Source organism: Amblyomma mixtum, chromosome 2 (genome assembly GCF_055824585.1).
Source record: "Amblyomma mixtum isolate Tamu chromosome 2, ASM5582458v1, whole genome shotgun sequence".
Taxonomy (NCBI): domain Eukaryota; kingdom Metazoa; phylum Arthropoda; class Arachnida; order Ixodida; family Ixodidae; genus Amblyomma; species Amblyomma mixtum.
In genome coordinates this window covers 247,029,575-247,101,200 of record NC_143013.1, presented here as the reverse complement: position 1 = coordinate 247,101,200, position 71,626 = coordinate 247,029,575, and the positions used below count along the sequence as shown (strand labels likewise).

The following is a 71,626-nucleotide window of genomic DNA, read 5'->3' as shown; positions in this document are numbered from 1 at the left end:
TGCAAAGAATGCAAAGCTGCTTCCTGCAAATGGTCTGACATAATTAACGAGCACACTTCATACAGCGGGCAGGCGTCCGTGAACGCCAACCGTGACATGCTGAATTAGGCTAACTTCTGATGGATCGATTACAGACCTCTATTTGGGTGTCTCTCGGGAACAGTTTGACAGGTTTGCTTCTAAATATTTCAAAAACGTGTGGACTCGGCTAGGCCATATACATTTTTGCGTCAGGCTCGACAACAACATTTTCCTTGGCTGCTTTTGGACCAAGAAACAGTCTATAGCTATCCAAAAAAACATTTGCTGATCCACCCAAACATTCTTTTCACCTGGGCCGGAAAAAGTTAAAAGGGCACGTACAGGAGAAGGAACTAAAGTTTCTTTTTGAAATGAACACCTCATAGCTTTTATAAAACGTGTGGGAGCCTGCAGATATCATGGCAGCCATCATTTGATATTCTTTTTTGCTTGCTTTTATCCAAAATTGTGTATATTTTGGAGCGCTAAATAGTATCCTAGCTGTTGTAAGGCATCATAATATAGATACGTAATACAGCCGTTCTTTCCTATGCGCTATATATGCACGGAAGCACACTAACGTGTGTGAAAAAAAGGATAGGTGGCTTGAGCGTTATATCTTGTGGGAAATCATCTAACGGCTTGAAGGTCTTCTTTGTTCGGTGCCAAGCTCGCTTAGACATATTGTATTTCTCCATTCAAACAAACTGCGCACGTAGATAATCTGAATGATCTTATTTTTGGGTCCGCATATATTGGAGAAACGCCCACGATGGTGTTTATAGAAAATCTCTCAAGCAATGCAGAAAAAAAGGGACGAGATAAGAGCCCCATTGTTTTAATTGAAGGCCTTGAAAAGGATGCAGTGCCCGCTCATAAGGCTGCTTATTCCATCAAGGCGCATTAAAGGAGGTGCAAGAAAACGTTATTTTCGTCTAAGACGGTTTTAAAACAGTCTCAGCACCGAGTGTTTCAGTTCTATTTCTTCTCATTAGAAACTCAGAGATGATTATTATCAACTTCAGGTTTTGTGTAAATGAAGAGCTTAGAGCCTACTGCATTCGGAATGTCCTGTTCCAGTTGTGTTGCGAAGACTAAAAGTGAAGAAAACGATTAACAAAATTCCCATCGTGATTCATTTGCGCGCATTTGTTGCAAACGAATCAGTGTCGCCATCTGTATTCCGAGGAGCGAAGAAAGAAGCGATGCATATGTTAATTCACAGCGCGCTCTGCATGACAAGTTGTACGCCTTGAATTTCATTTTCAGCCAAGGCCAAGAGCTGGCAGCACTGATGCTCTAGGGACGACTCACATTCAGCTCGTGTAAACGAGGCACACCAAAAGCAAGACATTAAAATACAGTGTGTAAGTGTTTTATTTATACATAATTCAAAGCGGAGGCAGCAAATGTGATGATGTGCGAAATGTGGTGGCATGACTTCACAGCGACGGTTGTTAAGCGCCCGTTCCTGAGTTTCGCGTGTAGCAGTAGTTTGTTCTAGTGGTCATCGTGTCGTCGGTGTAACCGGTGGGCGCGTTCCTACGGGAACCATGCAACTTGTAGGGTGGTCTTCCTGGGAGGAGACGGATATGACGTGAGTGAAAGAATCCGTAGCCTATGGCTGGTTATCACAGGAAGAAGAAGGAGAGCAGAGGAGTCTCCCATCGGTGGATGGTTACCATGGAAGGAGAGCGACCCAAAACGGTCGCTCTGAGAGCGGGGTTGAAAGGAACGATGTAAAAAAAAATGCAGAATATTAGTCAAACGCTCCATGAACCTCCGTTCTTACAGGCCTCTTTCGGCGCTTAGCTGAATGCGTGGTAACCACAGCTTTGCCTTACTCTGAGATTTAAAAGCGCCTACTCTTTCTGCTTCTCTTTTGATCCCTTATATATGAAAGCGTTTGAAAATAACACAACATTCAGCGTTGTGAAATTTCATTACACTTCTACATTCTTTCTTTCACGTGGTCCATCTTCCTGTTTCAATTCTTTCTTCAGTGCCAACGCGGGCACATTTCAAAGGAGGAGAAATACAAACACACCCGTTTGCTGCACTATATCAGTGAATGGTAAACAGATCCTGCATGCATCATCAGAAAGCTAAACCCCAAACACCAGACACGACTGCTCGTTCGACAAGTGTTTATCACTGTAGCCAGCAGGATTCGTATCCTCCCCAAGCTTACAGCTTCACGTGTTTTGCTTTTGTACTCTTATTGTCCTAGGGTACCACGCGAAGAGCTCACGAATAAAAATATTTAAAAAAATGTTTTAATTAGCTAGCATGCCGCATGAAGTTCCCAATGTAACAATCTTTTTTGTCAGTCCACTTTTATTACACTCACGTTTTCATTAAAAACATTCTCATGGGTTTAGACGCTTCTGCATTACGCTCGTCACGTTTGTAACATCTCTACGTATTGCTTCCTGTAGACGTGACGCGCCAAAACTGAAAACAGTCGTAACGCGGAAGCACGGGATGCGGTATTATTACTCGCAATTAGATGCCCATTTATATACTCAATCATCTCTAGTAGCCTTCCTCTTGCTTAAGTATTTGATTAGTGATGCAGAGGGTGCTAGCACTTTTTGCTTTGCTGTTTGCATAATCAGAACTGGAGTTTTATTGGCTCTAGTCACGTTTCTTAACTACGGCCGAGGGTGGCCATGAGCAGGCAAAATCCTATTATTTTTCCGATCCATTTATTTCATTCTTACTTTTGGGTTTCAAAAAGTTTAAACAGCAAATGAACGATCATGACTGATCAGGATTGTCTTTTTCTTCTGCTCTTTATTTGTATTTGGTATTTCGGTGTTCATTCTAATCAACCGCTGCTTTGAAACGCTGAAGCTTTGTGTTTACTTAATTATCTGAATTTTTTTAAGGAAAGCGGTAGACTCAATTAAACTTGCTTGACATATGGCTGCTCAAGTTTTGTCAAGTTTGGTGCTTTCCTGTTCTATGGGCGGTCGTCTTCTTTAAGCGGCCTTTTCTCTTCCCAATGCAAGAAACGACCGCATTGCTCGGAAAAATTGTCTTCGACCCCATCTTCGAGATCGTTGTTAGGAATTTCGAGAACACACTTGTTTGGTGCTTGCAGTTTTGCAGCGAAGAAAATCTCCAACACTTTTCAAAACGCTATGAGTTCTAAGAAGGGCGGTCTTCTGGACTATAACTGTACAAGAATGAGTAAGGACTTGAGGCAGAATTTTTTTCTTAGGCTTTAGCGCTCCTTTGTACAACTGTCTTTGTACTTGTGGGTGGGTAAAGTTTCTTTTTAATTCCGTGCTTTCTGAATTTCCTGGAACTATAAAACGGCGAGACGTGATGACAATTTTTAAATAGATCGTCGCCGATTGAAAAAAAAATTTCCTGAAAGTCATTTAGTGCACATAAGTGTAGAGCAGCAGAGTTGCGGAGTTACGTGGTTTGCAACTGGTAAATTCAATACATTATGCGTACAAAGTTTGTTCCAGTTACCATTAAGGCATATTAAATGTTAATGAGATAACGGTCACGAATTTGAGTTCTCGAAGTCTGCATGTGGTTACATATGAAAGAATTTCCCGAAGATTGACAGAATTTCTTGAAGCATTTCTTAAGTTTGCTTTTTCATATCAGCACTGTTAAAATTGAGTTCAAGCTATCTAAGGTCTGTATTTTGCTTCCTTGATGTCTGACGACAGTGTTGACGTGCCAAATGTTAAAATAAATCACAATTTTAGTTTCCGTTTTTGTAACCGTAACCACTTCTAAATTTTGGAGAAAGAATTTGGACTTGTGCGTTTCAAAAATCACACACGTAATTTGTTACCTAGTCCGTGCTAAGTGAAACGTAAAAAAAAAAGTGGTAGGGTTTTGACATCATTAAACAGATATTTAGTTGGGTATGACCCTGGTATGTAATGGTTCTGCACTAAAACAATGAAAAAAGGCTAGCTCCTACGCGGACAAAAAAAGACGAAGGAACTCTCAAATAGAACCCTCCGAGTGTGGAGCATTTTATCAATTTAGGACTGCTTTCTGGTGTATATAGAAACATGTGAATATAGAATATGTAATCTTCTGTCTGAATTTTCCCAGAATACAAATTTGCTTTTTCTTGTGTTATGTCAGCGTGTAGCAATTTGCACTGAAATAAAATTTCTCTTGAGACCTTGCACACTCACGTATTATATCGTAAGCTATGCAAGGGGCCAGGATTATCATCGAACTCCATTAAGAATTGTCATGTGCTGGCCGTTTATTTTAATATCTATGCTTGCATAAAGGCAATATTTTTGCAATATTTTTGTGCAAACTCGTCACAGGCTCTTTCTTCTACTTCACTGCACACCCAATAGATACACCTAAAAAATTCGAAAGCTTTGCGGTGTGCATTAGTATGTCAGTTTTCACTTCTGACGTGACAGGCAAATTTAGCCTATTTCAAAAGTAGATGGTTGGTAATGAAATTGAAAAAATATATTTTTCGGACCTTTATACTCACTGAAGACAACGTAAGACGCCTAACAATTTGAAACAGTAAAAAATAGCTTATTCCGTAGAATAAACATTTTTCCTTGAAGAGTGGTGTCATCCCTTGGTTGAAGGAAGTATGCAGGGCTCCTAATTAGGGGAAGGGAAACAATGTAATTAGGAACCTTCGAAAACCTAGCGATTAGTTTTCTATGCGGGATTGCACGGATCTCTTAAAAAGTGTTTGCAATTTAAATTTATAAGAATAAGGTAAAATTTTTAAAGTAATGCGTTTGATTTCTTTGTTTACGGACAGCAAATTTTCACAAATAGCGGTGGGAAAAATTTTTGAGGCTTCATTTTTTGCTCTTTCTAATACTTCGTGACCATTCTAAAGATGCAAAAGCCTACTGTTTTAAACTGTACGAGGCTGGCGTGAACGTTTGGTTAGGTAATGAAAAAAAGTAAGCGAATCAAATTCGGGCAACATTAAATCATTCGTGTGCTGTGGAACAACTGAACAAGGCTCTAGAATCCCGTGCATCTATGGTGTCAGCTCGCAGCTCGCAAATAATAATATATAAGCCAAAACTCTTCAGAGCACAATTCGTCCAGCGCTGAAAGCAGTTGGCAAATAATTTAACCAGAGCATTGCTGACGATGATTTTAATTCAACAGAGAAGTGTTCTGAGTCTCCTTCGTTCGTTGCTGACAGCGTCGAAAGAGCCCGAAGGTGCGTAACCGATTCTTATCAGTCTACCAGCAAGGGCGTGCGACACATGCTTCCTGATTGCTCTATAATGCTGCCGCATTTTATGTTAACATAGCTCATGTTATACAAATCTAATCGTAACAATCTCCCACGGCGGCAAGCAGAATCATTCTGAGTCAGTCTTAAAGGCCTTTAAATGTCACTGCCAGTGAGCATGCAGCCTTTTTAAAGAGCGGCAGAACTGTCGATTTTCACGAAATCGATACCACACTACGCAGACACCAAGCCGATCGGCGCCCGCGGAACAGCGTTTTTCGCTCCAGTGCCTGTGCGGTTCGCCAGCGTATTCATATGTTGGTTGCAGAGTTTTGCTTTAAAAGTGTACCGTTAAAGCACTGCTACATGGATTTGTACCAAGATAGAAGAGTCGCTAAACATTGTTGTATCAGTTGTCTAGCGCCAGTTAGACTGAGAGAGCAAGGGAACGTAGAAGAACTTCTTGTTGAGCTAGATGGTGCCTGTTGTAACCGAAGAACTACAGCGCAACCAAGACCAACACGAGAAAGGACTACACAGGACTAGCGCTAGTCCTGTGTGGTTTTTCCGTGTATTCGTGTTGGTCGCGCTATAGTTCTCTTTTTACAGCAAAGGAACGTAGTTACGAGGGGCGGTGAAACGCTGGCTGCACCTTCAAAGCGCAGTTCCAATCGTGAGCCAAACCTATGGTTCTTAACAGATTATCTGTCTGGACTAGACGGGCCCATGTAAATGAGCAGTGCTGCCTGTCATGGAACGTCGCCGTACTCGCATTACCAACTAGCACATTTCATGCACGAAGAGTTCTGTGCTTGGGTGTCTCGGTACTTGCGCGCCTAATTCCTGCAAGCGGGTACGGTGGTATCGTGCTCTGTTATCCAATGAGAATGGGCGAAGTATGCTAAAATGATTTCATTTTAATACGCAGTACCTTTTTGGCACTCTAATTGCCCAATGCAATAATTTTCGCTAGAATCAGTCAGTGAAACAAACGGATCTGAAGAATAGAACAGAATCTGATGGCAGAATATCATTTTGCAGGCTTTAACATAAATTGCAAGCTTTGCATCCACTGCTTATGAACAAACTTGAAGTACAAGGTGCGGCTTATTGCTCCGTGAAGAGAGCCCATTTCATAAGGACGACATTGTTGTTCCCGCCTTTTACCTGTGCAGCAATTATAAATCAATATTCTTACCTAAAGTACCACGTCGTTAATAAAAACGAATCAGAAAGGAAAGCTGCACAATGGTGCAGTTATTTATCTTAAAACTCAAGCGACAATTGCAGCCTATCTTTTCTATATTGTTTTTGCGAAGCAGCATGACAAATTGAATATAACTACGCCTTGCATTAGTGACCGTCTTCATCATCATGTCATAAATTTTATATTCACGACAGAGCGCGCGCAAACCTCCCACCGCTCCACTGCCTGTCATTTTCAAACGCCAGATGTTTTTCTTGTCTTTAATTTATTTCTGCTACACCCTGTAATACAGCCGCTGTTTTTCTCGCACGAGTTCGCCATCAGTGACTAACAAATGCGAGTTTGCTGGGAAATTAAAAAAAAGCATCTTTCAGGCTTATCTCAATCCGTAAGCAGTCTTCCGTAACGTCGATATATCGAATAAAATGAGGCCCCTCTTTTTGTATCATGATAATCACTAATATAGGCGTGATCCAATTGGGATCATGCGCTTCAGGACGCACACCAGGGACGGCAGCCAGTTGCCAGGATCAAATGAAAACGCCATAGAAGATGACGAATGCGTCAGTTTATTATCGTTCAGGCCAGCTGCTATCAGCACAAGCCCACAAGGCTACCGGGTATCGTTTTCGAAAATAAACGTAAGATCACATGCGCTTGACCATCGTTTTTCCTTGACGCCGTACTGCGGTGATGGCTTCATGGAGCTAGCTCCTTCTGTAACAGCAATGAAAGAAGAAAAGAAGTATTATGTTAAACAATGACTTTAAACCGGAGATTAATTGATATTAGAGCCGTCTTCCTTCCAAAAAAAATCAGTTCGTTAGGATGGAATATATTTTTAAATGGTATAGCTTCACTACCTCAGCACTTGCGTGGCGCCTTCTACCCTAAATTCATTTTTAAGCTCATGCTTTATATCTTTGGAGGATGAGTGGTATCTTACGGTTCTCTTTTGTCAGAACATTCCTGAACATTCATTGGGCTTAAAGAAACAATCAAGCCTTTGAAGACAGGTACTTTATTCTTTGCTAGGAGTTCCACACAATGGTTAAAAATCATTGTGCTGTATTCATTGGTTAAACTCAAACCTACGAACCGTGACCGTGATAAACGAAAAATTTAATTTCTCTTCGCTTAGATTATTCAGCGCTTCGAATTTACCTACGCTCAGATCTCGCATTTTGTCAGAACATACCCATGAAGTCTATGTTATGAAGCCATGTTACATATTAAGGTCACAATACTGCATGACAGGCAAGTTGCCTAGAAGTGTCAGCTTACACTTTTTGCGAAGAAAGGTGCTGTAACCGAGTCCACCAAGTCCGTAGCCATAGCTCAGGCCGTAGCTGCCAAGGCCGAAACCGTATGCGGGAAATCCGTAGCCGTAACCGAAGGCTGGGGTATGGTGCACAGTGGAGACTGAGGCAAGAGGAGCGTGGTAGGCAGCGTAGGCCGGCGCCGCTAGGGAGTAGCCGTACGGGTAGCCGGCGTAGCCGGCGAACGCGCAGGTGGCCAGGGCCAGTACAAGGCAGATACGGAGCTGCATTGTGTATAACAATGAGTGCGCCCCGGATATTTCACAACTGGGTTAGACGTTCGTCACCTTAGGATGGAAAGCACTCCAATGCAGGCGTCTTCTACAAGAGATTCTAGAAACTGTTTTGTAATTTGACTGTCAACTAAAGTTTCAAGGCTGGCAGACTAAGGTTTTCAAAAACAGAACCGCAGTTTGCCTTTTAAACATAGTTGCATTCATCTAAGTAATAATATCCCCATAGGCAAATTATTGGAATAGCAGCTTACATACTGAGTAAACCTACTTGATATTAATGCCTGTAAAATATCAATGAAACGGTGAACTCAAGCAAACTTTGTAAAACTTTTTTAAGCCTACTTTGGCGCTCTCCTTGTATACTGTTTGCTAAGAATGAACCGTTATAGCCTCAATATTCCATAGCGGGGAAGCTTAGATACTCCTCATATCTTTTTACACCTGGAGCGAATGTCCATAAAATTTCCGCTTGACAGACAAAATATCCAGAAGAGAAATTATTGCCTATGAAAAACTAGGCTTTAAATTGCGTCCTATAACGCCATAATCTTTAGTGCCGTGAGCAATGAGGTGGACAGGCGGAACAATTCGGTCAGTATGGCAGAGAAAAGTATATTTGCAAACGACAAGAAGATCGATTGTCATTACTGCACTCAATGTGAAAATGTAAACTGGACATGAAACATCGCATGAAAATGTCGCACGGAAGAAAATTACTCAGACAGAGCTGGTCCTTTCCAAGTACACACTTTGTCTGAAACGTTGAAGTGAACGAAGTTAAATGCACACTTTTCGCTGACATTCTAGACGTAATTATTGCTGGAATGAAGGCAATGTGTTTCCTTTAAAAATTGAGCTGCGTGTGCATTGATAGCCAAGCTGCAAAGAGCCTAAAAAGTAAGCGCTAATCACAAGAGGCAGCACACGGATACTTTGCTACCAACGAGACCTGGTTTCTCACCATTGTAGGAAGTGTGCTGCACGTCGCAAGAAACGCTACTATGTGCTAAAGAGATCTCTAGACTGGCTTATGTACTGTTTCGCTCTCGAATGTTGTTAGCAAAAGAAAGCCACACCGACAAGCATGCAGGGGCACTTGATTTAGTATTCATAACCACTACTTGTTTTTAACGGGTGCTGTCCTGCTAGGGAATTTTTCAGACAGTCGTAAATTTGCGTGATAACCTATATAGTACGCCTTCTTTTCTTCGACAGCTGCAGCGCCATGTTGGTGCTTCAGTGTTGATATGAGAACGGCTGAGTGCAAATCAGATATGGGAGTTTTCCTGGTTCGCGGTAAGACATAAGCGAGTCCGCGCGGATTGCAATGTACATTATGCGCAAGGATTGGGGCGTCCCGGGCGCTGGTCACGTAACGCCTTTCTTTTTATATTTTTATGCAGATGCGAAAGGTTTACCCACCCCTGAACTGCAGACAACGATGGCAAGATGTTGCGTCAGGTACTTGTGCCCCTGCTCTCACATGATGATAATATTTGGGAGTGTGCATCACAGACGCTTGAAAGCACAGTTTATAGTTTTCCTTAAAGCAGGACTGTTTTGATGTTTTCATGTGCAACTAAATTTCAAAGATTTAAAGCGAAGCTCCAGCTTTGATTATCCTAACTGCGTGGACCGACATTTGATTTAGCGTAAAGGCATGTCCTTTCAAATTTTGGGCTGTTAAAAAATATGAGCATGTTTTGATGGCACTTGTTTCGAAACTGCCTATGGCGTTAACTCACAAAAAAAAAATGTGTGTTGCAGCTGGCTTGGTGGGTTTATGTGGAAATTTTTGAAAGCCTTTTAATTCAAGCTATTACATTATGAGGCTGCGCTTACAGGAGGCTATATTATTAGCTCAGAGATATATTTGCTTCTTCGTCTGCAGAGAACCCACTGCGTGCCCGTGGTAATAAGTCAACGAATATGTACGACTCAAACTAGTGGGAAAGCATAAAGCATGAACAAATAATTGTGGGGAGTTTTCTCTTGGAAAGATGTTTTACCGAGAAACGTCACCCAAAATGAGCAGAGATGTACCCATTAGCATCAGTGGCCACTCGATTAGTCTACTGTAAGATACTTTAGCAAGGTGTTTGTATCGCACAGTCACGTACAAGTCGGTACTGTAAGCTTGTTGCAGAATGCCTGTTTAAATCGGACACAAACAATTTTTAGGTTCAACTGTCTCGTTATAGTAACCTCGCCTTAAAATTACGAAAACATTTCACAAGAAAAATGGCGATATATGCGTTATCAATTCAGAAACCGCAAGAATCAAAACATTAAGTACTTGAAATTTTATTATTATTAATTGGGGCGATCTCATGACCATAGGTTTGTCGCAGTCCATAGGGAAAGTGGCGAACATACATAAGGAGAGAAACTAATACTATTATTTCCAACAAAACTGATCACTCACGATTTGTTAATAAGACTGACCAGAGCACGATAACTTTTCCACTCGTATATATTGCGCAGAAAACAGAGCAAAAAAATACGCCTATTTGTCCATACGAATTAGGCGCATATGATTTGGGCGTAGAATCGTGTCTTTCGCGTGGTCAATGGTGGTATACATTGTGGCATGTAAAATCTTAGTTTTTGTTAAAGATGTAAAATAATTTTCCAAAAGAGTATGTCCAGTACTTCGACAATCACGTCCTATTGTCCTACCAGACGTAGAAAGGTAAAAAAAATTCATTATAGATTTCTGGGCACTAACAACTGTTATTTCTTCTTAACTTTTTATATTCAGTACACTACTCCCAAATTATAAAGGTGTCATGAAACCGAAGCTTATCGTAGAGGAGCAACCAAAGGCGCTATTTTTTGTTCCTAACAAATAACACTAATTTGCCTCCACTAGGTGCAGTGGCATATTCTCCGCAGTTTTCAGTTTTTCTCCCCAAGGCACTCCCAATCGCTGTAAGGAAACAAAAATTGGGTGTGTTGGCTTAAATGACAGCATTTTTCCTTTCCAGTATGTCAAGCGAACCCAGTGGGGTTCGCAGACGGCACAATATGCCAGAGCCGACGACCTTGGCGTTTAGTCAGGTACGTTTGTGGTGCATAAATACCGAAAGGTGGCAGTATAACGTGTCTAAACAGAAAGTAAAACTGCAAGCGAAAAGTGTATGCCGCTATGTAGGACGAGAGAGTGTTTCGGCTGCGTAGCTTCCACTCAAGCAGAGCATAAGTTCTCGCGGGATAACGCTGGCGCGCCTCATCTTTTTAACGAAATAACAGCCCTTTGATTTTAGTCTTGTATTCAGTGTTTTTGTTTTTCCAACACAATATGAAGTATATTTATTTCCATGTTCCAGTGTTTGTGTTATTGAGAAATTGACATGCATGGTTGTAAGATGCCACTGCTATATGCTGTGCACTGACGGTGCTTCAATAGCTTGCTTTTTTTGCCCTGATAACTTGTGTAAACCGGTAAGGGCTGAACCGTGCTTTCCATCAAACGGGCCCAACGGGTTTGGATGGAGCTGGATGGAGATGGAGCTGGCTGATTTTCGCCTTGTGTTTCTTCTCTCACATTTGTTGGTGCTGAGCGAGAGAAATCAGGATTTGCCATCCCGTTCCCGGTTTATATTGTGGTACTGAAGGTCGTCCGGTTGGAATGCAATCGCAAGTTTAAGAATTTCGGAATCGGGAATGCGTTCACGATATCAAACGCAAAAAGTCAGTCTAAAAGGTGCGTTCTTCTCCATTAAAAAGGTACAATGTTTGAGCACCGAAATTGTGATTACCTCACACCTTGTTAAGACAAGCTTAAATTATCTGGTTTTCTAACTAGTTTTCTTTTTCTCGTATTAGATGCAAAAGTAATTATCAGCCTTAGTAAGTAACGAACAGAAAATTTTGTGTTTTGTTTTGAAAACTGATTGTTTCCTTTCAATTTTGGGGGACCTGTACATTTCGCCTTCCCACGATGGACATTTATCAGATGTCAGCGGTGCCTGTGCCCGTTTTGACGAAACAAAGCCAACACCCTTCACATCATAAAATAGGTCAAGTGCGTAAGTTTGCCTTGCTATACATGAACAAAATATAAGCAATGTATTTCGAAAGATACCATTCGATCAGCAATCAACTTGGGATAGAAAATTTACCGAGCTTTGCGGCGCGTTTTTTTTTCGCGTTTGGCATCTCGTACCAGGATGCTGCTTTTGGCTGCCTTCAGCATTTCAGCACAATCTTTCACTCTAAAACGTACATGCAGAACTTTCATTAGTGCTTTTATTTAACTGATGTCTTTACTTGCAAACAATCACCTAAATAAAGTTTTTCTGCCTTAAGATCAACCAACCTGAACCAATATATATTTAAAGACATTTAAAATATTTATCGGAAATGATTAATTGCAAACGCCTGGCATACGGCACTTGATTTCCGGGTTTCGCTTTCATGAGCATTAATGGTCTTAAGTCAACCGTTATTCCCTAGCTATGTCGAAAATTTGGTACACATCGGCTTTTTTTCACAGCTATTGTCAAAGTAACGGCTTCCTCAGATTACTTTTGTGAGCGCACATATTTAACATTAGTGATCATTTTCTGGGTGGGCGTGTACGGTTCTCTTACGCAGAATATTTGAACAAAAATTTATTATGCCATGTTCTGCGATGGTTGGACAGAACTCAAGACCAACGGGGAAAAGGCCTTTGAAAAGAAGCCCTCCGGCCAATAGCGGAGATAAATTTTAATAAAAGGCGCGGTTAACTTGGGCTTGATCATCTGTCATTGTGACTTCCATCACAGCAAATTCCCTGCCACGTTACAGTTGCAGGGGATTAACCGCGGATTGACTCCGCCGTAACGAAAACCAGTCTTTCGAGGGTCAAGCGCAAAAAGGACCACGGGCAAGAAAGAAGGACGGCATAGACAGGGGCGCTGAACTTTCAGCTTTATTTCGGAAAAACTACTGCAACGTATTTATACAGACTTCTGTCAGTGACAATGACACACAAGAAGAGCAAGACCAATTTTTTCAATTGATTGTCCCTTCTGATTGTCCTTAAAAAAATTGGTCTTACTCTTCTTGTGTTTCATTGTGACTGACAGAAATCTGTATAAATACGTTGCAGTAGTTTTTCCGAAATAAATTTAAAAGTTCAGTGCCTCTGGCCATGTCGTCCTCCTTGTTTCTTGCCCGCTGTCCTTTTTGCGCTGGTTCCTCTGAAAGCAAGGCTTACCAACTAGCCCAACAACAAGTTTTGCTGAAAATCAGTCGACGCTATTGGCTGGAGGGCTCCCTTCGAGAGGCATTCTCTGCTTAGTTCTTGAGTTGTATCTAACTATAGTTTGTTCGGTAGAAAATGCCTTTTTTTCGTTCTTTATAGCTATTTCGACTCGGACATTACCATCGTTAAACACCGAATTTATTCAACTATGCTGGATCTGCCTGCTCCTTCACATATGGTGTGATCCATTCGCTCTATAAGAATAGCCATTTGTAACGCAACGCGTTTGGAATGGTGTTTTTGGCGTCAATTGCGCATAATACAGTGCTTCGGAAGCCTGCTTCCTGGAAAATGCAATTTTGTCTTATTCTATGACGCAGCTACGGCTGAAACACGGAGTACGAAAAAAAAGGCAGAAGATCATCGAAAATTATAATACGTCACCGCTTTTCAAAAATATCCTGATAGCAGCTAATGTTTTAGCAGCACAGACAGAATTTTTCACTCGGAGCTACACTACGGTACCTTTTTGGGTGCGAATCGGGTTTAAGCCAAGGTTTGTGAAATCTGTTCGGGGAGAAAATAGAGATTGTGATTGGGTTTCCTGCCAAACCGAAGAGCCCTGTACATATATCACTGCAACACCGGCCAAAAATGTGGTCAGGAAAATATTGATCTTTGCGAAATGCATGGATGGCCAGGATTTGAGTTTTATAGCGAGAGCATTATACTTCACATACGTGATTGCGTGTCCTACGTCTGTCACACAAGTCGCGCATTAGTTGAAAGAAGTCAGATCCCTTATGAAGGCATCAGAACCGGCTCACTGTGACACGTAGAAACCTGTCCACCGGGTTGTCAGCACGGACGGCATTTGATTGCCACCGCAGCAGGTGTCGTTTAAATTATTTACATTGTATACAGATGACAGTTGCCCACCGTGGCAGTAACAATCGTGATTTCGCGTGCAGCGCTAGTCACAGAGGTTGCTGATTCATCTAGAGGCCAACCACGTCACACGGTGACGTTATCGCGGTGCTTCAATTCAAAACTGAAAACCACGGAGGGAGCGTGAAACAGAGAACGGCCGTGAGAAGGAGGTCTCAACGTGTTCGCGGTAGACTGACTCAGCGCACGGTTATGTGTGTGCAATAAAAAAAGGCAATGACAGGGGCAACATTGTGTATGTCGTGGAAGAACTGACGCTGCAGACACATAAATATGTAGCTACAACGTTGCTTCTAATACTGCCGCCTTCCACTCCTAACGTGACTTATGTGTTATTAACTGTAAACATCGGCCTGTACTTTGCGAGTTATGTGACTGCTTAGAGCTGAATCAAATCGGTATTTGGCGCTTAGATGAATGTGAACAAAGTTTTTCCTGGATTACGGTTTTAAATTTTGGTTTATTTCACAAGTTACACAAGTGCAGTGAAGAAATCTTAGGTATTAACCTCATATAAGCTGAGAGCATTGCACTTCTTCCTGCACTCTGACCAGTGGCACGAGGTGCCTAAACATGGATAATTTTTTTTATTTGATTCTTGTAACTCAAGACACATCAACAGCCTATCTGCAGCTCTCCAACCCTGTAACTTGGGTCTTCATTTGCGAAGTTAATTTTTGTTGTGTTTTTATGAAAATATTGTTCCACTGGATATTAGCCTATGTGGGAGCTCAGCCTCAACGTAAGTAAATATTGCCTGCGGTTCAAGTTTATTTTTAGAAGTTAATTCTCACCTGCCACTTTTCCTTTGTCCGATTCAGGTGTATCACTAATATTTTTCTAGTCAGAAAGTATGGCGAGACCGAGAAGTGCTTCCAGCAGCATCCGAAGCTTATGCTGTCGGCAGGAAATTGCACGCCATGCGAAAAGTTCTACGTCTAGTCATTGGTTAGGAACAAGATCTAAGTTCAAAATATAGCGGCGGGGTGCGTGGGGGGGGGGGGGGGGGGGAAGGATGGGCATGATAGGCGTGGCATAATTAGGTGCTCCAAGTTTACTGTGTTAGAACTACGCATTCAAAGCATTCGCGCACGTATTGCACACAAAATACTGTCTGCGAGCAGGAGATTCTAGAGAAATGTGAAAACTGAGTAAAAAACCCCGCACTCTTCAACGTGCGTCACTGCTTACGCCAAGTGGGTGAAGTGGTGAAAAAAGAAAATAACCTTTAAAGTTCGCGCATTTAAATTATTGGGAACTCTGCCGAAAGAACAAGCTTGGTGTTTACATGATTGCTGCCGTGGTGTGACAATCTTTTTTACAGAGGTGTATCCTGTCGCAAGACGCCACATCTCCAACCAAACCAAAATTGGTCGTTTCACCAATTCATTTCATAATATTTTTGCTTACTGGGGTCACTGTGCGACGTGCAAAAGGTCGCATCTGAAGCAGCTACAGCGCATTTGACAACCCACCACGATAGAGGCTATGGTGTACCTACTGAGTTTATGATGCAAAGCTTGCTAATCCAACTTTCATTGAGTTTATATAGCATCTCGTCAAGGCATTTCTGCTTGGGAATGTTTCTATCCTAAAAGAGCATCGCACAAGGTGATGTTACAGAGATGTTATGCAGTTATTATCTTTTATTATTTATTTCTTCGTGAAACTGGTTGCTGATGACTTCTTACAGATATTCCTGAAAAAGAAAACGAGCACTACAGTCCCATAAAATACTACGGTCTCAAAAAATACCAAAAGCACCTGACACACTCTGCGTTGTGCCCAGCATTCCTTAACAAAAAGCAGAAATCGATTAAATGTTTTGATGTAATCATAAAAAAATTTGCCCTAACTTCCACTTGCTGTATGCATACTTCTCAGTTTATATCATATTTCATTGAAATTGCAGCGGATGGTACTACATCCCATTTTTATGGCATTATATGTAGCTTGCTGCACTTGATTTGTAAGAAAAACAGCCGGGCGATTTCATCTTCGCATGAGTGCAACCTTTTCTTCACCAGCAGGGTTCCGTAAAAAGTTCGTAATTTGCTTTTTTCTGCTGCACAATCAGGACCAGTCGGGAAAAGAACGGTACAGGTTGTCATCCTGAATCTAAGGCTTTTATGTTATTGTTCCCAATATCCGACTACCCCTGAAGATGTCACTAGATTTAAACTATGGAGGCCAACCATGAACTAATATTCAATGGTAAGATGTTGACGCAAAAGCAAAATAAAAGTAAATCAGCTTAATATATGGGCTTAGCTAACATTTTCTCGTGAAGAGTTGTAGCCGAGCCCACCAATCCCGTACCATACCTCAGGCCGCAGCTGGTGAGGCCGAACCCTTAAGTGGGAAATCCCTTGCCGTATTCGGAGGCCGAAGCATGGTGTAGTCGGCGCCACGAGGGAGTAACTATATGAGTGGCCGACGCAGCTGGCGAAGGCACAGGTGGCCAGAACCACGACAAGTCAGCCATGGAGCTGTGAATGTGAGAGAAAATATTCTGACATATATTCGTTTCAAAAATAATACCTGATAGAAAAGTAGATGATGTGAAATGTTTTTACTCAAGTATTATCTAGCATTCTCATTATCCGCTGAAATTCTCAAGGCTCAGAAACTGTGTAGCATTTGTTTCTGAACATCAACTATAACTTACTCATGGAGAACAGGTGTCAACACACAAGAATACGGATCATGCGTTTGAGATGGAAGGTTCAGTCAAAAAGTCTGAATAAAGCATTCCTTGCATCGTTATTCTGGTTACAGAGACCTGACTACAAGCCTTCTATCTTAGTTACTTCTCGAGAAATTACGGTTATGTGCAGTATTACAGCAAATAAGAACTTACATTCGCCGCAAGTTTAAACGTCTTTCTCTAGGACCCTATTCTAACCGTTCTAACATAATCAAAAGTGTGGCTCAGGTTTTCAAAAAAAATTCCCGTAAAGAAACACAGTTAGGCCTGTCCAAAGAAACGAATCCTTCTGAACAAATTTGCCACCTACATACTCCTTGAGGAGACCACTGAAGCTTCAGAAAGTATTGTAAAACGAGCAACAAAGAATTTTTGAAGTTTCTATAATAAACCAAAGCGCAGGTCCAAAAAAACATCTAGAAAGTACTCGAGAGTGAAGCTTTAAAAGAGGGAAAACGGCATTCAAACGAGATGCAGTATCCTGATTCGTTGCAATAGATTGGAATTACTAATCTCTTAATATTGTAGAAAGTGTGCTGAAGTTCTCGAAGCATGATACGCCGGTGGCAGAAAGCTCCGCACGCTTTACAAACACAGTTTTGTAGGTCAATGTTCCTAGTGAAACAAGTTACGCCGAAGAGCACACTCGCATCTTGTTGAATTGGGTATAAATACCGGCCCCTTGCTTTTGTACACAGAATATTTGAATCAGGAATAGCTGCACTGTGCTTGTGTCCTTTAATTTCTTAGCGGCATGATATTTTTGTCAGTGCTGATATCATGGCCTTGATGCAGGGATAAGTGACATATCCTGCTGCTGTGCGCTTTATGAATGTTCTTTTTTTTGCATTTGCGTGTAACTCTGGCAAAGTGAAAGATAGCTTGCCCACACAAGTCACGTACCTTGTCTCATTATGGAGTGTTACGACAGGCGACAAGGCTTCGTGTACCTTTTCACTGCAAATAATTCTGGGAACTCATGGCAACATGCAGTGCACGCCATTGGTCATGCAATATTTAGATATGTTGTCTGTAATTTATGCGTCAAACTACATACGCTGGAAAACTTAACCTCTCCCGCAGTCAAATCTAGCATGTTTTACGCTCGAGATTGGATTGTTTAAACGCTCGAAAAAATCCCAGCAATATTTATGCGAAGCAAATCGTTGGGATGAATACTTCGTGCTGTTGCGGAGGTTTGACACGTGGATTATCCCCGAATCTTTTTATACATAAGAGCAGCCTGATACCGTATAGCTCAGCATTTTTTTATGTTTAAAGCTACTCCCGTTAAAATAAGGTGGTTGAGAAAGCACACTCTAGAGAATGTCATCAAAATGTTTTTTTTTAAGTAAACATGAGTTATATGGCTATTACTGGGTTCCTAAAACATTTTGCAACACCAAAAAACGCACTTCTTGCCAACAAACTTGCATTTAAATTTTTTCAAAACACGAATGCTACTACTGGCGCCCTCAACGAAGAATCTCTGGGATCTCTCATTTAAACTCAGGAGACGGTTTAGCCTAGCATCTGTCTAGTTTGAGAAGCAGCCAAAGCCACAGCTGTACAGCGCAGATCAAGATTTATCTCGTGGGTTGCTGTTAGACGAATCTCTATTAATGTATGCCCTTCTGCATTATATCTAAACAAAAAAAAATGGCTGAGGCTTAGCTAAGGTTAAGCCTAGTCAGATGCGAAGCATATTGATGGCTAGGCTTGGTAATACATGGCTTTCCTTGGTTGAATACTTGGTCATTTTAATACAGCCACTAGAAGTGTAGCAAGGATTGCCGTGGCAGCTATATACGGGATCATCGGTGAATTCAATGCAGAGTGTACAACCGCTGCCCCAGCACCGGATACAACAGCATTCTTGGCACCCATGGAAAGTACATTGGAAAGCTGAGGCAAGCTCAGCTTTATACCGCTGCTGTAGCGTCACGTGGTCAGCTGCAGCGCCTCTGATGTGGAGCCTCCACCGCCGCGGCCGACCGCGCGAGCCGGCAGCCCATCTCTCCTCTGCTGTGACGTCATGTTGTCTCGTGGTCAGCCGCCGCGCCTCTGATGTGGGGCCTCCACCGCCGCGGCCGACCGCGCGAGCCGGCAGCCCATCTCTCCTCTGCTGTGACGTCATGTTGTCACGTGGTGTCACGTGGTCACGCTAAAGGTCAATGGTAGCTCCACCGCCGCGCTCGACTGGCTGTAGTGTACCTTTAGTCAGCTGCAGCGCCTCTGATGTGGAGCCTCCACCACCGCGGCCGACCGCGCGAGCCGGCAGCCCATCTCTCTTCTGCTGTGACGTCATGTTGTCACGTGGTCAGCCGCCGCGCCTCTGATGTGGAGTCTCCACCGCCGCGGCCGACCGCGCGAGCCGGCAGCCCATCTCTCCTCTGCTGTGACGTCATGTTGTCACGTGGTGTCACGTGGTCACGCTAAAGGTCAATGGCAGCTCCACCGCCGCGCTCGACAGGCTGTAGTGTAGCTCTAGTAATATGCTTCGCATAAGAGACACGGTTTTGAATTTTCTATGCAGCGTCATCTCCATGTCGTGCGCAACAAATATCGGCAACTTTTGACCAGCCTGGTATATTTTATATCACATAAACGGCACACCTTCTGCGTCTAACTATCGCGAGATATTCAGCTTTTAAATTAAATTCTGTGTTCTTGTTCAGCTTTCGTCTACTACCATTTGGCGCGCATTTCAAGCGAAATAACGAGCCTCACTAAATGTACTAGTTGCACGCTGCGCATAATTTCCCTACTGTGGACTTTCGGTTCGCTGCTAAGATTAGTTCTCTTTTTCTTGATAGAAAATTACTCGTCTTTGAATTTTTTCGTTAGTCACGTTTGTGTGGTAACCTTGCCATTTAGGGGGGGGGGGGGGGGCGGTGTGTGTTTTTCTGCTTATGTTTTAGATATTCTTTGTTTACAGCTCCTGCAATCGGCTTTATAGAATGAATTTATCAGTGCACCTTTTGTGTTGTGAGCGGTGTTGGCATGACTCGGCTGCGACGTCACCATCACGTGGCATCTAGTGGTACCACGTGACTGTCATGTCATCATCACGTAACCGATGATGGGAGCGAGGAGTCATCTGAGCGCGCTTCGCACAGATATCCTGGTATCCCTTTATGGCATCACAAGTAAGAAAATTGCAAATTGCAAAACCATTAACAGCCGCGCTGGCTAAATTAATCAAACTAGCTCTTTTCGCAATGTAAAGTAGATTTTAGCAAAACATATTCAGGCGAACACCAAACTGCATCATTGACTTAAAAGCTGCACGGCGGTGAGGACGGTAATTCTTTGGCAGATAGTATCTTCATAAATATCGGAAGTTTCATAAATTCTGCCATAGTTTACAAATCCACCAATTGCAAGAGTTTAATTTGGAACCAAAAAATCTTATCTGCCACCAACTTTTCTTCACAAATTGCTCGCATTTTTTTTTCACTTACATCCTTAACTCGCAACTATTCGCTCTTCACTGTGATGTTTATAAAGCTGCCTTGCACGGCCCGCGTTTTCCTTCCTCTATATTAACGGCCAACCTTCGAGGATTTAATTTAACATTCATCGGTTCGCCGACGACTGTGCAATAATAAGAGCAGTAACAATCGATAGCGATATAATATTGTGTTTATCTGAACCAGCCTGCATCTCAATCTGGTGCAAATTATGGTTGTTATTTAGTTTGCAGGACCTGATGGTTGATTCGGATTCTGATGTCTGGCAAATGTCTCTAATAAAGAAGACATATTCCTAAAGGATGTTATTGAGGGGCAGCAACTGTTTGCACCTTATACAGGTTAGGAGAGAACACGCCATGCCATGGCATGTTCTTGAGCGTCACGGTATCAGCGCGGAAGGACGAAGAGAGCGTCACAGGTTTGGATCAATTTATTTTTATTGCAAGGCAATTCTGTTGGCTTCACATAGGTCCTTCTGAAAAATAAAGTTAGCCATGATGTTACGTTGTTAAGTAAAATCACGAAAGAAACACAAAAACTTAGTGTTTCCAAGTGTTCCTAAAAAGACTGCAGAAATAGTTGTGTTTCAACAACAAAGTTTCTTTTCTTTAGCTTTAGTTATCAAAATAAAGTAATTTTTTTTTAAATTACACTTCATTGAAGAATGAGCAAACTACAAAGTCATATAATTAATCGCGGTATGTTTTATTTGGTGTGATATATTAGGTTTAACGCCCCAAAGCGACGGTAAGTAATATATTGACGGTGAGGGTATTCCGAGCTTAAAAACTGGGAATTACTTCACATACTGGCATTGAGAACAAGTATGTTGTTCTCTTATTGTTAATTTATGCGATGTGATATTGTTTGAAGACCGAGCACTCGGAATCCTCAATAACATTGTTTTTTGCCTGTCGATCCAAAAGCAGCGCATTTGAAACAATTATTCGTTGCGCCGAAACGCCCACCTGATATTAAAACCGTACCATATTTCTATTTACTGCCTGATGATGAACGAATTATGAGAGATAAAAAGAGAGCCTACCGCCACAACCGAGATAAATGGAGAACATCTGTTGACAGGCTCATCTGTTTTAACTGATCTCGAGTCGGCGACATCTCTCGACACTGCCGAAGCCCTCCATCATCGACCTACCAACGCTATCCGTACTCAGCCTATTTCCGCCGTTATTCGTCGTCATCTGAAAACCGCACTTCTAGAGCCTCGACGCCCAGACCCCTCCCACCAACCGCTCGTCGTCACCCCAGCGCCGTCTCTCTCTATCGCCCTGACCTTGCCGCCCGTCGTCCCCCGCCCCATATGCCCGATCTCATTCAGAAAACTGATGGCTGAAGGTTCTGGAGGTGATGCTGCTCTCACGACCCGGACCACAAACCATCCTTTGACTTTCCGCATCATACGAAATTTGATCGACGTGGTCGTGGATGGTGTGCTTTCACTGCATTTATCGATACCGGAGCGCAGGTGTCAGTGGTGTCTTCCATACTTCAACGTCGCTTGCGCAAAGTGATCATGCCTGCCCCCTCACCCGTTGTCCATGTGGCCGATGGCGGAACATGTGCCATAGTTGGCATGTCCACTGCCCGTGCTTATGTAAATCGCAGGACGCTATTCTTCCGTTTAATTTAGGGTGCTTGCCCATTGCCTTCAAGACCTCATCCTCGGCGTTGACTTCCTCTCCGACCATTCCGCCATCATCGATTGCACCTCAGATATCGTCCAGATCGACCTAGCTCTTGTACCGGAACCCAGCGACTCCATTATCCACCGCCTCTGTACTGCTGATTTTGCCTATCTGGCACCTCAAGCCGCGACCCACGTTTCTCATTCTCTGCCCCGCCTTTCCTGACGGTGACTATATCGTTTCTCGCATTGAGGTCGTTCTCCTGGCAAGTTGTCTTGCTGTTCCACATACGCTAGTCAGCATTTTGAAGAACCATACGTACCTTCCACTTTCCAGCTCTGCTGCTTATATTTTAACCCATTTTGAGGCGTCAGCACTGAATCCGCACCGACGCCAGTGGACACGGGATTGGTGTTGTGTTAGCCCAGTGGTAGCAGGGCTACGAACACATCATTGCATACGACAACCGTCTTTCCGCCTCCAAGCGCTACTACTTCATCACTGAGCGTAAATGCCTGTCTCTCGCTTGGACAGTTGCTAGATTCCGCCCTTACCTCTTCAGCCATCCTTTCTGTGTCGTGACCGACCACCACTCCCTTTGCTGGCTTTCTTGTCTGAAGAACCCTATGGGCCTTAAAACTACAGGAGTACTCGTTCAGCGTAGCGTATAAGTCCGGACGTCTGCACCAGGATGCTAACTACTTACCTCGTCACCCTGTGGATCCACTTAACTCAAATTAAAACGACACGGAACCTTCTCTCTTCGCCATTTGCTGTTTGCTAAACGTCGCTTCCGAACAGCAACGCGATCCTTGTTTACGCACTATCACTAAAGGACTCGCCGCTGCCTGCTCCGATTCCTCACTGCGCCTTTCTGTGCTTGAAGATAGCATTCTGTACCGGCGAAATATCCACCCTGAAGGGTCTGAGCTGCTTCTTGTCGTACCTCAGCGCCTCTGCTCAGCTGTGTTGTCCGAACTTCACGACTTGCCAACCGCCGGACATCTTGGTGTGTCTCGGACATACGACCGCGTTCGCCGCCGTTTCTTTTTGCCAGGATTATGCCGTGCCGTCTATCGCTATGTCGCCATTTGGTTCGTGTATCAACGCTGAAAAAAAAATCTATGCTGCCTGCTGGTCATCTCCAACCTATTAACATACCTCCCAGTCCTTTCTATCGCGTCGGTCTCGACCTTCTTGGTCCTTTTCAGCTGACCCGATCTGGCAATAATTGGATTGCTGTCTCCATCGACTATGCCACAAGATACCCCATCACGCGTCCGTTAATGGCGAGTTGCGCTGTAGATGTTGCGGACTTTCTTGTCTGCACTTGTCCGCATCGCATCCTTGACTGAATGGCAGGTGAAAGTTAGACGAGACCAAGAACACTAGGTGTGCGTGGGAAAAACTGTGGAGTCGAAAGTTTAGCTACCCTGACTTACCTGCAAGCTATAACAACACTGCGTGATCGAAAACACCGCATTAACCAAGCCGAGATGCTCTCGTTGTCCCCAAAAAGAAGGAAGCAAACGCAAAGTTGCCACATTGTGTTTATTTCCACTTCAAGGAAATGCGCCAATGGCCAAGTGTCAGAGAAAGATTACTCATTGATGGTTTGCTGCAAGCAGACGTTCGGCGCTCGATAACGAGATAAAGGCAACCGGTTACTTACAAGACATGAACGCTTTCAGCGACAGGCCGTCTCAAAAATGAAAATAGGTTCATGAAAATCTGTACATAGAGCAGCATTCCGTTTCCTTCTTAGGAACGGAATAAGAATGAATATCTTTACTTCAACGAGGTTGGCTCATCGGATCGCGGGGGGAGGGAGAGCGCTGGGTATGTGTAAACGACAAATAGTAGATAGGCAAGAAAAAGAACTACAAATGAAATTGTCCAGCCCGCACTTTGTAAACGACATATGTTAGAAAGGGCTTTAGAAAGAAATAAATATAAAAGTACCCTGCCCGCACCACCGCTGTGAAAAGGTTTTTCTGGCCACTACAATCCTGCCCCTAGCAAGTGTGAGGACGGAGCGACGTATGGACCATGCTTAAGTCCACGGGCAGCCAGTATTGTGTCTGACGTGAACAGTGCCCGCTCTCAGAACATCCAACTTTCATTCGCTAAACATGGCACGGAAAGCAACGCGCGAAAGTTAAAATATGCCTGGACCACGGATATGAGCAGTATTTGCAACAAGCCCCTCAAACAAGAGCGATTGGCACCAAGCTGCTTATATGAGGTTTTCTAGTAAATAGAAGCGGTTTTCTCAGGAGCTTTTGTTGAGGTCATTTTCGGTTTACGTGCAACGTTAGATAAGCTTGAGTAGGCTACTGCGGGATGCACTTGCGGTAGATATGCGAGATGTGCACTGGGTCGCAACCCGTTATTAGAACGAGCTAGCTGCATTCAAAACACGGAACTGTTGAGCAATCATTGTAGCGAATCGCAAACAGCAATTCTTGCCAATCAACGCAAGTCATTCTTCGTAACACTACACTTTACATCTTCGGCGTATTGCAGCAGCAGTAGGTTTTTCAAAAAATGAGAGGAAAACAACTTTCCGTTCTGTGGGAGCTGCCGTTGAAGTGATGCGGGGGCAGTTTCAGTGAATCGTGCTCAAAGGTTTAGGAAGCTAGAGCCTGGTCCGACCTTGCGAGCTATTTGCGAGATGACTAGTGACTAATTGCTTTCGCACAGTTCCGACATCACTAGAGACGTAAAGCATTTTTCATACCTGCGCAGGACTGATATATAAAGATGTGATTCTGACGTCGGTCGATTTTTTTTAACTTTTTTTTCCCTCTTTGGGATTAGTTTAATCGGCGGTAGACAAGCGCTATCACTCAGCATCAGCCAGTTCTAAATAGCGAAAATGTGACGCAGCTGCGCTTGCGGCAATCACAAACAGCAAACGAGCGAACGATGTGAGGGAAAGGAAAGAATAATTTCATTGCAGCACTTTTGCTTCTGCTGAATTTCAGACCATTTCGCTTTTATAGTACAGCGCTGAGGCACTTGTTTGCAGTTGCTGCAAGTACGCATTAACATACGCGGGTAGTTTCATCGACCGTGACTAGTCGACGAGTGAACGACACTGTGTTTTGTGACGAGTACCCCACAATAGCCGAATTAATACGGTACTGTATTCACGGCTTTTCGGTCATATCGACGTCAGCCGGGATCACTAAAGGACAATACTGTCCAAAAAAGAAAGAAGCTGAAGCATAATTTCTGCTTTCATATTTCTTTTATTTTGTGGCCAGGACATTTTTTTCAGTGTCCTCCCTCTGGAAAAAAAAAGAAAATGTTATAGCAAATATAAGAAACTTCAAAATTGCCATCTGCCGTTATCGAAATGGTTTCCATTAAAACAGAGCTTACTTCGAGATAGAAATAGCATATTAATTGAGGGCAATTTCACATATATTGTTGCAAATTGTCTTGCGTTGCTTGCTGCAATGCTGATTTTGGTAACGAGTATGCGCTGTTTATCGTATCCCAAGATTGGTCAGTTAGCACTCCCTTAACAGGATTATTTGCATCTCCTTAAAGCTTGGTTGTTAGGAGTCCCGCATAAAACGTGTTTGTTCTGATTAGAAAATATTGGTGGTGGCTAAAAGGGCGTTGTATTTTCATGAAATCTCTCAGATAATGATTCGTTGCACATTTCGCGGTTCAGTTTCGTTGACTTCCAAACATTGCGATTCTTTAGTCATCTATATGGTGATAAAATCTCCAGAACGCTAAAAATATAAATTGAGCGCAAGCCACTCACATTTTTTGCGGAGGAACGTGCTGTAGCCGAGACCGCCCAGACCGTATCCGTAGCTCAGGCCGTAGCTGCCAAGGCCGAAACCGTAGCTAGGATATCCAAAGCCGTATCCGAAGGCAGGAGTGTGGTGCACGGTAGAGACAGAGGCCAGTGGGGCATGGTAGGCGGCGGCGTAAGTCGGGGCAGCCAGGCCGTAACCGTAGGGGTAGCCGACGTAGCCAGCGAAGGCACAAGTGGCCAGAGCCAGGACAAGGCAGGTGCGGAACTGCGAAAAACAGGAACGCAGGCAGGCATATGTTGGCACGCCGTCTTCATTGCTTTGCTCCGTCTTTCATTCAAATGCACCATCGCATGGATACATTATTTTAATTACGACCCTGAGGAGAAGCCGATGTATAGAGATAGACTGGTTTAATGAAGGTGCGAATATTTTCAGTGCTGGAGAATGAGCCAATTTTTTCTTGAGCCTTTTAGATAAAGTGAGAGATGCGAAGTTTCACTAATCTTGAATAAATGCAGTATATATGTTCTAAAAGTAAATTAAAAACCTGCATAAGGAAAATTAGTCATTTTGCAAGCACGAATATAGCAAAGTGAGGAATGAACACGATACTGTGATACGAAGGGATAGAGTATGTCGTGGAACGCTTGTGAAAAACGTTGCCTTGAGAAAATTTTTCATTCAATCTTAGCACCGCAAAGATAAAGCAGTGGAATTGGCCGCTGCAGGAACTGCTATAATGTCGAGGAGAAATTCGATAAACAGAAAATTTTTAGTAAGTTTACAAATTTGTATCTGAGTTGCTGTGCCCCTGAGAGCCAGTGATTGCAAAACGGACTGAGATTTTGCGAAAACACAAATGAAAAAAAATTGATCACCATTGTTCTTGCGTGGGGCAGCTCTCGAAGAGAAGCGGGCAGATGTTTTGTGTGAGGTCCAGACCTCTTTTTATACGAGTAGGACGCCGTGGGTTTTTCTGTACATCCTCGCACACTGTTTGCAGAGGTGCAGTGTTTTAGCATTGCAAATGACCAAGCGGGTGTTTTTTTACGCGGTGTTCATTTTTTGCGGCATAAGCCCATCTTCAGACGTCCTTGGTCATGACTCGGTGGGGCATCAACCGCGAATGCGGCGTCTCTATGGTTTTTGTATTCACCCGGAACGTTAAATATGGACTGCCTTCAAATGAAAACGAGTTGACCACGTGAATGTGCTTTGGCAGGCGGCGAGCATTAACTAAGGAAGCCTTGCTTCGATCCTTCGCCCCTCATGCAAGTCACGTAGTCATGCACTCTCCCCTACCTGAATGTTGACTGCCCGCTTCAGTGCTATCATGCCATGCTGTGCCGCCCGAAATGCGATCTAGGTTTGTGAGGCTTCTACGAAGGAACGTCAAGAAGAAATGACAAACTGGCGGTCCTCGCACAGGCTCCACGTGTTGCACATTAGGTCAAAACCTTTGGGTGGAGTCAAGTTTCTATGGCCCCAATCACAGCTTGATAACCAGTTTAAGTACAGGTGACCTCCGGATCGACCCCACAACCACTCAGCCACCAATGCGGCTACTCGAGAGTGGCTCTCGTGAAATCCAAAACGCCACTTCAGTTCAAATGTTTTTTTACGCTACTTGGATGCCTTTGCTAGGTATTTTTTGCTTTTGTCGAAATATTAAGCTCTATAATTCTTGATTAATTGCACATGACCGTATTGAATGTCCTGAAATAGAGCGAGGACCATTTGCACCACACGAAGCACTAGGCGTCGTTTCCATGTCCGGCTTTGAATGCAGATAAAGCAATTTTTTCCTGTCATTCACGCGTTACGCGGAATCTGCATTAAGAGACCACTTGGCAAATGACTTAGCGGAACTTAATTTAATTTTGCAGAGTAGCTGTTGGTAGTTCGTTTCTGGGGTTCGCGTACAATATGTCCGTCTGCGACCACGTGGACACCTCCAGTGCTGCAGCTCAAAAGAGGAGGAAAGTCTGGTTCCACTTGTCTCCTTAAACGTGGTTCCTGAGTGTACCCGCGGTCAGCCTTTTGATACCATGACACAAAGGATAGGTCGCCCGAAGCTTAGCACTCTAAACATAAAGAACGGCCACGCGAACGTGACTGCAGACAATTACCGCCCTGAGATTCGGATTCGCTAGCTCGTGAATTCTAGAGAAGGCGTAATAGGTGACACTATCGTGACAATGATGCGTAGAGAGAGAGTGGTGACTGGATTATGTATGCGCTTCTGCGAAGCGTATCTAGGCGGTCGCAAGAGGCATGCGAACAAAAGCGTCACGGGGGGGATGTGGGAGTCTTTATCCGCAATCCGTTGACGTTTCCGAGCTCGGTTTACGGTAGATTATCAAAGATCCCCAGAAATACGCAGGCTGCGCGTTTCTTAATCGCCTCTTTCATGAATACCTTCTTAGACAGCCCGGGTTAAACGACCACGTGATTCTGAACTTCGCAGCACCTCCTATGGTCGCGTTGTTTGTTTGTATTTCAGCAGCGTTTCCTTGGTGGCTAGTTGGTTTATGTTTTCAAGGCGGAAGTATTTTTAGTCTGTTGGGGATATTTCTTTTCAGTGGAAGCGCTTGTTCAGGGAAAGCACCAGCGCCAGTCTTGTCCCCTTACGTGTTGAGGTATAATGAATTCCACTTGAAGTATTATGTTGTGTTCTTTCTACCGCTATGCAAAGTTTTGTGACTTAATTCACACATTCTAATAAATTCCGCTTGAAGAATTTTCGTATTATTCTTTTTACCACTATGCGCAGTTTTGCGGTCTTAATTCTCTCGTACCAATGAATGACATTACAAGTATGTTTGTAGTGTTATTTGTACCACTGTGCGCAGTTCTGCGACTTTAGTTCCCACGAGCCACCAGTTATTTCAACATTTGCCTTCTGGTTTCCGCCAGATCAAAAAGTGCCACAGTTTTAGAATCAGAATCTGAATCAGAACGTTTACTCACGCAGAAATTGATACAGAAATTGCTGTGTAGTCATCTCGATCCTTACCCGCTATGGCTAGCGATGGATCCATTACAAACATTGTCAGAGTAAAACAATCATCAGCCCGACCACACCCACAGCAGGGCAAAGGCCTCCCCTACGTGTCTCAGATTAACCCTGTCATTGGAGGACTTACTCATGACCTGAAAGCTTGGACGTCCCTCAAGGCCCCAATCGAAATATTTTATTTGAGTTCGCTTTTCTATTCCTAAGCCATACCGTTCAAAGTCGTCATGGAGTAAGCCGCTAGCGGCTCTGGTTCAAGAGGGCATGAAAGCAAGTGCCCTCAATAGGAATGGGAGGTAGGCTGTTGTATACTTGACGCGGACACCTGTTCACCCTGGCAAGCTGACCAGTATTCACATTTTTAGTCTCGTTCAGTACACAATTGCAAGGAGTCTGAAATCAGTTAAGTGGATCCTGGGTACAATATCATCCAATTTTACTATCAGGAAAAATTAGTTCTCTGTTTTACTAATCTGTATATCTGGGCAAGCGAAGTTGCGCAGTCTTGTTGGCGCCGAAATTATTACCTTTCCACATGAGAAGCTTACAAGCCATTTTAAACGCGTAAACCAAGATCGTGAATAAAACACGGATGGTGCGATAAACGCTCACAATCGCCACATGGAATGGATGGAGGCGATTGTGTGTTCGATTTTCTTGACCTTCGACGATGCATGCATTCACGTAACTGTCAATTGCTTCATTGACAGGGCAAATGTACTTCGTTACAATGCTTGCAAAGCTGTCAGGAGCTATCTGATACTTCATTCATAAAATGGGACCGCCTGCCGGACTCTACACAATTTGCGTTGTAATTCCTAAGCTGCTCAGTACTGAACAGGCACAGAGAACAGTTGGTGTGTGATAAATTTACGCCAACGAATTTTTATAGCGTCGTAATTATTGCGTTAGCACCGGGTTTGGACAGCTGGCAAAAAAAGGTGAAGTTTTTAAACAGTATAAAATATTTTTTTTTATTTTCTCATTAATTTTGGCTCCTCATACCTTTATCCTGGCTATGGAAGGTACACTTTGTTTCAAATTTTTGAGCCTGCCCATGTATCCTCCTTTTCTCTTCTTCATCCTAGTCTCTTTCGTATTTATTTATTTATTTATTTCGTTATTTATTTCTTTATTTCTCTAAGGTCCACAAAGACATTAATTACATGAGGAGAGGGCTGAAAAAATTGCATTATTTTGGACATAGATGATCTTAGATGGCAGATTTGAAATGAACTAGATCTATTATGGTCGCCACCTTGAACGGAGGGCCATTCCAGTCGTTGGCTGTTCTAAAGAAGAAAGAGTGCCGATATGTTACAGTGCGAGATTGCTCGGAGTAGACGGCGCCCACCACCCGCTTTTCTAGCGCGCTTTTGTTTAAGAAGATTGGTGTTCTAGTTCATTCTTTGCCGACATTTTTTCATCTGCTCGAAACGCATTCATTGCAGAGAAACGTGCAATTAAAAATTGTATTTTTTTTTGACGCCGCTCCATTCAGAATCCTGGCACAGATACCAAAAAGAACTCCGTCAACGCCAGTGGAAAGTCAGTGATGCGGCATCTTAGCCGCTCCCAGGCCTGCGTGCTGGGGTCGGCGATAAACGTCTTTTATGATGGAACAAAGGTTGTCCAATCAATCAATCAATCAATCAATCAATCAATCAATCAATCAATCAATCAATCAATCAATCAATCAATCAATCAAGGATCCGAAATTCACGTCAGTGCTCTTTGCTCGCGAAAACAGCAGGTGGTGTCGGAAACTTGGTTTTCAATCTTTTACGTTTCTTAGCATATAAAAACTCCATTATTAGAAAAAGATGTCGGGTTTTAATCAGCGTTGCGAAAAATGAGCAGAGACAATTTTGAAATCATCTTCGGCGCCAGTTCAACGCTTCCTTTTCGGTAACAACACTCGTTGCGTTGATCTCTCAGGACATGTTTACGCGAATTAGAAGGGGCACCGAACAAGAAAATAACATCTTCCAACTGGCAAGAGCACGATTATGGAAATTAGTTTGCGGCAGCCTAAAGGAATAAAAAATAATTATGCCTTTTCCGCACCGTGTATGGCACAGACGGAACTATGATGACTAATAAAACACGTTGGCTTTGGGAGTGAATACAAGGCGCTTTATTTGAGGTTGGTCAACAGTCCTCATTCGCCGAAGCTCCCTGTGTTTTCCGCTCCTGAAAAAAAAGAGCAGTATCTGTTATAAAGCATCGCTTCAACAAAATAAATTTCCACAAAATGCAAATTATTTACGGTTTGTGCCAAGTTTCCAAACACAACAACGCGTCAGTTTTCACCATGCCAGCTCCAAAAATGCTTAGCGTCATTATTGTGCTCCGGTTCGCATTGTATTTAATATATTTTCTTCATAACCTTTCAACCTGAAAGTCAGCATTGAGTCAAAAGTTTGCCCATAAGAAGGCTAATAGGAGCGACACGTAGTCATGTTGCGGGTTTGATTGCAGAGGACTGGACTTGATGGTTGCACCTAATCTCTCGTTTTGGGTTACCTTTTCTTTTATTTTTTCGCTACTGCTGCAATCTCTTTTTCGCTTTTTCGCAATGGCCATTTCCTGTTCATGAGAAGTGGTAATCGCACTTAGAATTTTTGTGTTAGCGGAAGAGAAATTATGCGCAAACATCTGGATTTAGGAGACAGCCCTGTTCAACCATTTAACAATCATTTCTAAGGGTTTCAAAGCAACGTTTAATGTACAGTGAAGAAGACGGCCCCACAGATTGCTTTAATGAAAAATAAACTTCCCCGCCGAGTTCCCAAACTACGCGGGTTAGTTCCCGGCCGCGGCGGCTGAATTTCGATGGAGACGAAATTCTAGAGGCACGTGTACTGTGCGATGTCTGAGCACTTTGAAGCGCCCCAGGTGGTCGAAATTTCCGGAGCCCTTCGCTACAGCGTTCCTCATAGCCTGAGTCGGTTTTTGACGTTAATCTTCAATAAACCAAGAAATAAACTGGAGCCGTTTCTATACCTAAAGTTCCAGGAAAGCCTGCGAATAGTTTTGGAGAAAAAAATTGCTTTCGTGGCATCAGAAAAAAAAGATAGATCAGGATAACTGTTAACCGTTTAACTAATTTTCAAATGTTACTTTTTAACTATTATAGATAGATTCTGATGTGAATTTACAGGTCTGTAGCTGGATGTATGCGGCAGCAAATCACTTTTTAGAATTTTAAAATTTATGACCACCTACGTAGCGGCTGTACATATTTTTTGACGTTAATCTTCAATAAACCAAGAAATAAACTGGAGCCGTTTCTATACCTAAAGTTCCAGGAAAGCCTGCGAATAGTTTTGGAGAAAAAAATTGCTTTCGTGGCATCAGAAAAAAAAGATAGATCAGGATAACTGTTAACCGTTTAACTAATTTTCAAATGTTACTTTTTAACTATTATAGATAGATTCTGATGTGAATTTACAGGTCTGTAGCTGGATGTATGCGGCAGCAAATCACTTTTTAGAATTTTAAAATTTATTACCACCTACGTAGCGGCTGTACATATTTTGGAATTTTCACGCGGTGTGCTAAAGGCGATGGTGGACGCCTGTGGTGCACGCAAGGCGACGCGTACAAGTGCACGTCACTGGGCGGCGCTAATGCTAAGTAATCTTTCCTGTGCCACCCACGCTGCGGTTCTAACCGCCGCGCAAAGCCCGATTGCCCGTGCATTGCCGCAATGCCCGGGTGCATGACTGCGCACCCCGCCTGCGGGAACATATCGCTTTTTCGAAATTCTCGAAATGCAACCGGGAGCCAATCTTTATTAAGACGTTAGTCATTAGCAGTTGTTTGAGAAGATTCTTTTTAACGTTCTGGAGCAATGACGTTACTATTAGTAAAAAGCCATCTTTCTACCTCAAAATGCTATTAAAAAAATCAGGAGCTCCATTAAGACATCTGATATTCCATAATGTATTTTCTGAGCTTAAAGACGCAAAAAGATATTCCAAGCGAGGTTCAAGGCACACGTGAAAAGTATGTTTGAACCACACCATCCATCATTCGGAAACAGCCTAGTGAAAAAAACTGAACGAAAAAAAAGTTAGTGCCTAAAGACGGAAGTTCACAAAACATCACGATATAACAGTGACCCTTCATCGAGCTTCTGACGCATTACTGGTATAAAGCGGGTAAATTGCTCTTGCGTCAATATGACTCAACAAAAACTTTCGATTTAAAATTTTATGAACATTTTTAGGTAAAGATCTCATAAAATCAAATTCCTTCTCAGGGGAAAAAAAAAGAAAAAACACAACGCTGTTTTTCTCCTGTAAAATTCAAACCCGCGGTTAACTAACACATTCTGACGCCCTAAACCTACGCTCCGCCCGTGAGACCGTTTGCATTGAAAATGAACAGTATTTTCAATAATATGAGTTTCGGTTATCAGTGGAGTCTGAGTTGTTTGTGACTAGTAAATATAGTACAAAACTGGACTTTAAAAGGAGAGTAGCTGCCGTTTCTTTTTTTGCTCTTTCTCTAGGCGCTTTTTTTCTGCCCTAAAGTAATGCGACAAAAGTTTCTGTGTAAAATGTAGTCTAAGGAAAAAACACTCCGTAGTAAGCTCTCGTTGCCTAGAAAAGTACCGTACTCGTATTGAATCGTTCATGCGCTCTTGCATTTGTTGTGTCCCGAAGCTATTGGTTGATTTAGTGCACAAACGTTATTTACCTGTAATCCTCGATATCCCGGATATTACAGATTACTGATTGGACGATTTTTTTCGCTAAAGAAAACCGTCGAACACGGGCATACCGAACTCGAAGGGGATCATGGAATAGTTCGCTGTATTGATAATTCGATATACATAAAAACGGTTATATATAAGCTTATCTGAAACCGAGAATCCAGATAAAAGAGCAACTACGCTGACCAGCTTCTTGCAGCGACGTGCAGCTTGCCGATCTGCTGGCAGCGTGCCGCTCGCAAGGCGTTGCTAGGCCGAACCTGCATCAACTAGCCATTGCCTAATACAGGAAGCTCAATGCTGTTTCCAGTACAGTATAAATAGGAAAAACTCTAAGAGAAGTCAACACCTCCGGCACAGAATACAGTGAAGCACGGCACGCGAGGGCCGCTGCTAGGCTTTCCCGCATAATGAAAAATGGCGGGGAAGGTGAGCAGAAAAGACCGAAGGCCCCCCTCAAGCCTACAACGCGTTCACATCGTCACGTGGTTTCACAGCGCTAGCGCTGCCCAGAGCTGCCAAGAGGTGGCCAAACCAGCGGAGCCGAGCCATCTCCGCGTGCGTGCTAACAGTGATCGAGGAACGCCATTAGGCAAGCGTCAATTGCCGGGGCGTGGCACAAGGTTCGATCAATGTCGATCAACCGATGAGCTTGGAATTAGATATACTACACTACATTCCTATTCATTTGCGAGTGACTTTTAAAAGGGATCACCTGTGTGTTCGATATATAGATAAAAACTCGAAATAATAAGGCTAGATATATTCGCGCTCCACAGTATCTGAAACATCCACTAAAGGGTGTGCGGTTTTTAAAATTAGGCTTATTGAGTTAGAACTCTTTGTTCAGCGTAGCGTTTAGAGCTGTGTGTGGAAAAGATTACATCTAATGCTTGTTAGTTTGCAGGTTGGGCGAGTAATATTCAATGGCGAACTTCTCAAAAAATCACACTGAGGCATCTCATTTATTCAAAGGTTTCTAACTTACCGTAAGTAACGGCCATATCAGTTTTTTGATTTTCAAAAATGCCATTCTAGACGCCGCCGCAGCGAAGTCAATTTCGGCGCCGCTTAAAGGTGAAAACAAAACAGCGCGGCTGGAGAGAGTGCTAGCCACGCCTGCGAGCGCGCGTCACTCTGTCACAGACCTGTCACGTGGTGTCTGGCCGCTCGCCGCTCCCACCAGGGCACTTTTGCAGCGCCCTTACCCCGTTGCTACGTGTGTGGAATGTGATACACACGTGGCGACGGAAATTGGTGCTTTCCATAGGCATGGGAAGGTGCACTGCGCCGTCAAGGAAAGTACACAAAACTTACAACTTCTTTATGACGTTTTGCATGAACTGTTCCTCTTTTTTATTTCTTGTGGGGTGTTACCACCGCTGTGATAAGAGTTCAGGGTCTCCAGGGTTGGCTACTCTCCACTTTTAGTATTGAAATGAACTTTTCCAAGTAACATAGCGAGGCTTTCTTTCATTTTCTCTTACTGAGTAAATGAGGAGAAAAAAGCAAAACCTTGTCGAAAATACCAATAACACCCTCTCCTTAGATGACTATATAAACGGCCAAGCTTCATGTGCGGGCTCATCAGTTGCTCAACCAACAGCTGCTTACTCCTTCAACCATGGTAAGGTGCTCTTATAGCTACGTTCAGGATTTAAATTTAATATCTAAAATTTTCATCTTTCGCAGCAGTTCAGCTTTAAGCCGCAGACACGTCTTTTAACGACTACTTTCAAGCAGAGGTCATAAAAGGAGTAGCTATCAGAGTGCTGTTGTGAAAAAGAAAATTAATTTGAACGTATTCCGGTTATGAAGTCGCTTCTTTGTATATTTGTGCCAAACTACACTCGTCAAATTGAACCATTAAACATAAATTGCAACCAACTGCTCTAAAAAAAATTCTGTCGTGAGTGCATTTCGTTGAATTTGCACATTTAGGTGTTTGGATTCTAGACGACTTCAGAGAATAAAAAATGTTATAGTGTGCACACGCATATTGCTTTAGACTATGGCGATAGTTTGAAAATCATAAGTTGTGAAAAACACGTGTCCTATTCTTTAGATTCGTGCCTGCGTCTTCCTGGCCCTGGCCACCTGCGCACTTGCTGGCTACGCCGGCTACCCGTTCGGCTACTCCCTTGCTGCCCCTGCCTACGCCTCCTACCACGCCCCACTTGCCTCGGTGTCTACCGTGCACCACGCCCCGGCATTCGGCTACGGCCTTGGCTACGGACTTGGTTACGGATATCCAGGCTATGGCTTTGGACTCGGCAGCTACGGCTTGAGCTACGGATACGGACTCGGTGGTCTCGGCTACGCTGGCGTGTTCCGCAAGAAGTGTAAGTATGACTTTCTTTTAGCCCATTTCAAGAACATAATCTATTTAGGATTCTTGTTCTTGCCTAAGGCTGAACTGCACATTTAAGGAGGACTTTCACTCCTTTAAGAAAATGAAGGAGGTAGCCTCGTTAATGTGAACGCCGTGAATTGTGTTAAGTGTATAAAAATATATGCAATTAAACTAACCTCCTATTCCAAACACCATCGTGGCAGAAGAGCATTTAATATCAACTTTTTCAAGACTATACCTTGGGAAGGACTTCTTTGAACGCATTTTTGAACAGTGTTAAACATAAAATTCAGTTTTCAGTCACCTTTGCTGCATTGCTGCTTCTGACAAAAATTTATTTCTGAGTTGAAGGATGGAGAATTTGGATTCCCTTGTTGCCATATTTCTCATTCGGTGGTGGCACTCACATTCCTTTTGTCTTTTTTTCTTCCAGAGGTTCAACAAAGAGGGATCAAGGATTGCAGAAATCACTGAATAAACCGAGAAGTTGTTCTTCCAAATGAAATAACGTACTTGTGTATAGTTTCTCTCCGTTTTCGAAACATTGCCCACCAGAGCAAACGGGCTATGGTTGGTTATGGCATACTCAACGATAGTTGTTTACTGTTAGACTGAGCGCATAAAAAGAGCCCAAATCGATATACACAGAGCTGCTTTCTAACGAGAACTAAGCCAAGCTCCAGCGGCGGTGACTGAGTTCAGCGGACACTGCAGGAAAGATAGCCATACACATGCTTTAAGCGCGAATTCTCTGAAAAATATATTTCCCTTCAAAAGAAGCATCACAGCAACCATTGTTAAAGATAACAGCGTGCATCACGCATGCTTCCGTAATACAGTTAGTACGACAAATCCCGGCTGACTGCTGAGCGCGAAAAACGTAATCGCATAAATTGGCATGCATTTTAAGAGTACGAGGCAAGCAAAATTGCATGAGTGGTACAAATAATACATTATTCTCCAATGAGCCAGTTAATATATAAACATAGAATCACTGCACACTTTCGAATACCTCCCTTGAACGCGACAGCTAGTCTGCCCCTATAATCAACGTTCGGTTTGGCGGAGGTGTATGTTTTTTTCCTCAGAAATGTGATCCTAGAGAACCGAGATGAATATGGCCAAGAAATAGACGCCACACAGGGAAGAACACACGCACACGAGGCTGCACGACTCGACAAGACCATGGTACCGCAATATCAGAAATTGAGAGATTTTGCTTATTAAGAGAAATACGCAATCTTGATAAGAGCCAGTAGTCCACGCTTCATATCAGTGGCGCTTCGTAGTGCATGCTATGCAAGCCCAGTCATTTAATGAGAAGTTCCATTTGGTACGTCTCTCGTCTCCTCAGCTGCAGCTCACGCCTCCATGCCATTTCGCAGAGATGCTGGTGAAATTTATCGCGTATGCAACGAGGGCGGCAAAAGCGGCCAGAGGGACGTGCTGAAAATCATTGCGGCGAGATAAGGGGACCGGTACGTTAGGCAACAGTCCTTAGAAAACGCCGAGTGTGCGACCCTACCCTACGCGACGGTAAATCTTTTCGCATGCCTAGAATTTTTCGAAGGTTTAACGAGGAGATTTAAAAGGTCCCCTGTGCGGCATTTGGCTTTGGGACCTCCGCCTGTATTTAACAAATATGTGTATGCACTAATTGTTCGTTTAAATAAACTGATTGTGATTCTGAGAATGAATTCCGCAGGAATACAAAAATATGAGTGTCAAGCCCAGCAACTATCTCTAAAATTTCTTTATTCAGGCGTATTGCGCGAACCGCGCTAAGGAGCCAGTTGAGAATAACGTTTGCACAACCGCACTTTTTATTACCGCCAATTAGTTTTGCACATTTGCGTCGAGTAGTTTTTTTCTTTAGCTTTTCGTAGTACATATCTGCCTCTCACTACGTGGCCACCTTCACACCTGCAGCTCAAAATGGGAGGAGCAAAATAAAGTTATATATGACTCTTTAGACGTGGCTTCTTAGTGCACCACTACTCAGTCGTTAGGTACCATGTTAGAAATTATGGGTCGCTGTAAGATATGTATTTTAAACACGAAGAGCGGCGACAGGAAAGCGGCAGCAAACAATGACCATCTCTAGATTCGAATTTGCTATCTCTTAAAGCCGAGCAAATGCGTGATCGGCGTCAGCATCTCATCTCGCGATGCGAAACCGGCGACTGGATTAAAAACGCTCTCCCGCGAAGCGGCAGCCAGCGTCTGCAAGACTCACGCGAACCATGAAAGCATCGCGAGTGGGGTTTTGCGTCTGTTCAATGCCAACCTGTTCAGCATTCCGCGCTCGGGCTGCGGCAGGCTATCAGAGATACCGGGAATTACTTTAGTTGCTTTACTCTTGACCGCCTCTTTCAGGAATACCATCTTATGGAGGACGGGTAAAGCGACAACCTTACGGCTAATTAGGCTGCATCTTCTATGATTGGGTAGTAATATCTGTAGTGTTCTTTCTTCCACTACGTGTAGTTCAAAGAAGTTAAGCCCACATACCAGCGAGTAGACAAAGAAAAAGAGGGGCACATATGACATACATGAAGGAAGGAAACATTCACTGAAACCAAGGCGCATAGGGGATTGCTTATTTTTTAATTAATAGCGTTGATCAATGGGAGACTAACAGTGTAATTATTTTATGGATTTAAGGCAAATGATTAGAGAAGAGAAGAAAAAAAACAGCCACATGCCGGTGGGATCTCCCATGCCTCCGGATCCCAGCGGTGGCATGTGGCCCTTTTTTTTCTTCCGCTTCTGTTCAGTTATTTTTAAACAAGAAAATAATTACACTACTAGTCTCCCATTGTGCAACAATAGAAATTTAAAACAAACTTTACCCTATGCTCCTTGGTTTAGACGAATGTTGCTTCCTTCCAACGCACAACCAGTTATTTCATCCACTGCCTCCTGGTTCTTCTCAAATAGTACAAAAATATACCACAATTTCATGAAAGACTTACTAAGAGACCGAAAGCGTGGCGTTCTAGAGTGTCAGAATCGAAAATTTAGTTTTCGTTTGCGTTTCTGTTCCTGGGCATTACTTGGACGGCCTCCACGGAATGGGCCGCCTTTGGCTTTAATCCAGGAGGGCCTAAAAATCACTGCATTCAGTGTGAGTACGTAGTAAGTAGGCTGTTGTACGTGTGGCGCCGTCATGAGTTCGCCTCGTAGACTTGACGGTATTTCATTTATTTTTTCAACTCACGCCGCCCCGGTGGCTCAGTGGTTACGGCGCTCGGCTGCTGACCTGAAAGTCGCGGGATCGATCCCGGCCACGACGGTCCATTTCAGATGGAGGCGAAATACTGGAGGCTCTTTACTGTGCGATGTCAGTGCACGTGAAAGAACCCCAGGTGGTCGAAATTTCCGGAGCCCTTCCTTGCGGCGTCCCTCATAACCTGAGTCGCTTTGGGACGTAAAGCTACCATAAACCATAAATCATGAGCCATTTTGTTCAACCCATTGGCACCGGTGCTAAAAACAAAAATCTGTCGAGGGTACGCTGGCTACAAATTCATCAAATTGTTCAATCAGAAAAAAACATGGTTATTTGCCAACCTGGTTGTACGGGTAAACAAAAATTTGCTCCCGACTTGGCGCAAGTGCTGTTTTTGTGCCCGTGAGAAGCTTCAAAGTCTTTGCAAACGTGTTAACCAAGAGCACGGAGAAAAATCATATTGCACGATAAACTCACAGATTCGCTTCCCGGAATGTATGTAGGCGATTTAGTACTCGATTGTATTGACATGTGACAATGCATGCTTTGACCAGACTGGACGGTGTGCCCAAGAGAACAAACCAGCTTTATTACCATTGGTACAAAGCTCTCAGGAGCAACCTGACACTTTATAGCTGAAAATGCTACCCCCTGCCGCACTCTACACGGTGTGCTCGGAATTCGTACGCTGTGCACAACTGAACATGCACAGAGAAATGTTGACTCGTGATAAAATTTAGGCTGATGAATTTTCAAAGCACCACAATAATTGCGCTGGCACCACTTTTATAGAACCCACAAATAAAGATTCAATCGTTGAAATTGTCGAAATCCTTGTTTTTATGATTTGTCTGATTTATTTCTTCTTCATGCATTAATTTGAAGCTTCACAACAGAACCCAGGCAAGGGACACGGACAAAAGAAAGAAGTAGACAGGACCAACGCGGACTTGCAGCTGTTTATTTGAACAACCTCTTCTTTCTTCATCAACAACAATGCGCATAAACTTCAAGCACCGACGTCTTTATAAAATCAAGAAATCTGATTTCTTACTGGTAAAAATGAACCGAAGCCTCACTGACACTATTATTAGGGCCCTATCTTTCTCTCTTCATGGCCTCGAAAATTGCACATGGCTTTCTGTCCTTGTAACCACCGAGAATATTAAGATCATCGGAAGTGAGGCAGACAAAAAGGCACACAAAATTTTCGAAGCCTTGAAGATACAAATGTATGGCTCTGAAAATTTTGTCAGTAAGGCTTCGGTTCACGTTTACCGCAAATAACAGAGGTTTCTTTTGCATGAGTGCATGAGTGCTTGGCGCGCATGAGCATTGCTGCTGATGAAGGAAGGTGATGCCGCTCCAGTAAAAAGCTGCGATTCCGCTCTCATCCTTTCTAGTTTGCTGTGTCTTGACTTTTGCATGGTTTATTGTTTTCAAAATTCATGTGCGACCAGCTAGTCCCCCATCGCACGATCCTGCAATTTTTTCCTTCATCATGGCTATTGGAAGGTACGTTTTGTTTCTAGTTTTTCAGGCGGGCCATGTTTTTATACACGCTCGAAGAGCTTTGCAATAAACCTTGTTGAAAGTTAGAGCTTGTGTCCTCCTGTTTTCTACTTCATTGGAGTCTCCTCCTCAGCTCTTTTGTCGCATCAGATTCTATTGCTTTTTCTAGTTTGCTCTTCTCTAGGCAGCTAAAGGTGCAATTTTTTCCTGAGAAAAGTAGAGAGAAAAAGGAAACTTTTTCCGCCCCACTTCATTCAGATTCGTGTCTTAAATACCGAAAACGACGACTCCGCTACTCCCATTTGGAAGTAAATGGTGCAGTAGCTTAGCCTGAAGGATCCGTGGTGGAAGGTGTTCTAGTCAGCGCAGTTTGTTTGTGAAAGCAGCCAGTGGTGGCGGTATCTTTCTTTCAATTCTCAGCGTTTTGTAGTTTATGAAAACAGCGTTTTCAGTAAAACTTGTGTGTTTTCGATAAGAATATCACGAATAATATACACAGGCTAACTTCAATTTGTCCACGTTTTAGTGTCCGTTGAAAACATAGTGTTCTGTTGCATCTGTTGCATCAGGCCGATAGAAAGAAAAATGAGTTCAAAAGAAAATTGCTCAGCGTGCGCCGCCCGAAGCACAACGGCCTGGGACACGCTGAAAGATGGAACTACAATAACCAGAACAAAACACGTTGTTTTAAGGAATTGATATCGGATTCTTTATTGAGTTGACTCAACAGTCGTTGCTCTTTGAAGGTCTCTTTCTTTTTTGTTCCTGAAAAAAGAAAAGGAGGTCATTCATTACGAGCCACCAGGGCAAAAAATATTCAAACGCGTGCGAAATGTCTATGCTTAATGATATGTTACCACTCTTGACAACGCATCAATTTTAACAGCGGAAGCTCTGAAATTTGCTAACACGATGATTTGGTTCACGTAACTCTATTTATGATGCAAATTCTCGATAACCTATTCACCAGGTAGTAAGCTTTTAGACGAAACATTTCCGACAACGATATTACTACCCGAAAAGTATTTTCGTGGTGTTTGTTTCTAAAGAACAGAGCTGGATACTTATATCTAATCTCTTCTCTTTTTACCCCCTTTGTGGTTTCCCTTTTTACCCCCTTTCCCTTTGTGGTTCCTTAATCCCTGTAAAATCCTTTGTTTTCCGTATTATACGAAAAAACTGTACTACGTGCAAGAAAGTGTCTAATATTACTTCTTTCTAGTTGCATTTACCTCTATTTTATACGAAGCTATAGTTTTATCTTAATTATCAAAGCAGATTTGAAATTTGGTAGCGGAAATTCATGCTGGCATTGTCTTGCTTCCCCAACTACTGCGAAAACTGACTACAAAAGTGATGCGTACATTTCTTGCGGAGGAAGGTAGAGTAACCGAGGCCACCGAGTCCGTATCCGTAGCTCAGCCCGTAGCTGCCGAGGCCGAAGCCGTAGTGGGGAACTCCGTAGCCGTATCCAAGACCGTAAGCTGGTGCATGGTGCACGGTGGACAAGGAGGCAAGGGGGGCGTGGTAGGCGGCATAGGCGGCATAGGCTGGAGCAGCGAGGGAGTAGCCGAAGGGGTAACCCGCGTAGCCAGCGAAGGCGCAGGTTGCCAGGGCAAGGAGAACACAGGCACGGATCTGAAGATTGAAAAGTGATTGTCACAGAGTAAATTGTGGAACCCGCTGTGCATTGTGATAAAAGGAGACTACCCTTAAAAAACTAGATAACGAAACTGATGATTACATATTCGAATACAGGCTAGATAGTCTTACACGCTTTATTTTTTCTGTTCTTCGCAGTATATAGTAAAGTTCATATTGCTGACGCAGCACTGTAAAACGAGACATTAGATGTATTATGATAAGGCTAAATTACTAAAAGAATACCAGCACACTTTCCAGACAACTTCACAAATTTGACGATATCTGGTAAACTTTATCAGTTTTAAATGCACATTAATTTAATGGGCCTGTATGCTACTCAACGTAACATCAACTCTATCGTCGACGCTAGACCGAGTCCGGAGCTTACCATGGCTGTATGAATGTGCGGCTGTTGAAGGAGCAGCTGGTGAATCGCTCTTTCAACTAGGAGCTCTTTTATACTGAGCTCAAAGGATCGCGCAACAGCTTGTTTTGTGCTGCAAAACATGGTCCTGTTTTTTTTTTCCCCTAAGAAAGCGCGCTTTGCTAGGATAAGCACGAGGTGGCCTTGGTACTCAGATCTTTGGGCGCGATTATGGAAGTCACGAATTAAGTCGAGATATCTTCTGCCTCATCTAGGTGCAGTAATCATGTGCTAAGGTTTGTCTGAAACGTGTAGATATGCATGGGCCAGTCTTCAGGATGTGTTTATTCCAGTCATACCTGCAGTAAAGGGCATCTGGCGGCGCGCAACTTTGGATCCGCTTAATGTTCTGAAGCTGAGAAGCACAAGGTCATTCTGTATTCGTTGAAGCGTTCGTTTTGCTTGCTTGCGTGCTAAATAGCCGTTTTGAAAATTATTACACCGTCAAAGGTTTTGGTGAGATGAGAAGAGAACAACTTACGAAGGTTTTCTCGCAATGCAATGCCGAGTTATAAACAGCGTACCGGAATGAAACTTCGGGGGTATCGCAATAAGAGTCTTCGACATGTGGAGAGCGCGCGGTGTCCGCGTATGCTATAAGTGCGAATGTTTCTCCAGTTCAGCTGTTTGTGGAAGACTGACTGTGGTATGCCCCCTGTAGATAATGACAAACAGCATGTTAGAAAAAAGGTGATTAATGTTAACTAACTTTTAGCTGTTAATTTTTAACAATTATATTTAGAACCGCTCTTGCAATTAGATACCTGTAGCTGGCCGTTTACAGTACTATAGATTTTTAAAATATCGAAATGAGGTTTCCGTCGATGCAATGGTTGGACAAATTTTTGGAAATTTTGCAGCTGATTCGAAAATCAGCCATCGATGGCGTGCACAAATCGATGCGATCATTTGACCTCCACTCCACAGCGCGCGTGCCATAGGGTGTCGAACCAGAATTTTTTCGGGTTCGGTTCGGGTTCGGGTTGGCGTCTTTCGGGTTCGGGCTCGGTTTCGGCACCGGAGGCACATTCTGTTCTGGTTCGAACCGGTTCAAAGGGGTTCCAACAGGTTCGCAAAAAAAAATAAAGAACTTTGGATGTTTTTTTTTTTTTTACTGCACTTTTTAATACTGTTCTGTTCGTCGTTCCGTTCTCGTACAAAAGGTAAATATTCGTAAAGTAGCCTGTCTATACTTTTTTGCAGTCAGATATGACGGGGCCTACCTGATTGTACAGACCGCAGCAAAATGGTTATAACGAATGACCAGCAATTACTGCAGGATGGGAAACATAATTGTGATTATTTTCATTGGCACATAACCGACTAAAGCTGTCACGCGACGTGACAGCTTTCACGCTGTCACAGCTGTCACGTGATGTGCTGTATAGAACCTAGAATAAAATAAAGGGCACCTTGGCTAACACGTTTTTTGCCGCCACGTGTCACCCGCTGACCTGTTGAGAGCGCACTGCTCGCTTGGCGTTGCTAGGCCTAACCTGCTTCGCATCGAAGCTGCAAAGAACGACGCTTTGGTAGCAGTCCCTGCCGATTATAAGGTTTCTAATCCTGCATCCAGCGCACTACAAATGAAATAATTTATTACTAAAATTGAGGGAAAGTTGATACGAGCGAAGCACGTCATGTGAGGCTGCTGTTAGGCATAGTTAGGTTGCCTTCCTTGAATCACAGTAATGCGGCGGGCAAAAATAAGCAGAACAGAATCAAGGCTGCCCTGAAGTTCTACCAGACGTTTACATCAACACAATGTTTAAGAGCAGATCCCAAAGCCGCACAAACCACAGCCGTCTCCGCTTGTGAAAAGTGATCTCAACCTGCCGTTAGGATTAGCGTCACTTAAGGGGGTGTGGTGCGCGTTATGCGGTATCGGTCGAGCAAGGAGACTGGAGTTCATGTAATGTACCAGCGAGATTGGAATTCTATATACTGTTCGTCTTCTGTATTTATTTGCAAGGGATTTTGAAAGGAATAAACTCTGTGTTAGATATTGGAAATCAATCGATATATCTGCGCTCGGAATAACTGGGTTCGACTATCTGAAATAATATTATTTGTTTATCTAGTGCACTGTGTGTTTCATCCAAAAGGTTTTCAAAGGCTTTTTTTTAGTTACAAGAGCTATCCTTAAAATATAACAGTGGTGGTGCGCACGACAATGCCTTGCTGACCAGCATGTTGGTTTATTTATAAATTATAGCGAATTCATGCAGAGACAGATTTGTAACCAGTCGCAAGTAATATTCATACCACATTTTAGATTTTTGTCGTGTCCGGTCGCTGTGTTGAATGCAGCGAAAGACGCACACGGTACTTTTAGACTTCGTTTATTTAAAGCCGATGAGGGTGCGACCAGCGTCGACCGAGGTAGGAGCCGAACTGGCCGCCCGAAGAAAGGAGGGAGTGGAGAAGCGTCCACGGGAGGGAGTGGCTTCCCAGAACAGGAGGAGGGTGCGGGGGCGCACCGTGGGGGGGCATCCGGCGACAGCGTGCGACGAGGGGCAAGCGGTCGTTAGGAAGAGGATTGAGTGGTCGTTAGGAGGAGGATGCGAACTGTCGTTAGGAGGAGGACGCGGGGGCGCACACACACAAAAGCAATAAGGGGACACAACACTTCCTTCCCCCTTAGAAAGTTGCCTGGTATCGTGCAGGGGGTCGGCGCTCACGCGTGGAGGCGCGCTGGCTTTGTGCGCTCGGGGAAGAAACACTTGTAGGCTGGCTGTTGTTCGCTGTGTCTCCTGGGTCTGTCCTGGGCGAAGTCTCTTCTTCCGGGAAGAGGTGCCAGGCTATGTGGGAAAATGGTGCACGTGTTCTCTCCGCTGGCGGACAGCTCTCAGACGGCGTCGTAAATCTACGCAGCTGGTTGAGATGTCGGCGTGCTACTGTGCCATGTATGTTGACGAGCCAAGAGCGCAGGCCTATGCGTCTGACAATTGTAGCTTCCTCCCAGCGTGGCTTTTTCAGGAACTGTCGGGCGAGGACGCGCTGCCCCTCATTAAGCGTGCCGCAGCGCGGAATTGCTTTTTCTTCCCGGAACGTCTCTGCCTTTGGCTCGGGGAGGATGGCTGTGAGCTGGGTTCGCATTTCACGCTCGAACATCATTTTCGAGGGGGTCTCGCCTGTTGTGCTCTGAACCGTCGTGTGCTGCTTGAAGAGAAAGCGCGCAAGGCGGCGCTGCAGCGAGCCTGTCTGATCTCTTTCAAGGGCGCGTTTTAGCTCGGCTACGTAGCGCTCGGCTTGTCCGTTTGTCGCTGGGTGGTAGGGGGCCGATGTAACTGATGAGATCCCGTTGTCGCGATAAAACTTGAGGATCTCCGCAGACACAAACGGTGTTCCGTTGTCCGACACTACCTTGCGCGGCAGGCCGAACGTTGCAAATAGTGATCGGAGGTTGTCAATGACTGCTGCCGAAGTCGTCTGTCCCATTTGCCTTGTCTCAAGCCACTTTGTGTAGGCATCTACGACCACAAGGAAAGTGCAGCCCTCAAATGGTCCTGCAAAATCAATGTGCAGTGTGTGCCATGGTGTGTCTGGCTTTTCCCATTCTGGGACAGGAGCTTTCGGCGGGGCGCTCCGGCTGCTCTGGCAAGGCTTGCATTCTCGCACCACTGTTTCGATGTCGTTGTCAATGCCAGGCCACCACATGTAGCTTCTGGCACACTTTTTCATTGCAACGATGCCCCGATGTCCGGCGTGGATGAGAGACATAGCTTGTGCGCGTAGTTCTCTCGGCATCACAACTCGGGACCCAAATATGATGCAGCCGCGATGGGTGCTCAACTCTGTAGCTCGCCTGCGGTAAGCGTCGAAGTTGTCCCCTTTGAGTTTATGCACGTTGCCTTGTTGAACAGCTGTGTAAACTAGCCGGAGAGCTGCGCACTTCTGCGTAGATGCTGCAACTGTGCCTGCTGTAAGCGGAGGTTCTGGCAGTGCTTCGAACATCAGAACGTCTCCTGGTGGAAATGGTTCGTCAACAGTTGCGTCTAGTGGCAGACGGCTTAGCGCATCGGCGTTTTGATGTTTACTCCCATTGCGGTAGACCAGAGCGTAGTCGTACGCTGAGAGTTTGTGAAGTTCGGAACGTGTCCTCACTGATCAGAGTACGGGCTGCGCCGGAGTCCACCTCGAACTTAATCAGCTGGTGATGTACGCTTACTTCTGTAAAAATCTTCGGTCGCGTGCCGAGATTCATGGTGTTCAGGTCGTACAACACAGATGGTGTTGCTGATGTTGTTCCATGGAGATCAGATAGCGGCGTATTCTCTGAGGCGTTGACGCTGTGATTAGGCTGGGAAGGTGACTTTATCTTGGCAAGTCTCCGTTTCGTAATGCATGCTCTTTCGATATGCCCTCGCTTGTGGCAAAAATTACACGTGGCTGACTGGAATCGACATCCCTGGGGGTTGTGTTGGTCGTCACACCGCCAGCAGCGTTGTGCCTTTTTGACCGATTTTACAACAACAGAAGGCTTGCGCACCTGGTTGCTTGTCTGGTGTACCGGCTCGGTGTTCCGGCGAATCCCTCTCTGCTGGTGACCGGCGCTCTCCGCTCGAACGGCGATGTCGTAAGCTTTGCTGAAGGTGAGGTCCTTCTCAGCGAACAGGCGCTGCTGCAGTGACTCGTCACTCAGTCCGCACACAAATCTGTCGCGTAACATCACGTCCAAGGGAAGCATGGTGGTGTTAGCAGAAGAAGCTGCGTCTCCCTCCTGCCCGGTAGCTGTTGTCGACAGCGTTCCAAAATTGCAGTCGGCAGCGAGCTTCTTGAGCGCGGCTACGTAGGCGCTCACAGTTTCTCCTTCCAGTTGATCTCGTCGTTGGAAGCGAGCCCGGCTGTAGACCTCGGATGGCCTTGGGTCGTAGTGCTTTTGCAGCGCTTTTACGATGTCGTCGTAAGACACTGCCGCTGGTGTGCTTGGCTTAATAAGGGCGCAGACAGTATCGTAGGTCTGCTCCCCGCACAGCGTCAGCAGGTTGGCCCTCTTCAAGGCTGGGTCTGTGATGTTGTTAGCTTCAAAGTAGAACTGAAGGCGTCCAACCCACGATGACCACGATGAGCCGTTGAACTCTGGTATCTGATTGGGAAACCCTCGCGTAGCCATGGCTTGTCAATAGCGTTGCGTAGCGCGGGTCGAATCCACTTTCTCGTCGCCACTGTCGTGTCCGGTCGCTGTGTTGAATGCAGCGAAAGACGCACACGGTACTTTTAGACTTCGTTTATTTAAAGCCGATGAGGGTGCGACCAGCGTCGACCGAGGTAGGAGCCGAACTGGCCGCCCGAAGAAAGGAGGGAGTGGAGAAGCGTCCACGGGAGGGAGTGGCTTCCCAGAACAGGAGGAGGGTGCGGGGGCGCACCGTGGGGGGGCATCCGGCGACAGCGTGCGACGAGGGGCAAGCGGTCGTTAGGAAGAGGATTGAGTGGTCGTTAGGAGGAGGATGCGAACTGTCGTTAGGAGGAGGACGCGGGGGCGCACACACACAAAAGCAATAAGGGGACACAACAATTTTCGAAAGCACAACTTTTGTAACCGCTGCTGCGCAAAGAATTCAGAAGCCGTGTTCAGGCGAAACTGATACTGCGCCAGCGGAGAGCCCGCTAGCCACGCCTCCGAGTGCGCGTCATACTCTGGCGTGAATGTCGCGTGCTCTGTGCACGCTCACTGCTCCCAACTGGCCGCTGTTTCTGCGCCCTTTCCCGGTTGCAACGTGTTTTAAATGAATCTACTCGACGCATGAACCACTATTTGTGCATTCGATGGGGATTTCTAGGATCATTGAGTCTTCAAAGCAACCACGGAAAATTTACAACTACTTCACGAGCTCTTGCATAAACTGTTCCTATTTTAATTTCTCCAGGCGGGTGTTCACAACGCTGCGATTAGCATTCAAGGTCTTAACGGTCTGCTCCTCTACACCTTCAGTGTTAAAATGACTGTGTTTTGAAGAAACGTTTTTAGGCTTTTTTTATTACTGTGTAAGTAAGGAGAAAAAAAATAGACAGTTCGTGGAAAATACCTTTAAACACCTTCTTCTCAGACGACTATATAAACAGCCAAGCTTCAATTGCGGGCTCATCAGTTGCTCGGCCACAGCTGCTTACCCCTTCAACCATGGTAAGGTGCTCTTTAGCTGCCTTCACGATTTATATTGAATTTCTAAAATTTTCATCTTTCACTGCAGTTCAGCTTTACGCCGCAGACACGTGTTTTAACCACTTCTTTTCAAGCAGAGGTCATAAAATCAGTAGCTATTCCGGTTATGAAGTCGCTACCTCGTGCATAGTTGTGCGAAACGACACCCGTCAAATTGAAGCATTTAACTTAAATTTCAACCAACTTCTGTAAAAAAATCTCGGACATTAGTGCATTTAGTTCAATTTACACATTTAGATGTTTGGATTTTCAGTGACTTCAGAGAATAAAACATGTTATAGTGTGCCAACACATATTTCTTCAGACAATGGCGCTAGTTTGGAAATTATCAGTTTTGAAAAACACGAGGCCTATTTCTTAGATCCGTGCCTGCGTCCTCTTGGCCCTGGCCACTTGCGCTTTTGCTGGCTACGCCGGCTACCCGTTCGGCTACTCCCTTGCTGCCCCTGCCTACGCCTCCTACCACGCCCCACTTGCATCGGTGTCTACCGTGCACCACGCACCGGCATTCGGCTACGGCCTTGGCTACGGACTTGGCTACGGATATCCAGGGTATGGCTTTGGACTCGGCAGCTACGGCCTGAGCTACGGATACGGACTCGGTGGTCTCGGCTACGCTGGCGTGTTCCGCAAGAAGTGTAAGCATGGATTTCTTTTAACCCATTCCAAGAACCTACAACTATCTAAGTTTCTAGATTTTGTCTGTGACAGAAGTAAACATTCAAACGGAACTTTCGCTCTTTTAAGAGAACACAAACAGCGTAATTATGTGCATGCAGATAATTCTTTTAATTGTCTTCAAATATTTGCGAATAAACCAGCCTCTCTTTCGAAATGTCACCGTGACATTAATGCGTTTAAATATCAAGTTTTGGGGGAGTTTACCTCAGGTGGGTAAACGGGTTGGTGTTGAGCATAATTATCTGGTGGGTATTGGTCATAAGGCGCAGTTTTTGGTTCATTCGCTGCATTGCTGCTCGTGGCAAGAAGTTTATTTTTGACTTGGATGAGATTTTTGCTTCCGCTTTTTTTTTTATTCGGTGGAAGTACTCATGGTGCTTTTATCTTCTTTCTTTTACAGAGACGCAACAAAGAGAAATCAACAGTTGTGTAATTCGTTGAATAAAACGCGAAGTTGATGTTTCAAGCAAAGTAGTATACGTGTAAATAATTTCCTTCTTTGTACAAAACGCTGTCTACGAAAGCAATTGTTAGCTATGGTATGCAGAATGGTAAATGTATAATGGTTGACCGGGCTCGAAGACACAGCACAGATCAATAGCAAGAGCACAACTTTTTACTGAAAACGGCACGGAACTATCTCAGCGGCCACTGACTTCAATTGACGTTGCAGGATTCGCCTAATAAGGCAAGAGTTGCAGCAAAACGAGTATATATTCAGAAAGCAATAGAAATGGGTGTAAAATCGATATAAATTTTCAGAAAAAACCTTGCTTAGGATCCTGCGCAATTCTCCACTCCGGAACGTGAAGCAATGAAGGCTTTTTGTTTACGTACAGTGGGGCTTTTGCGACTGAATAAATATGCACGTGGACATCGATAATGAAGTTCTTGCGCGCTTCTTCGGTGACTTTCAAAATAGAAAACCCAGAATGTATTAGTACGTGTCAGTTACGTTCGGTAAAGACTCCAAAACCGGCAGCTATATTATGAAGAACAAGTCGCACTACCAAAGAACTGGTTCCTCGCTAGGCGAAGGACCTTCACAAGTTGAATAGTGTGCATAAATAGTGTATAAACAGTGTGTATAAATAGGAGAAATAAGAGGGAATAAGAGGAACAAAACGGCAAACATCAAATACATTTGCTCAAAATGCTTTTAGCGTCCGTTTTCGGAAAACTCCGGCGCATATTTTCCTGAAACAGCAGCTAAGCTGCCGCCGAAGGTTGCGCAACAAGTGATGCCAAAACTTTTCTGAACTTTCCCTGCGAACGCTAGCCCGTAGAAAAAGGTCCTTCGGAAGACCGCGAATACAGAAGGATTAGGCCAGTTTGCATTTTTTTTTGTCGCATGGTTCAAAATATTTAAGCTGAAAAATTCACATTTGAGGCTTTCTAAATTGGCTTTGCAGCATAGAGAGAGCAATTATGAAAACACCTGGCCTGAATTTTCTTTACGTATTAAGTACAAACAGAGTTTGTGATTTTTATGCTTTAGATGAAGTCAGCCTGAATTAGGTTATGACACTGCGTGCCTCAGCAACAGTTTCTAAATAGGCAAGGTGCGAAAGTGAATTCAATGAGCCCTCAAACGAGTATTTTGTCACTGGATGCTTTTAACAACAATGTCGATTCAGAATCTAAACAATGGTCTCGTCTTTGAAGTTGACAGCCTAAAATTTTCTTATAGAAAATTAAATCATAAACCCATAAACTCTAAGCTTATTTTTTGTTTACGATAGGTATTTTAAATTAGCTTTGTCACATATATATTCTTTGTTTTACAGGTAGGCTTATCGCGAGAGAAACGAGGACAAGAGAGGGACACAGGACGAGTGCTTGTTCATCTCGCGCTAAGCACACCTGTAAACAATGAATTACCAACTTGCCCAAAACTCCAATTTATTAAAATTCATATGTTCTTTCTCTTGCTGTAGAATCCACGCGCCCAAACTCTACCGAATTATCTCTCAGGGTTTGTATAACAATTAATCTTTGTAAAATAATGTAAAAATCACCCTGTACATGGGCGAATGCAATTGCAGGAGGAGAGTACGTGAAAGGAGGTTCAGGCTCTCAGAATGCTTTTTTCTCGGCTGCATTTAGAACATGTGCTGTTATCGAGGGAGCTTGGTCAAGTGGCATGGTTTACCTCCCTTTTAGGATCTCACAATGTTACGGAAACCACAGTGACGAGGTTTTACTGTTGTGGTAAACAAAAAGGTGTATGTTTCAGCTATGATTCATCATGCGGTGAGCCCCTAAAGTAATTAACAAGTGCTTAAATGTCATCAGCAGATTGCCGGAAGTAAACTTCTCAAATATATGAAGTTTTACCGTAAGCATAAGGGGCAGCAAGAGTTAGGTGGAACACTGTTTGCAAAAGCTTAGAAAGGAGGACACTCTCGAAAATGTAGAAATTTTTCTCCACTCCAAGAAGGGAACTAAGAATGCGGTCGAGTCCATTTATAACGAACCTGATGGTCATAAGGATAGCGTTCGATGTATCCGAGGTTTATTGGAAGTGTACTTCTCATCCTGTAGCCGGAAATCTGAAGTCCAATAAAGCTGGCGTTTATTTATTACAACAGGTCCTTATGCACGCCGGCCTCTTCAAAGGACATCACATTGCGATGCTTTCCAAGCCTTCAAGACCGGTATTACTTATTGTTCTTTCGTCGAGGCATGTCGGCCTTTTCGTCGTCATCCTCAGATTCTCGGCAGTCGGGCAGCGCTCGCACACCGCGTACAATGGCTTCGTCAGTATATGACTTTGCGATGCCTGCGTCGCAATCCGCACCAACAAAGCCACCTCTGGCGGCTTCATTCCCGACTATCTGCGCATCAACAACGCGTTGATCCAAATCCACATGCCTCTAATCATGCTCATCTTCAACACTCTTTTTAGTCGTTCCTTAGCTCATAAAGCAGGTTTCACGGAAACAGTTCAGGATGCATTGCGCCGTCAGCTTCATTCACATGGCTTTAAACATTTGTACAGGAGCGAACAAAGAATCCGAACTGGATCATAATCATCTGGCATGTGAGTTGCTATCAGCATGAGTTGTGTAGTGAAACGATGATTGGACATCTGGAACGGGTGAATACCGCGTATGCCCGGTGGCGGCACCTCACATTGTCCGACGGCGGCATCAAATTTTGTGATTGAAGATATGTTGTTTAGTTATACACTAAGTAATGAAATTCTTGAATTCTTGTAAGTTATCTTGTCTAAGTGTTAAAAAATGGTATTATTTGAAGCTGCTATAGGAGCTGGAAGCAAGAAAGATATCTGCTACGGAGTAGTACATTTATTTCTCTACATTCGGAGAAGTGGACCAGCAACGTGAGATTTATTTTGCATAAAGAGTAAAAGCAAGACCATTGTGCTTTCTTAGTAACATGCCGAGGTTTTACTAGACGCTAAATCTTAGCTATTCCCTTCACCGACATCATCAATTCTGACGTAATCATCAAGATGATCCCAGTGCACTAATTTAACTGCCTTGAAAATTTTCTCGTTTCCTTCCTGCCCGCCATGTCACTGGCAGCAAGTTTACTATGCTCAGCGGTCCGTATGAGCTCCATTTGATGAAAAGTGGTTAAAAGCATGCTTATTTTCAGCCTGACCTGGTTATTTTTTTGACGCCTAGTTACCTCTTGGGCATTACAAAAACGGCGCTTAATGAGCTAAATTATTTGAATAGTACAGAGAATTTTCAATTTTAAAACTCGACTCGTGCTGTTAAGCGCCGCAAAATGATCTTTCAAACTCGCTTCAATAGCCAATTACTCCTCGCTGCACTGCGATTTGTGATTGTTATCAGCAAACCGGTGCGTTTATGGAGATGTACTGAACTGGACTTCGGCGGTAGGAATATAGGATTATTTGATGTAAAACGGTTCGGACTGCATATACATACACTTGAGGCAGCACCTAACGACAAGAAGTATGCTCACTAAGAAAATAAAACATAAATGATGCCAAATTATATATTAACTAATCTGTTCTTGGCGCAGACTAGATCGGAATACAGTTACGGATAGTTTTTAGAGGTACGAAATGACTCTGCATACAAGGTGCTGGTTTTGCGGTACGCCTAGCAAATGACTTATTCAGTAAAAAAATTACAAAGCTAGAATGTCCAAACACGCGGTGTCCACTGTTGTATTAGAGAGTAAGTTAGCAATGGTTACCACTGGAACATATTTCAATTCACGAATGCTGAATGCGCTTTGTGTAATCACAAATAAATAGGTCATATCAAAACTGTAATAAATAAACACCAATGCGCGTGCGAACGACAGTTCCGATGTATTCGCGTTAAAAGAAAGAGTCCACGCAGCTTTAAAATAGCCTCAGGGGACATTATTAAAGCTCTCATGCTGATCTCTTTGCATTTCAAGAACACAAAAAAAAAGATTTCTAAAGTTCACTGAAAATTTCCAATTTAATTTGTTTATACTACCCATTTGTTTAATCTGCAATTCAATTGACACGCCTAGAAACAAAGCCTGAGAATGTCTGTTCATGCTGCGGCACAACAGTCTGACCAAGGCTCTCAGGTAAATAGTTGTTAAACAAAACAGCACAGAGTTTTGCTTCGCTTGTTTACGACAGATGAGTAACCTTGAATCGCGTAATGCACTTTCGAGCGCTGTGCGCATAAAACGCTAATATTAGACTTTGAGCCTCGACCAGGCACCCTCTACTACGTGACGTGCATGTAGATAGGCGGAATGTCCGGTCTCGAAGCAGCCGTTGTTAGTTTGCTGGAGACGCGTGAAGCCTCCACGCCGGTCAGCCTGTTTTTAATCTCAGATCAGAGGGTATAGAACGTTCACTCGTCTCGCGACACGTGGCGGCCTGGCGGTCATTCAACACCGTCCACATCCCACGATAGAGCGCGTCTGAAACGGTAGATGACCCGAAGAAAGAGAATATGGTATTCAAAACAAAAAGCAGGTCAAGTTGACCCGCCCGAACTTCCACTGAAACGAGACTGCCCTCCTACACCGTATGGCACAGAGTTGAAATTCAGGTAAAATGAGGGGGTTGAGGGGGCATGTCGTCGCTATATAAAGGGGTCTCTTGCCTGAGTTGAAGCATTCTGGACTCGCTTCGACAGCTTCTCCAAACTCCAATCATGGTGAGCAAGGAACGCTTTCCGGCTGATACCTAATGGCAACGTTAGGCTTTCATATTTTTTGGAATCGGCTTGCTCTCCGGCACAGCACTAAACTTCTCCAGTCACGATGTTTTAGTGTGAAAATAGTACTGCGTGAAAATGCCATTTTTGTGTTGTAGCTGGCTTTAAAATATACTTAGAATGGCTCTAAATGTATCAGCGCTTAAGACCAGTCAAGGATTATTGTTTGGTTGATAATTTTAATCTCACGTTCTGGTTCCCAGAGCGAGATGTTTGTTATGAAATGGTTCCAGTTATGAAAAACTGGAAGCCTCAGAATATTAAATTTTAGTGCGCAGATTTGTCACATTACTGTATATGGTAGAATTAATTAAATTGTAAAAGTTATCATACCAAAATATATAAGGAAATGAAAGAAAAAATATTTAACAAATAATTTATAATCCCACCTAACGATTGTTGGGCAAAAACAATGTCGAGAATTACCTTCAGCTTTGGGTGTTTGCACTGATGGCCATGACTAAACCCATTTCGATCAAATCGCCCTTTAGCACTGATGGCAATGACTAAACCCATCTCGACCAAGTTGCCCTTTAGATATTGAGATTCGTACGCCACAAACACCTTAATTTCGCGCACATTAAAATTGTATGCGCTAGCGCAGAAAACAAAATAGACAAAGGAAGCAGTTACGGTGGTTGTTTTGTCCGTTGTATCATTCCCGTTGCAATGCAAACCTCAATGAATAGCGACGCGCTCAAAACTGTACCCTGTTCATGTGCGTTGACGCTTTATGCAGCTTCGTGCCTGCCTTCTCCTTGCCCTGGCCACCTGCGCCTTCTCCGGCTACGTCGGATACCCGTACACCTACACTGTGGGTGCTCCAACCTACGCCGCATACCACGCCCCTGTTTCCGCCGCTGTGTCCACTGTTCACACCGTCCCTGGCTACGGCTATGGCTACGGATTTCCCGGTTACACCTACGGACTGGGTACCTATGGCCTGAGCTACGGCTACGGACTCGGCGGACTCGGCTACACCACTTTCCTCAAGAAATGTAAGTCTCCAGTAACAGCTCGAGCAGCCTGTTCGTAATGAACGACCCTCACGTAATGTCAGAAAAGTACTGAAGTCCCTTAAGTGCGTTCAATACTTAGAGAGGCGTACCTTAATTGTATGAACCATTTTATCTCGCATGTTTTGTCATAACGACCTGAAGTACGTGCATTTCGTAGATTGCGAAAACGGACCCAAGCATGAGGTTTAATGGTTTACATTAGCTTTAAGGCATAAGTTGTTGACTTCTACCACCTTCGGTCACCAATTTCCGCAAAAGTCCTTCCTTTGCAGAATGAAACAAAGAAGCGGCAATTTAGAAACAGCGCCATAATTAAGCGAAAGCTGAAACAAACGAAAAAAGATGAAGGGCGCCTCCTACTGCACATTGGAATGTTGTGTAGGCATCAGAATGTTAAACTATTTTAGGTCTACTGCTCCTCAGGTCTAGGCTCACTAAAGGATGAGTGAAAAGGAAGAAGAATGAATGAATACCATCATAAGAATGCTCTATGCCCAACTTCTAAAGCAAGAACTGTTGGATTACCTGTTTCAAAGAACTGTAGTATGATGTAATGCCCCTGTAACTATTTCACCTTATTCTTTTTTTTTCAGAGATGACAGGCTGACTACTGAGGCATCAAAATGCAATAAAATGACTTCACTGGCATTAACAATGGTGTTGGATGTTGTTTCTTTGCACCTATGATATGTCGCTATTCATGCTGCGGCAATAAAAGGCCTGAAACTAGCACCGGCACCTCGGCTTCAAACCTAGAAATGTAAAGGTTCTTCGCTGGCCGCACAGCTAATTGAGTGGAATATCGGCGTACTATTTTGTCCCAATACAAGCTGCTTTCTGATCTCTGTCAGCTTCCCTCAATGGCAAAAGGTTTGCTTTTCGAGGATGGTTTGACTTGATGATATTATACACAGTTCTGTAATTATATGAAGTTGCAGGGAGGGCGCAATATCGCAATATCTAATTGATAGCGATAGCATTAGAAGACAGATCGTGAAGAAGAAGCGGCGGGCGTTCGTCGCATGTATGACACGATCTGAAGCAGTAGAATACAGAAAATTGCCTTGAGCAAGATTCAAACCCGTGGCGGTGCAAACACGTCAGCTACGCTTGCCGCTGCCGCAAAGACTTGGCCATCGTATTTTCTTTATTGCGTATTCAGGCAAGTACAAGAACATCCCAACCGAGTCAGTTGGCATGACATCCAAACTTGTGGCCGTCATTTCAGACAGGTCATCCATCAGTTCAGTCGGTTGGCGAGAGGTACCTTCGTTGCTGAGTACGTCGCGCTGCTCGCATATATTTTCAATCTCGGCCATTATTACTGCCTTCCTCTCGGAGTGTTATATTACTCGCCCCTTTCATATGATTGAGCGAGACGCATTAGTTTGTTGAGCTTTGTACAGAAAGCACCACAGTACTGCCAGCCTTTTGTACTTGAATACGCGAGCCAAAGCACTAGTCTTGGCACCTGTGCGCAAAGTGCTGCACAATATCCGCAGCGCCATAGAGTTCCTAACGTCACTATAGGAAAAGCTGGCGGAGCTACACCTCATTCACCATGTAGAGGCGCAGCAGTGGAGGGAAGATAAGGTTTCTTCTATCATCATCAGCCTGACTACACCCACTGCAGGGCAAAGGCCTCTCCCATTTCTCTCCAATTAATCCTGTCCTTTGTCAGTTGACGCCACTGTATCCCCGCAAACTTCTTAATCTCATCCGCCCACCTAATTTTCTGCCGTCCCCTGCTACGTTTGATTTCTCTTGGAATCTACTCCGTGACCCTTAAGGTCCAGCGGTTATCCTGCCTTCGCATTACATGCCCTGCCCAAGCCCATTTCTTCCTCTTGATTTCAACTAAGATGTCCTTAACTCGCATTTGTTCCCTCACCCACTACGCCCTCTTCCGATCTCTTAAAGTTACACCTATCATTTTCCTTTCCATAGCTGGCTGCGTTGTTCTTAACTTAAGCTGAACCCTCTTTGTTAGCCTCCACGCTTCTGCCCCATAGGTGAGTACCGGTAGGATACAGCTGTTGTATACCTTTCTCTTCAGGGATATTGGTAAGCTACCATTCATGATCTGAGAGAACCTGCCATATGCTCTCCACCCCATTCTTATTCTTCTAGTTATTTCCCTCTCATGATCCGGATCTGCGGTGACTGCCTGCCTATTGTTGCGCATAAAACGTAGATTCAGGCGTAAAAATACAGCTCTTCTCGAGGCAAACTTCGTTCAAATATTGCGAAAGCTTCCATACCAGCTTAAAACCACACTTTCACATGCGTTAAATTTATTGAAAAACGCTTTATCGAAATATCTGAATCTGCGCTCAGACTTTACCATCGAGCCGCACCTACCAACTTCTAGGCAGAATTCACGCTTTCAGTCTAACACTAGGCAAACCAAACACGAAACCTCGTCATCCCGGCATGCCCACGGTAGATGAAGTGCTCTTTAAGAAACTTGCATAGACGGTGGCGCCCTTTTCACTACTAGGTAATATTTGGAAACTCTGTGTGTAGCGCACGAATTAGTTTGCGTCTTCGCGCAGAGTGCTCGCGGGTCCGTGCCTTCTCGAAAGCGGAGCCGACGGGTTATCGCAGTGTCATCGTGCAGTAAAAAGTAAGCAAGCTCCAGAATGTTTTTTTCATTATTTGCAAGAAAACCACGCGTACATCCGAGATTCCTACTTATATTTCCGCCTACGTCAGAGGAGGTGTCATGCGGCGCCTCCGCATCGGGTGCCGTTTACACTAGTGACGCCACTGCTTGGCCTCCGCACTGATAGAGACGGTGCTCGTGTTTATGAATATTTTAATCTGATCGTTTTTTTACTTGTTCCTTACCGTAACATATTTAGATTACAAAAGGGCACCGTTACCATAAGCAGCAAACATGCCATTCAAGTGCCTAACTTAAAGTGGAGCAGAGGAACACACCGGAGACTAAAACATTCGGGGGCCATTTCAGCTCCGCCTAATGGTGTGGCGCGAGAGCGCAAATAGAAGAAGGACGGACAGTTGGGCAAGTTAATAGCTGTTCACATTGCACGGTACAGCGTAAAAGAGACACAGGTCATACATAAAGAGGACACAGACAAGCGCTAGGTTCCTTCAGGTTCCTTCAGCGGCCTGCGGTCTTCCCTTCATATCACTTCACACACAGACACCAGTGTTTGTTTTATTTTATCTTTGTTATCTGGTTTGATGTATTTTATTTCTTATTTTATGCAGCTTTTTATCATTTATCACAAGACACACAAGAGCTCCCTTTAAACACGTCGAACGAACGTTGCTCATTCATCGAGGGTAGCGGGCCAACCACACAAACCAAGAGGCGGCGGTTCGAGTCCCGGCTGGATCATATTCCTTTTCAGTGCAACTGCTTTCGCTTCGTCAGAGGCACTACGCAGTGGTATTGGAATGACGCCCCGACCTCTAGACCAATGAGGAATTAAACGGTAACGTCATCACTGTTCTATGGCGTGGTTCTTCTGGTGTGTTTCAATTACCCCTGAAGGGTCATGGGGTTGTGACGTCGCGAGCGTCTCGACCAATCCTGGTTTTCTCAAGACGCCAACTCCAACTACGACGGTATCCGCAAGGTAGATACACTGGCAGCGTAGCTCCCACAGCGTGCTGCAGCATGATCTCGAAACGTCACCGGAGACAGGCGCTGTTTTCGTGTAACAAAATTCGTTACGTTATAAAGTCGTGTACGCGGCGTGGGTTTCGAATATCTCTTTTTTTTCAGCACTTTATTTACTGCAAAACTTTTTTGTCCAACAGAAAAGGAAGTTTATTTAGGCTAGCCGCCTAAACCACGACCAAGAGGTCTTGACTCTTGGCGGCGGCGTCGGCAGGTCGGACGGCTTCTAGTGGCATCCCTTAACTAGAGCTCAGTAGTAAAGCCTCCCATTGGTCGAGTGACTTTATTTTGCGACCCTCCGGAGAGGCAAGAGCCATTCCCTAAGGATATTATAAAGGTTAGCTTTATTTTACAGAGCTTAAAGAGATTTGAATAATCACCCCGGTAAAAAAAACGCTGCATATCGCCGGGTTGGGAAATCTATTTGCTTGCAGCCGACGCCAAGGGGTGGCCTGGCATTTGGTTAGTGTTTTTTCGGCTGGGGGCTACTTAGTCCTGCTTAGTCTGTAATGTGTATTCTCTCGGTAACACACAAGAAGATCGCTACTTGTGAAGCCTTCGCTATTCCCTCCAGCTCGAAAAGCGAGATCTCGAGCTAGTTCGTGAGCTGCTTCTTACCAGCGAGTGATGCGTGGACAGGTGTCCAGATCACTTCAATTTTTCGATCGTCCGTTGTACTCCGCAGGATTCCGTTCGTCAAAGGCCCAATCTTCCCTCTGGCGAAGTTCAGCACTGCAACCTTGGAATCGCTGACTGTAATTTCAGCCTTCGTGCTCGCAATCGCGAGTGCGAAAGCAGTTTTCTCTGCAATTTTCAGGCAGCTCGACGTAATTGAGACGCCGATTCTGAGATGCATTTCGGCGCTACCTACCACTATCACCATTCTCCAGTTCCCACAATTAGCTGAGTCTATGTAGGCCACGTTTTCTGTCGCATAGCCTTTGAAACATCTGCGATCCTTGTGTTGGACGAGACGCGCATTCTTAGTGGTGGGATCATTAGCCTATGGAGCACACTTTTAAGCATATCTACTTTTCGACCATGTTGATTTACATAATTTATTCCTAGCTTCGCTAGGAACTCTCTACCCGTGACGCTCCCCGACATTGTTTCGTACTGCGAGATTTTTATGGCTTCTATGATATCGGCCAGCTTCTTGTGGAGACCAAGTTCTAGTAGCTTTTCGGTGGGGCTTCGGATGGACAGCTCCAACTCTTCCTTGACACAGCTGCTAATAATCGCATCGAATTATTTTTTTCTTTTTCACGTAATTTAGAATAAGGAAAGAAGCTACGTGTGCTATCCTTCTTATTACGAAGGCTTGTATGAATCTCATCAGATTTGTTCCTTTAATTCCGTATCACCCGTTGGCAATCCTACGGGTGAGATGAAAGGTCTGTTGCGCGCGGAGATCCAACTTATTTATTGTTACCCTATTGAAACCGTTTCTCACAATGTGTAACCCTAGAACGCTAATAGGTAAATTGGTTTTTGAGGAAAGAAAATGGCGCAGTATCCGTCTCACATAGCTCGACGGACACCTGAACCGCGCCGTAAGGGGAGGGAGGAAAGTCGGAGTGAAAGAAGAAAGAGAGAAAGAGGGGCCGTAGTGGAGGTCTACGAGATAATTTCGACCACCTGGCGATTTTTAACGGGCACCGACATCGCACAGCACACGGGCGCCTTCTGCGTTCCGCCTCCATCGAAACGCTGCCGCCGCGGTCGGGGTCAAACCCGGGTACTCCGGCTCGGTAGACGAGCGCTAATCCTGCCCACCTTCGGGATATCCAGTCCTTGGGATTTCAGTGAGATTCATGGGAATCTCACACCCGGGTACTCCGGCTCGGTAGACGAGCGCTAATCCTGCCCACCTTCGGGATATCCAGTCCTTGGGATTTCAGTGAGATTCATGGGAATCTCACTGAATATACTTTTGGCTGGTATAGCAGCATTTACGATTTTAGCGGGGAGCATCTGAGTACCCTGTCGTTCACACATTTCTCAACATCCTCGATGGCACTTTGCTGAATCCATCTGGACACCATTTCCTTTTGCCATCAACATGATGATGTCGTCTGCATATATGCAAAGATTTAGCCCCTCTATCGCGGCTAGTTTGCCTGGGAGCCCAATCATGGCGACATTGAATAGAAGCGGGGACAGAAAGGAGCCAAGGCCAACGACGACGAAGACAACGGTGTACGAGCTCCGACCAAACCTTACCCTCCTGGCCATGTCCAGTTATGAACGTTTCGAACAACGTCAGAACCTCAAATATGAACCTGTCTTTGCTACGGCGGACTATGAACACTTGAATTTCTCACGATACGTTCGTTTATCTGCTTCAAGGCAATGTGAGGTTTCCGTGGCCGTGTTGTGCTGCAGGATTCCTCGTCTTCATCTCTATTTGTGCCGTTCTGGGTTCACACCGTCGTATGTATGTGCATCATGCGGGGACGTTGAACCTTTAGACCATTTCATCCTCTCCTGCCGATGATTTGCACGGCAGAGAATTAAGTATTTGCGGATTCCTCTCACCCAATTACGGTTGCGTCTACTCTTCCCGTCTTCCTGTCCTTCGGTGCAACCGTCAGAGGGCATGGCCTTTAGCTGGTGTGTGAGCTTCTTCACAGGCATACTATCGAGACCGGGAGATTTTGGGTAGCACTTCCTCCCCTTTACTTTTCTCTAAAAAATTATTTCTTAATATTTCTTCTAAATAAATTTTTTCTAATGCTTAACTCTTTGTTCCCTCGTTTTTCATTCCAATCTCCTCAACATCGTTCAAAATTCATTAATCACTTTCCCAGATTCCTCAATTTTTTTATGAGCCGCTTGAGATAAGCCTGGATGAATTTTTCTTCTGTTTGGATCTTCAAACACTGGCCAATCCCCCACCATGGGTATATACCATCGCTTAAGAGGCAACAACAACAAATAACTACGAAATTTTAAGCCGTTTAACCGCACAAAAATATTGGCCCCCAAATTAAATCAACTTATTATCGCCAGTGTTCAGTTGAATTAATTCTTAGCTGACTCGTCCCAGCATCCTTCTGCCTTCGTCGTCATTGGCCATGTTTCTGGTCGCGCGTCAAAGGGATGGTGCGGCATTTTCCGGAGGTACATTTCTAAATAAATATGACCAAAAAGTTAGGGCCACAACCCCATAAAGGTGGATCACATGGCTTCAGCGATTTCATCAACCACAAAACTCAGTGCTTTGTAGTTGTAGTACATCGGAAGGCATGCTTTATTTACTCAAGATTACATTCTAATATGCATGCGAAATAATAAGAAACCTTGAACGGCAGGAAGGTGACCACCGTTCACTCAGCTGCCGCGGAAACTTCGAACGTAGGTCCTCGAGATAGTAAAAACGATCTTAGCGGAACGTCTGCAAACGAAACATTGTAAAACTCTTAACAGGGTAGCTCTCATCGACAAGTATCCACGTCGAAAGATGCGAACAAGATGAAACGGCCGCGAAAACGCAGAAGTATTAGCTCATTGACAGGGAACATAAAACAGGTTTGGTACCAGTAAGAAGCCGTTGTTAGCGCTTTTAAAACTTATAGTCAACTCCGCTGTTTTTCGTTTGTATCGAACCAAGAACAAGTCATGTCTTCGTGACTCAATTTTCTGCTCTCGTTTCAAATGACGATGACATAAGTGAGTGTAACCGAAGACCTGAACAACATAAATGGCACTGTTCAAAGGATTAAGAGATTAAAGGGTAAGGGTGATAGCCAAAAGTGCAGGTCCAAAAACTCCTTACTTATAGGCGTGTTTGTTTCACTACTGACAACTCGTCGCTGACAGCGAGTTTCGAAGTACGAAGGGTGTACCGCTAGATGTAACTCCGTCTGTTGTAGGCATGTTTAATACGACGGCATTAAATGCTACAGATTTAAATCGACTTCAGCGTTGAATACACCCATGTGAAACTACCGTTCGCATAAGATTCTGCGAGCTATAACTTGTTTACTACATTCATATCACGCTGCTGCGTTAATGCGACGCAAAAACCGAGACACGCACCGAAAGGAACGGACGGATGGCTTTAAGGATTGCGGCGCGCGTCTTGAGAGCAATAAAACCTCAACATCAAGGTTAAGCGTCAAAGCGATGCCGACGCTGCAACAAGACAGCGGTCGTGCAGGTGGGCATTTACAGAACAAGCTATCGCATTGGTGCTCGATGGCACCGTTCGAGTTTGCACCGGGAGGGAGGATGAAGCGACAAAGCATGCAAGAAAAATACGCGCGAAAGCCTGTGATGGCGTTCGGCCAATGGGTGGTCAAACAGGGTGGGCATGCACAGCGAAGGAGGTCAGCGGCACGCTTCATAGGTTGGCGTTACTTACTGTTCATTCAGGGCCTTTAAGTACTTCGATGCTTTCCATAAAAAGAAATTACAACACTAAAGCACAACTCTTGGTGCATCGCGCACTTAAAATCGAGGTATAAAATACTATCGCTGAATTCAACGAACCATCGGCGCACCTTTAGAGAATCTCTAGTATACAGCGAGACAGCGAAACGAAAAGTTGGCACCATGATGACTTTTCTTCCTAGAGATCACTAATCCAATTGCCTGAGCGGCAAGACAGGACTTTGCGACGCGCAAAGTCTTTCTTTGTTTCCTTCCTTTGCGCTCCTCATTTTTAACTGCACTCACCTTTCTGTTGCCTCTTTATATTTCTTACCCAGTTACTCAAACGAAGGGAGGAAAACCGATATCTCATACTAGTTAACCCCACCGTCATTTTAGGTTCTCTTCTCTCTCTCATTCTCTTGATATTGATCTCTGAAGAGTCCAACGTGCCTTTGCGCTTCTTGTCCTCTGGTCTCCTCCTCCTAAGTCGTTTTCTGAAGAGAGGCACTTCTAGGAAGCATACACTTAAAAGCGCCCTCTTCGTTGGCTTCCGCCCCTAGCTCAACCTTGTGTGGTTTTGCACGCCTGTGCGCCGCCGTGTTTCCAGTCTCCTTTTAAGGCGAAAGCATTACGAGTCCAATTACGAGGAATGCTGGCGACGTGTGTGTGTGTGTGTGTGTGTGTGCGTGCGTGCGTGCGTGCGTGCGTGCGTGCGTGCGTGCGCGCGCGCGCGCGCGCATGTACTGCCAGGTGGTGCAGCAGGAAATGCCAGCCCTGGCAAAAAACAGGGTGACGTCATTAAGTGGCCATGTAACGCACCCAGCAAGACGATCACCACCAATTCAAAAAATTCTATACATGTCATTCGTCTATACATACTCGTTACTGGCCGACTTCCATGTGGCGGCAGCTTTCCCAACATTTGTGCGAAAACTGGTTTGCAACCGTCCGTCGTACAGCGCTCCGGGTGGCGTCATATGATTGCCCTTTGCATGCAGGCTAAATATGCTCGTCAAGTTGGAGGCTGTAGCTTGCTACAAGGATTCGAACTGACGACGCTGCACCTTCATTTGTACACCTTCCCAGACTTGTGGTGTAACCGTTCGTCCTACAGAGTTTCAGGTAGTGTCATACGCTCGTGAACACGACCCAGAACTTTGTACGACGCGGTGGCTGTCATAAATTCACAAAAAAGAACGGTAATGCATGCGCAAACATTACAAGCATTACAGCAATGCATTCATATTCTCACACGCTAGCAGTCAAGTATTTCTGGAGAATTTTTCTTTCGCCCTGACCGGTACTTTTTCCTGTCTCTTTTAATCCGCTCTACCCCTCCGTGGGCAGCAAGATGTCTCTCACGGAGAGAGTGAAATGGGCTGCGGCAACTCCTTTTCACTAAGAACACTAGGTCAGTAAATCAGCTTCCATGTCTTTGGTGAGGCTGACCTAGTGAGTGATACGGATTTCATGAAGTGCACTGACGGATTTCATAGTTTGTTTCATGACTTTCGTCCGAGAAAGCTTGAAAGCTAATTCCACCGTTGGCGCACAAATGGAAGCAATCAATGATCGAGAAAGGCACAATAAATATTGAAATCTTATCCGCTGTTTACGGCTGTGTATGTCCATAGACGCTTTCGGGGCGACGTAAACATACCCTGAGACGCCACGGCATAACAACTAGCCCTAAATATACAGCATCCTCTGATTTCGCATTTTTTTCCTCCTCTAGATGGGGGTGGAGTAACCTAAAAGTGAACATGCTGGTTGTATACACCTGCTGCAAATCATAAAATTGAACTTTCCTAGGAAATTCAGGTAAGAGATAAAAGTTATCAAGCTCATTGCAGCAATGAAGAAACTGTTATTGTAGCTATCATTTATCTGAAGGAATAATGCGGAAAGACGCCGCCGCAGCAGAGAGGTTTTCTATTTACTGGTTTCGTCTGTTGGGCACGATGAAAACGTCATTTCTTGCTCGCCGTTCATCGGAGATCCAGGCAAACTATAAATTGAGACTGTCGAAAAAGGGCCATTGTTGATGTTATCATGAATTTAAAGATGATAGGGTACACTCAATATATATTATCCATGTAATATAAAAGTTGAGCAGTTGAGAAAAATCAAATAACGCTTTGCACTCGTTACCCATGCAGCTGAGTTTTTCTAGTAAACGGGGTTGCCGCCGCTACGCGGCATTTTGAATTCAAATAAACAGACCATGTATTTTGCCTCAAATGTTGTTTATTAAAAATACCGACTTGAGGAGTATTGGTATCTCAAGAGCAGCCATGTTCCTTGGGGTAGTGAAAGTTTCTGCAAAAAAAAAGAGGTTACTATAACACTTGTGAAATTAATATTCACTTTCTCGAAGTTTATTGCATGTAGTTCTTGAGCTTTACCTCTAGAATCGATCCAACAGTGTAAGCTGATGCCACTTATTAAATCCCTAGGCCTTCAGTTAGTGAAAAAATACGATCATATATACTTCTGTTATTGTTACTTTAAGGCTCGTCCTTACACTTGATTATCGCGTAGTCAATCCCCATGTCATAAAAAAAGTCTCGCATTGCGGATATCAGTATATATTGGTATAAGGCTCTCGAGCGTACCAAAACTAGTCCGGGGTCATGTAAGTAGGGGAGCTGCTCAGTGTACTACCCTTGGGAGCACGTCTTCCGAGAAGTACAGTCTTTACCGCTTTTCTTACTGCCCTCAATGTTGAAACGCTATGTTCGTTGACTGCTTTTGCCGAAATCAACAAATATATTTGACAGCCTCCGGAGACACCTTCCTTCATTAATACTATTTTCTTGTTTTGCGAGAGTTTATGCCCTGCCAACAGAATATAAAAATAGATTAGACAAGAAGGCAACACACACAATAAGAAATAAAAGAGCCCTCTTAGCTACTTACACTTCTTCTTACGGAGGAGGAGGTTGGTGTAGTGGAAGGGGCTGCCAAGGCCGTAGCCGTAGTTAAGACCATAGGCCCCAAGGCCATAGCCGTAGCCGAAGTGGCCCAAGCCGTAGCCGAGGTTTCCAACGCCGTAACCGTAAACAGGAGCGGCCAGCACTGGAGCAGCGTGGTAGGCGGCGACAGCAGGAACAGCGTCGGAAACGGTTGCAACCCTGGTAACAGCCGGTGCAGCGGCCACGACTGGGGCAGCGGCAACGGTAGCAACAGCAGGAGCAGTGTGGTAGGTGTCGACGCGGGTAACAGCTGGAGCAGCATGGACTGTGGCGACTTTCGTGACGGCTGGTGCAGCGGCAACGGTTGCCACGGCAGGGGCGGAGTGGTAGGTGTCAACCCGGGTAACGGCTGGGGCCGCCTGAACGGTGGCGACCTTAGCGACGACTGGAGCGGCAGCGACAGTGGAGACAGCCGGTCTGGTTTCGACACTGGTCACTTTAGTAACGGCTGGGGCGGCATGGTAAGTGTCAACCTTGGTGACGGTGGCTGGAGCGGCAGCGGCCACAACAGGGGCAGCAGCAATGGTAGCGACAGCAGGTGCAGCATGGTAGGTGTCGACGCGAGTAACAGCTGGAGCAACAGCAGCGACGGCTGGAGCGGCATGGTACGCCACGGCTGCTGGCGCAGCCAGGGCGGGGAAGGCTGGAGCGCCAAGGTAAGCACCCAGAGGAACTCCCGGGAGCACACCAACTCCCGTGGTGACGACCGGATGGCTCAGAGCGTTAGCCACAAGGGCCAGAACGATGCTTACAGTGAACTAGAAGGGCAAGAGGATGAGAAATAGGGCACTCAAATGAAAAAAAAAGTTCGCAAGTGTGCTAAAACCTGTGTGTGTGCGGCGGGGGGGGGGGGGGGTGGCTGGGGTTTAGTGTTTGGTGTAGAAAGGTGGTGGAGGGTGTCCAAAGTAGTGCATGCAAGTGTAGCAAAACCGTGATCTAAGCTTGTTGGCACTTCTTCACAACTTCACCAGCGCTGCGACGAGGAACAAAGAAAGAAAAGGAAGGACAGAGACAAGCGCTTGTCTCTGTCTTTCCTTCTCTGTCTTTGTTCCTCGTCGCAGCGCCGGTGAAGTTGTGCACATGTAAGTGAAGTTTGTAAAAATTATATGGCGAGGAAAGTAGGGCAAAGATACTTAAGTATCGGCATCAAAGCATCCTAAATCTTGTTAAGAGCAGTTTATTGCATAACAGTAAGAAAACATTATTGTTTATGCAGCTAAGTGAAGGCAAGAGGGCTGATATGCAGTTCACTGTCCAGGAAAGACCCTGAATGCTGCTCCTTTTTGAACCTGTAACGTGCTTCGGGTTATGCACAGAAGCGTTGTAAAAAGGGTGTGGCGTTGCTGAATTCTGCCGAAGTGTTTAAGTGCGAACAGGTAGCTTGTTGGAAGTAGCGCGAATAGCTTTTCTTCCTACAAGCGCTATTCCGTCGGTAACGAGGTAGACAGTAACAGTTCCTGACTGCTATGTGGTAAGGCAGTAAATTCCTCTCTGTTTAAGCTTACGAGCAACATTTTCCAACGAATGCTTTCCTAAAATTCAGGTACTGGGGACGCGCAGATGCCTTTAGTTCCAGAATTTTTATTTCTTGCAATAAGGAAATATACTGTGATCCACTTGAATGCAAGTTAGCGGCCAGTGACAACGGTGCAGGTAACCAATGTCTTCAAAGAGCAGTATGTGATTACATCCTCTGAACGCACTGTATGTTTTGGCTAATTTCCTTCATCATCTGCAAATATAAATTTTCTTGTTGCTGAAAGTCGAATGATAGATCAAATGACTTCTTTGATGGCATGAAGCTATCGTAATGTGTAGGACGTCACCTGCACAGAAGCGCGAATTTAACAGATTGTTTGCGCATGCAAAGAAGGGGTTCCTAAATAGGCGAGGAAAAATAACGGTTTGCTAGCGCTCGAGCAACTCTTAAACTTTTCTGCGCTGCGGTCTTCGAAACAACGAGAAACCATTATCATATTGACCCGTGTTAAGAAATTCTTTTGCTCAGGTAATCAAATAGTGACTTGTTCTGTCATGCACAGTTCTGTTATCGGAAGCATATGTACTATGCTCACTTGAATGGCGACATTTTGAATATATAAATCGTTAATCAAAAAGCATGCAGCATTGCTTCAGGTGCTAGAAGGGCATGCTGAAGAGCCTTGGTACTTACAGCAAACATAGTTGATGCTAGCTCCAACCCTGGGAAGCTGACACGGTACTGCTGAAGTGTGCGGTGAATGGAGGCCTTTTTATACCTCTCTCGGCCCGTAACAGCCAAATAAGCAAATAGGCGATTAGAAAAAAATAGACAAAAACTTGACTGCGGTTGTCCGCCGACCTGTTGAGGTGAATATATCTGCGCGCTATGCATGCGAAATGATCTCTAAAGCAATTCTGCTGCAAACAGAAAAATAAATAGAGGTATGTACAGTTATGTCAATACCGCCAGCTTCGGTTCAAGACGTGCCTCTAATGTTGAAGAAACTTGGGACAGCCCCACCGTCCCAGCGCGCTTAATTACACACTAAAGGAATGAGCTCGCGAGATTATCGCTGAAAACTCACCGCCGCGATCGCGGCTTGAGTTAAAATACTTGCCGTCTGGGTCTATTTTGAGCCAATTTTCTGTTTTGTTTAGAGCGCCTACTTATAGGCAAATGGAATGGTGCTTTAATCCAGCGATTCTTGACGAAGTTGGTACGAATTGGCACGGAATTCAACAAACGCTTCTCTTGTTTGTTTTTTTATGGCGTCTCAGCATAACAGGTTATGGAATTTTTACCGCCTTTTGCTCCTGAACGTTCTAGAAGCAATGTGCTAACCATCCGAACGGCTGAAACTGGGCTCGTTCCTCAGAATGCGCAGAAAATTGAGGTTAACGAGAAATTACAGCCGATTGAGCTTAATTGGGCAAGTGCGAATTATATGCGCTGGCACCTCACGTTTGATTTCGCTTTCGGCTCGAGGGTTGAGTTTCAAGGTCAGGCTTATGGCAAAGATTGGTGAAATCGGAAATTGGGGACCTCAGTGGGAGCGCACTATAAATTTTGAGACCGCTTAACGCAACTTAAGAGGACCCTGTAGTAGCAATGAGTTCAGGATTCATTTCCCACGAATGGAAGTTGATGAAGACGATGACAAGCATTGCAAAGTGCCAATGAGTGGCAGTTCAACATAAGTGTGATCGCTTGCGGCATTATCATTGTAACTTTGGAGTGTTTGCTTCCAAACTTTGATGCAGAACACTTTCTGTCAGCCCGTCTATGGTCCCGCAGCAATTGTACTTTGCACTGTGAAGAGTACTAGGGAGGCTTTGCTTGATGAGCGTCGCCATGTGGCCGGAGAGCGATTCTCTGAGCTGTACTGTGGGCGCATCCTGGTGAAAATTACAAGTTATATAGCTGGCGACTTTGCAAGTCTCTTCACCTCTATTTTTGCTGTCAGTTCAACCGTTACTGATGATTTGCAAGTAGCGCCTGGGTGTCTATGATTGGGAAGCTTTGTGAAGATGAGTGTGCTGTAAAAAGCTGTGCTTTAACCTTCGGTGAATTGGAAAACGCGATTTCTCGATTGCCACTATCAAACCTCCAGGAACATGACGGCGTCTTTGGGCAATTTTACTTTCAATTTAAATGTGTTTCTTTCCCTGCCCTGCTCCAAATTTTTTAGACCAGTATTGACGTCGGATTTCTGCCACATTCATTGCCCGATAGTCATACTATCCTAATGCCAAAAACTGACTACAAAGAAAAACTGAGATTTATTGGTAGCTACAGAGCGATCACGCTTTAAAACCTTAAAATGAGAATTTCTGCAAAGTCCTCTCAAATTTGGTACAGCTTGCAATCTCTATTTTGATTGGACCTCATGAAACATGTGGCTTGAGAGGACGGTCGATGCAATCTAATCTACATGTAGAGCTCATGTTGTTGCAGGTTTGCAGTGATGGTTAGTAACAATTAGCACTGCTGCTAACTAACCTCGCCAAGGCACTCGATTGAGTGTCCCATTCAATGCTTTTCCACCTTTAAATCAAGTCATTCTTGGTTCGACTGTTTCTACTGGGATACGCCTTTGTTACGAAAACTCTTCCGCTCGCTTTATTATAAATACCTGTCTCTCACAAACAGTGCGCATTAAGTCTTTTGTGAAACAGCGTTGCCCTCTGTCCCCGATACTCTTCGCCCTAATATTTTGGGCCATTTTGCATTCGTTTCAATAGCGGTAAAGCCGTCACTTTTTTCCTATTATGGATCACGAACTGGAGGTATTATTTTATGAAGCGACCTCGCTTTTTTTCTGCACTGATGAGAAAACGTCGATGAGGTTATTCGTTTAACAGAAGACTTCGGTTCAATGTTAGGAGCTGATATAAATCTTTCGAAGTGTTGCAGTTTCTTGTTTGATATGTGGGGCTCGACACCTGTGGAGTATGCTGATATGCATTGGACACGTGGGTCACCCATACACCTTTGTGCCCCTTTCAGTTCCTATAAGCATAGTGCACATTATTGGAGTCACCGTGTCGCAACATTACAGCGCTATGCTGAGACTTTTGTCCGCCATGATCTCTGAATTCTTGGTTGGGTGACGTCGTGTAATCGGTTTAGCGCAATGATAATATATTATGCTCTTATAATTATTCAGTGCACAAGACTATATCCAACATCTTCGCAGTTCTCGGTATGCTTTTGTGTGGATCACGTATTTTGAATCTCTGAGGTGCGATGTCCTTTCTCGGTCTGTAAGTGCTGGCGGCCTTGGCTTAGTGCGCCTGTATGTTCGACAGATAGTTTCCATTTCTGTCTTCCGAGACGCTACACGCACAATAGTGCGTGCATTCCTGCAAGTCAATGTTGTTCGTGTTTCACTGAACCCCATTCTCTTCCAGCATT

At 44.4% G+C, this 71,626-nt stretch overlaps 4 protein-coding genes and 1 pseudogene across 4 annotated transcripts; 3 read left to right on the top strand and 2 right to left on the bottom strand.

Annotated features, from left to right (window-relative positions):
- Nucleotides 1-23,249: 23,249 nt before the first annotated feature.
- Nucleotides 23,250-27,080, bottom strand: LOC149363340 (uncharacterized). Its single transcript, XM_089568466.1, has 3 exons — nt 27,048-27,080; nt 25,748-26,009; nt 23,250-23,317 (listed from the first exon to the last, which is right to left on the bottom strand). The coding sequence occupies exons 1-3, from the start codon at nt 27,078-27,080 to the stop codon at nt 23,250-23,252; spliced, it is 363 nt and encodes a 120-aa protein (XP_089424592.1).
- A 6,821-nt stretch (nt 27,081-33,901) lies between these two features.
- LOC149363339 (uncharacterized) lies at nt 33,902-36,345 on the top strand. Its single transcript, XM_089568465.1, has 3 exons — nt 33,902-33,913; nt 35,550-35,826; nt 36,271-36,345. Coding segments are annotated over exons 1-3 (291 nt in total). The 3' UTR covers nt 36,273-36,345.
- A 12,777-nt stretch (nt 36,346-49,122) lies between these two features.
- LOC149363338 (uncharacterized) lies at nt 49,123-50,913 on the top strand (annotated as a pseudogene).
- A 3,104-nt stretch (nt 50,914-54,017) lies between these two features.
- LOC149363337 (uncharacterized) lies at nt 54,018-59,337 on the top strand. The gene is made up of 4 exons (XM_089568463.1): nt 54,018-54,062; nt 55,446-55,704; nt 56,888-56,977; nt 59,249-59,337. The coding sequence occupies exons 1-4, from the start codon at nt 54,018-54,020 to the stop codon at nt 59,335-59,337; spliced, it is 483 nt and encodes a 160-aa protein (XP_089424589.1).
- A 7,328-nt stretch (nt 59,338-66,665) lies between these two features.
- Nucleotides 66,666-67,331, bottom strand: LOC149363336 (uncharacterized; the record flags this gene model as incomplete). The annotated part of the gene is made up of 1 exon (XM_089568462.1): nt 66,666-67,331. A coding segment is annotated over one exon (666 nt), but the record flags the coding sequence as incomplete, so codon positions are not given.
- Between the last annotated feature and the right edge of the window lie 4,295 nt (nt 67,332-71,626).

Coding starts and splice junctions, on each gene's coding strand:
- LOC149363340 (XM_089568466.1), bottom strand. CDS start 27,080: ATGATAGCACTGAAGCGGGCAGTCAACATTCAG. Junction 26,010..27,047: donor AGCGGGCAGTCAACATTCAG/GTAGGGGAGAGT, acceptor TGTTTTTCGCAG/TTCCGCACCTGCCTTGTCCT. Junction 23,318..25,747: donor CACGTTCCTCCGCAAAAAAT/GTGAGTGGCTTG, acceptor CCTGCCATTCAG/TCAAGGATGCGATGCGGACA.
- LOC149363337 (XM_089568463.1), top strand. CDS start 54,018: ATGTCTGTTCATGCTGCGGCACAACAGTCTGACCAAGGCTCTCAG. Junction 54,063..55,445: donor AGTCTGACCAAGGCTCTCAG/GTAAATAGTTGT, acceptor CGCTTTATGCAG/CTTCGTGCCTGCCTTCTCCT. Junction 56,978..59,248: donor GTCATCCATCAGTTCAGTCG/GTTGGCGAGAGG, acceptor TTACCCCTGAAG/GGTCATGGGGTTGTGACGTC.